General features: G+C 41.7%; 2 protein-coding genes across 9 annotated transcripts in view; one reads left to right on the plus strand and one right to left on the minus strand.

Annotated features, from left to right (window-relative positions):
• Positions 1-874: 874 nt before the first annotated feature.
• Positions 875-29,038, minus strand: dennd3a (DENN/MADD domain containing 3a). The gene is made up of 30 exons (XM_080016654.1): positions 28,938-29,038; positions 26,157-26,257; positions 25,458-25,607; positions 25,115-25,250; positions 24,908-25,023; positions 24,685-24,806; positions 24,434-24,545; positions 24,193-24,312; positions 23,640-23,738; positions 23,419-23,538; positions 22,260-22,375; positions 21,272-21,427; positions 20,631-20,727; positions 20,381-20,484; positions 19,601-19,800; positions 18,448-18,607; positions 17,798-17,954; positions 17,488-17,710; positions 16,353-16,432; positions 15,749-15,928; positions 14,100-14,270; positions 12,958-13,087; positions 12,399-12,506; positions 9,039-9,139; positions 7,735-7,889; positions 7,028-7,094; positions 6,729-6,801; positions 3,068-3,192; positions 2,697-2,834; positions 875-2,424 (listed from the first exon to the last, which is right to left on the minus strand). Exons 2-30 carry the CDS (start codon positions 26,235-26,237, stop codon positions 2,230-2,232), a joined length of 3,792 nt encoding a protein of 1,263 aa, XP_079872780.1. The 5' UTR covers positions 26,238-26,257; positions 28,938-29,038; the 3' UTR covers positions 875-2,229.
• A 3,303-nt stretch (positions 29,039-32,341) lies between these two features.
• The window catches only part of LOC307229896 (focal adhesion kinase 1-like), a 68,424-nt gene continuing 38,737 nt past the window's right edge, over positions 32,342-62,028 (plus strand). For 6 of the 8 annotated variants that reach the window (XR_013844146.1, XM_080000009.1, XM_080000010.1 and 3 more), the window contains exons 1-7: positions 53,913-54,039; positions 56,266-56,507; positions 58,275-58,444; positions 59,914-60,001; positions 60,173-60,252; positions 60,466-60,528; positions 61,866-61,920. Coding sequence is in view for 7 of the 8 variants with exons in the window: in XM_080000009.1 (XP_079856135.1) it covers positions 53,916-54,039; positions 56,266-56,507; positions 58,275-58,444; positions 59,914-60,001; positions 60,173-60,252; positions 60,466-60,528; positions 61,866-61,920 (822 nt within the window). In the remaining variant the exon portion in view is untranslated. Of the gene's footprint in view, positions 32,482-48,826; positions 48,854-53,912; positions 54,040-56,265; positions 56,508-58,274; positions 58,445-59,913; positions 60,002-60,172; positions 60,253-60,465; positions 60,529-61,865; positions 61,921-62,028 lie in introns of those variants that run through there. The other 2 variants (XM_080000015.1, XM_080000014.1) reach the window with 2 other exon arrangements.

The raw sequence follows: 62,028 nt of genomic DNA on the forward strand, positions 1-62,028 counted from the left end.
TTTTAAAACCACAGACGTGTCAATCATTCTTAAAGGCCTCAACATGTTTCTTCGGAATTCTCTGCACCTAAATGTTGAAAAGCGTGATATTCCTGTTCCTGTCCTTTCTTTCTAACGGGTATACTACAGCAGATTGGACTACACCCACTGCCAGAACCCCTTTTTACAGCTGAAGTTTCGGTGACGGACAAAATCTGAAATTGAAATTAACGCTGACTCCAGGGGCTACATTTTATACTCAAGAGGAGGTCAGTTTCAGATCAGGCGTAAGGAAGGAAGGTGTCGATCTTTTTTTGTTTTGTTTATTTTAAGGGTCCAGGTTTGAGGTTTATGTTACATCTAATATACTGATATACCTCAAATATCGATCAATCACCAGTGGTGGAAGAGGTACTCACACCTTTTTCTTAACTTAAAAAAAAATAAATACAAATCACCGGCCACAAAATGACGACAAACTGTGTAAAAATGTAATAGAGTAAAAAGTTAATCACATTTTGAATCTGTGTAGTAGTGTAACAGAGGTTGACTTTCCTCCATCTCAAGCAGAGGAGCGCCCCCAGGGGGTTACCGGTGTGAAATACAGACATGAGCGAGCAGCACATTTGCGATACATTGCTAAAAATATTATTTACAGTATATCCTGAGAAACAACACATACATATTGTTGATTGTCATTTGGGACGCGTCAAGGTAAAAATACCAAAACATTGGGTTTTTTTCTCCGTCTTTGACAAACCCACAAGCAAACTAAATAAATATGGAGAAATATAGTGCTTCCTTCAAAAAGTGTATTTAGTTCTGTAGAAGTTAAACAAAACCAAAAAAAGTGGTTTACAGGCTCATAGATAATGTGCAGGCTCCATGAAAATAAAAACATTAAATAAGTTGACAATTCAAGACACATTTATGATTTATTGCACTACCGAACAATTTATATAAAAATGTATGCACAGATATGCAAATGTAGATGAATTCATTTAAAAAGGATATAGTAAAGCCGGTGAGTGTCATTTATAGATCGTGACATATATCCAAAGCGTAAATGGATAAAGTTAATACAAAGCAAAGACTATATGAGGCAAATTATAAACTTAACAACAAATGGTTAAAACAAACTCTTATGTATTGTACATAACTTGATTTGTCTTTACCAGACACTGTTCATAAAGTAATGCCAGTCCGTGTGCTGTTCCTGGTGGATACTGAGGTTTGGGGGGCCAAGGAGAAACATTCTCCAGCCTCACATGTTTGTTGAGAACTAAAGGACAAATGTATAGATTTTCTCCAACAGGACAGGAATGCATCCACAAATTAATGAATCAATTTGTAGCTCCTAGTTCATTTTGTAGTGACAAAAATTCAATTAAAAACACATTCTAAAAAGCACACCTTTTCTCACATCATCAATAGAGTTCTATCAATATTCTTAAAAATAGTCACAATCCCACTTGTAACTTCCTTCATTATGGCGATGAACTGTGAAAATAAGACGATCTTGTCAAAATAAAGACTCATTGTAATACTTGTCTGTTTGATCTGAGGCGGGTTTAAAATGGAATTTAATCGAATCTTAATTTTGCCAGAAAAACAGGTTTTTAGGTCACAATGTAAGCAGAACATACTGTACAAAGACACTGCTCCAGATATACGCTTCCACCAAAAGAACAAGTTACACTTTATCTGCTCTGTTACTTCAGTCTTTGCCAGACGTCGAGGTCAAATCGAGAGGAAAGATTCACATTGTTCCTTCAGAGAAAAAAAAGAATCTGCTTGTATGAACGGTGATTCCCGACAAGCTTTACACCTTCATATCTGGACACTGATACAGACACAATGAAAAACTTCACTTGGAGGCCACTTGACAATATCTCAGGTGGCAAGTGTTATATACAGCCAACGAGGAATGACGAGGAGAACCAAGGAAATGGAATTCCTGGATTCCTCTTTGTTGTTGGTAACCTTTTCGTGTAAACTTCAATAAACATCCCAGGAGTCCGGTTGCCACAAGGTTTCTTGGTCAAATAAATAGTTATACTTCATTTTTTGCCATCCGCACAGGACGACGCTTCTGATCTAACGTGACACGCCATGCAGCTCCTTCACCACCAGGGGGCGCTCACCCGCCCACGAGAATTAGTGTCAAACGAAAACCTGAAAATAAATACGGACCAATCCTTCATTCCTTTCTCTCTCTCTCTCTCTCTCTCTCTCTCTGTCTCTCCCCCTCTACTCCACCTTCCAGATGGCAATCTTGCCGTCGCACTCCCCCGCTCCGCTCAGGACGTAGCGGTCCTCGGCGGAGCAGAGCGTCGTCACGCGGTCGCTGTGGCCGTGCAGCTCCTTCAACACCAGGTGGCGCTCCACGTCCAGGATGTAGATCTTCCCCTTGGAAGAGCTGCGGCCCATGCCGCCCACCCAAACCTAGAGGGGTGATGGGGGATTCAATATTTGCATGTGGCTGGTGGATGTAGGTCTTGGCGATTGGACTTGACAACTAACGCCCAGCACTAGTTGAATGACGGAAATGAATGACGATGAAACTTAGAAGAATTCATCGAGAAGAAGGATTTTATTTGGTTTCCCATGAGAATGAACCTTATTCAAACAAAAAATGACATTGTATTTCAGTGCATCTATACTTGTGTGGTTTTAATTTTAACATTTTAAATTCATTTATGTTTGTTTCTACAAACCTGGTTTTTAACCTTGATCATGCAGAAGCATCCCATGCAGTCCTGCAGCGCCACCCGGTGGTAGGGCCTGGTGGCTTCCTTCAGGTGCCACACATACACCTCCCCGGAGTCTACACACACACTCCATATCTCCTCTCTCTGATGACACACACACACACACACACACACACACACACACACACACAGACACAGACACAGACACACACACACACACACACACACACACACACACACACACACACACACACACACACACACACACACACACTTTTTTGAGTATGCGGTAACCGAGAGAATGTGTATTTTGTGTGTGTGTGTGTGTGTGTGTGTGTGTGTGTGTGTGTGTGTGTGTGTGTGTGTGTGTGGGGTACCTGAGGTAGCAGCAGGATGGCGCTGAAGGCAGCAGCGGCAGCAGATCCTCGGTGCTGGTCGGGGAGGTTCAGGCGTTGCTTCAGAGAACCATTCCTCCACACCTCCATGATGCTGTCCCTGGAGCCTGGATGGAGAGGGAAGGAAAGAGAACAGTAAAGAGGGAAGGAAAGAGGGAAAGAGAGAGTACTAAACTAAAACATCTAATTCAGAATATAAAATATCCTTCATTTTAATTTATATTGTTCAAAGCATGAAGTACTAAAATTATGGTATAATGTGGCATAATACGTGCCTAAAACGAATAAACTGGACCCCGTGTACTGCTGCCGGCAGATATATTTATTATTATTATTATTATCATTACTGTTATTATGGATCCAGCCTGCAGGGGTCTCTGCATTGCTGAAATGCCAAGGTTCTAAAACCTCCGGTCGGTGGTGGAGCGAGATGAGTTTGAGTAGGATGCTTTGTGACATCATCATCCAATTCATTGAAGATGCATTTCATCTACTCTGAACGAAAAGTATGTGTTTATTCATGTCACAGATGGCGAAAAGTAGCGGTAAATCTAGGGCAATAAACAAGCAAATGCCAGAACATCCAGCCTTAGAGGTCACTCAGATTGTTCTATAAAAGAAAATACTAAGCAGAATTCAAAAAACTTTGAATCAAGCTATTAAAACACCAATTGAAAAAGCGCTGGAAATAACCACAAAAAAAATAAAAATAAGATAAGTATTGACACTTTATCGATGAAAAAAGTTTATGTAGTTGCCTTTAAATATAACTGTTGATTCCCCAGACATATCGGTGTTAAGAGGCTCGTTTCATCAGGGTTTCACAATTCGGAGACTCAAGAAACTGTGGTAACGGGGAATTCGCACATGGACCCAACTGAATTGTTGTTTACACATAGACCTCCCGGTTCAGAATCAAAACTTGTTGCACGAAGTTGCAGCACTCGGACCACAAAGACATGTAGGCTACATTTTGTATTCACATGAGAAACATGTATTTCCAAACCTCCTTAAATTCCATAATTATATATAATCATTATAATTAAAGTTGTATTTGTTGTGGAAAAAAAAAAAGTTATAAATATCACTGATGTCATTTTCAGGTTGGAGAAATAAACGTCAAACTCATCAAGATGGCGTCGGCAACCAAAATGGTGAATGTTTGTGGAGAAAACAGGAAATTACTGGCGCGCTACGTCAGTGACATGACAGTGGGAATGAAGCTCAGCCTTTGGGAAGACCAGATTAAACATGTGACAAAAGGCCAATCGTACACAATGAAGACGCTGACAACTCGCCATCAGGACGACTGTGTGCACCTCACAAGTACAAACACGATCATTCTACCTGGATCAGAGGCATCCGTCGCAAATAATGAAAGTGACGTGAAACTCCCAGAGGAGGAACTGTTAGAATAAGTGGGCATAATAACCCCCACTCGTTGTATGTATGCATTAAGTGAGGGGGAAGTCAGGAACCTTTCAACACGGATGTTGAAGGTGGCAATAGATTCCTGCCGAAGGATAAATACAACTGCAACATCAGTGGCAGTCTAGAATTGACAAATGATGATGTAATGAAACCTAACTGGGATGTTACAGTAACTATTACAATGTCTGTCATGCAACGTTACTTGGTAAAAAACCCAATAACCCATTTAATGACAGATATTCAGACATCCAGCGACAATTTGTCATGGGTGGTGCCTTCCGTGTCACCTACATCCACAACACTATGGTGACTGATATTACGAAAGTCAAAAAAATGATAAAAACAGAAAATGAAGGTGAATCATCTATTTATTGACCTTTGTGAAGCTGGCCTTGTTTATGTAACACATTTCTAACAAATGTCAAGCCGTCTTATATGAAAATTTGATTCCTGAGACATTTTTTTGTGTTAAAAAATTACATATAAGATAAATAGTTATACTTATAATTATAAATACCATTATATATAAACATAAATACTATTCATATTGATAAGTACTGTTTTATTTGACAACCTCAACCTTTTTATTGTGGTTATTGGAATTTCTCAGAATTTTAGAAGATTGTCATTTTTAGTAATACAAAAAAATTGGATGTCATGCAGCCTTAAGAAATACTGGGATATTTTGTTTGGTTGTTTTAATAAAACAATTATCTGACCTGTCATCATTCCTCCAAACATACCAATGAATTTGCAAATTAAACATATTTGACATTTATATTCTACTGGTCAGTCTACTGGCCAGCAAGCATACAGCTGCTTTTAGTAACTTGTGCTGCGTTTCACAGAGCCGGAAAAATTGTAATACCTTTTATAATACACATACTTAATACGAATAAACTCGACCCTGTGTATTGCTGCCTGCAGCTATATTTATTATCATTATTAGGGTTCCAGCCCGTAGCCTGTAGTGGTTTAACATTACAAACTATGCATTGTGCATATGTATTCTTACCTGGTAGATGTCTATAGATCTGTTCGATTGATATTTTATCTCCATGGTCCCCATTACTTTGCCGGATTGATGAAAAATACGAAAAAAAGTAATCCACAAAAACTTGTGGCCACGTCGAGTCGAATCCACTGAAATGTGCGACTGATGCGTTCAAGATCCAGCATGGCGTCAGAAAAATACAAGCTGTGATACGGTAATTACTCACAGAAATACCACAATGTTTTTCGTACTTCATGGAAACGTAACTTATTAAAAATGTAATCCAAATGTCAAGCTGTCGTTATAAAAATTCACTTCCCAACCATTGTTTATTTTTAGTTAATCAACTACGTACAACACAATGTTTATAAACACTGCTTACTCTGACGATCTCACACAAGATTTCCATTTAAAAAAATGTTTTACTTAAAATTGCCATTTCAATAATATAGTCATTATTTGTCATGTGATTTTTATAAATACTGTGATATTTGTTTGATTATTTTGTCCAGCTTTTTTGGACAGCTGTTGAATAAAACAATTATTTGACTTATCTTATAATTTCTTGTCCAAATTACTCTACTTTACAACTAACAAAAAAAATTAAAAATGTTAGCCTCAGCCATTTAGAACTGTTATTTTGAACTGCCCTATCAAATCAATGGTTGATGTCTGGTGGAAATAGGAATGCTTCATATGTAATGTCATGACAGTTTGTTACGCGGAATTACATGAACGTAACTACACAACGTTTAAAAGTTCAGTAAATTTCGATAAAGTTCACAAAAAAAAAACCAAACATGTAACACGTCCCTAAAACGAATAAACTCGACCCCGTGTATTGCTGCCTGCAGCTATATTTATTATTATTATTATTATTATTATTATTATTATTATTATTATTATTATTATTATTATATTCAAGTAGAATAAAGGTTTATTAAAAATAAATGTAAAATAAATATAAATAATGTTAATTAAAAATCGATTTAAAATGAATATATAAAATTATAGTTAAAAATAAATGTTAAATATGTTTATAAAATCCTAATAATAAATCTATACACATTTTTGTGGTGATATTGGTAGGCATGTACAACTTAGTACAAAACATAGTAACCCAGTACACATTGAGACTGTATGTGTGTGTGCGTGTATGTTGTGTGTGTGTGTGTGTGTGTGTGTGTGTGTGTGTGTGTGTGTGTCAGGTCCACTTACAGCACCACAGGGTTCCGTTATAGTGGTAGACGGACAGGAGGCGATCGCAGGTCAGACGGAACTGTTTCCTCACCTGAGATGGAAGAGGAGGATTACAAACAGGCCCAATAATAATAACACCAACAACAACAATCATAATAATAATAATGAATAATGCTTTTTAAGACCTTTATGAGACAAATTTTAATATTTGACTGGTTGTGATTACACAACAAACACTCTGTGCAGCATAATTAGCCTCCCTAAGATAAACACAAGCATTTTACTCGTAAACTGAGCGACAGCTTCTTCAAACCGACCTGCAGCGTGGCGACGTCCCACACCATGACAGTTCCCTCCGCGCTGCACGAGTACGCCACCTTCTGGCTGGAAAGAGATTCACATCCACCGGCAATGAGACGATAAAATGATATAAAAGAGTTGCAATCGCACAAAGGACAAGGCCGGAGCGCTCCACAGCATGACCCCGTTTTGAGCTCCCTAATTCTCTGTGATCGAGCATCGTAGCGCATGTTGAGCAGCTGGAGGCTTCTTCTCAAGTGCTGTCAACAGCAAACACTAAAAATACAATTTGATGTCTGAGATATTTATGTGTACGTTGTATCTAGAATGTAATTAAAGGGTAAGAATATTAGCTTGTTCTTACCCTGTTTTTAATTTATTTATTGATATTATTTGTTTTGATATTTATTTCATTCTTTTAATCATTTGAGTATTCTACTTTGTAAATGCATTTTACTGGCTTTGCATTTATTGTGACTATTTGATGCCTCTTTAATGTCAAGCAATTTGAGTTGCATGTCGTGTATGAAAGGTGCTATAAAATCAAAGATTATTATGACTATATTATTATTAAGGTTATTATTATTTTTCCTTTGATGAGGACAGTGTGAATTGACAAAGAGTTGGATCGATAAGAAGAATTGAAAATGGCATTGAAATACAATTGGTAAATTACCAAGGACACCCACAGAAATGTCACAGTTCTACAAGGATATTCTATTACCTGTATTTGTCCATGCCCACGGCCAGGCCGGTGACCTCGGTCCGGTGCTCGGTCAGTCGTCTGTTACAGACCATAGACACCATGCTAATGATGTAGATGACAGAGTCCTCGGAGGCCATCCACACCTGATCCTTATCCACCTCTAGCATGCAGGTCTGAGACAACACAAAGAGGGAAGTGTCTGAACTAGTGCTCTGGTATACCTAACTTAAACACTAGCAATAATATCATGTTATGAGCTACACTTGCATTTACGCTGAGACCTCTAAAAAATAGTGTACTTTCTTTCATTATTATGTGAACTTTTCATAGCCAAGAACAGGCTTATTGGCCAGGCAGGAAAAAAGAGGAAAAAGGCTCAGAGTGTGAAACAGAGCAGCTAAAAAGAACTTTATGAACAGTGTACCTCACCCGTCCACTAGATGGCAGTATTGTTTTAGGACATAATTGATGTTTCGCTGCAGTCCAGAAACAGGGTCAACTATAATTAGATTTAACTTTTATTTATGACATTAAAGTGGAATACAATGGTGTTATTTAACCCCAGGCAAAAGCCGCTAAAGCATCTAATCCACAATGGAACCGACGAGTGTTAAACACTTTCGGGAAAAATCAGTATTGAAGAAAAAAATACAGCATCGCAGACGAGCCAGATTTCTCTTTAAAGGAACTATTTTAATCGACCGGTCACATTTAACGGCTATAGAACGATTGCAATTTGGCCTTGAAGTAGGGAGGGAGAAAGCAAAACACTTTCTTCTTTCCCTCACCCACTCCCACACACACCCGTATATTATACATACAAGCACTTCTCAAACATCCCGACTCCAAACAAACACACCCACACCCACACACACACACACACACACACACACACAGAGACAAACCCACACACACACACACACACACACACACACACACACACACACACACACACACACACACACACACACACACACACACACACACACACACACACACAGACAAACACACACACACACGACTGTGAGCTGCTGCTTGGAGTGGAGGTGAGTGAGTTAGCACGGTGCTTCCAAGTGCCTGAACCCATTTCACACATATTTACACACAGCTAGACTTTGTTTTTACACATTTACAAAACACACTTTTCTTTGATAAGACTTACGTTTCCATGGTGATCAGGCCAAAAATGTTCTTTGAATACCTCCATGGTGGTGTCCTTGGTGAGGCTTTGTTGAGGTTTGGTATGTATGACCGTGATTTTGCAGTTCTGCCAACACGTAAAGAGTCTGAGGGTATGTGTGTGTGTGTGTGTATGATCTCACCAGCCGTGCGCTCCCCACTTGGAGACAGGTGTGTGTTATGGACCAGCTTGAAGCATCAAACACCATCACCTTCCCATCGCATACGGACACCCACAGCTGGCCTGGAACACACACACATCCATAAATGCACAAAATCAACACACACACACACACACACACACACACACACACACACACACACACACACACACACACACACACACACACACACACACACACACACACACACACACACACACACACACACTTTGACTTACAACCACAATTATCAGTACTTCCCAGTAGAAAGAAGACTGTAAATATCTCAGCTCATAGAGGCCCCGTCTGGAGTGCTACTGTAAACTAGCTGGGATATAAATCTTTAATTTGTAGCCTGACCGAAGAGAGTTCAACAATCTGGAAAAATACAAGTCTGAAACAAATAGTAATAACACTGTCTGATATCGATCATTGATCTGAAATGTGTAATCCTGGACTGATTCTTGGACAACTAAAGGGGAAAAAATATATTTTATATATTGAAGTCCAGTGATTCTCAACCTTATTTATATCAAGGACTCTTAGTTTGATTCTTATTAGGCCACGCACCACGTTTGATAAGATTTTGTCTCTAGGACACCAATCTGATTGGCGTCCTAGATTATGTAATTTCCTTTTACCGCCAGCTTTCCCCACTGGCAAAAATAGCATCCGTTTTTCTGTGCTTATTTTGGTGAGTAACTTAAAAGTGGTGTAGTAAGTAACTTATTGTTTAATATTTTAAAGTCTAGTTTTGCTAGAGATCTTAACTGTTTAAGTGTGTTGTTATTATTTAGGTGTGTTGTTATTATTTATAATTTTTAATATTCAAATAGAAGTTATTAATTGAAAAATAAGTGTTTTTCTTTACAACTCAAGACTTTATAGTCAAACAATGACATCGCCGTGAGTGCTGAAAAAGATACGTTTCGGTTCCGAATCACAATCCCTAATGCAGATTATGTCGATAAAAAGTGTGTGTGCAATGCCACACACATCCAGAATGCACAAATCAAAACACACACGCACACACGCACGCACGCACGCACGCACGCACGCACGCACGCACGCACGCACGCACGCACGCACGCACGCACGCACACTTTTTATTATCTGCATTTTTCAAATATGGGACAGCTCAACAGTATTTTTCAAAGGGGAAATGACTCCACCCCAAACTGATCCCAACGACTTTCCTTCCTCCAAAGTATTCACAGCTATTTAAAAACTGAAAGTAACATCCTGCATTTCATAAGGAGGAGAGAGGGATGGGAGCGTCGGCATGGAAGGCGAGACGGAGAGGAGAGAGAGGGCGGGAGAGACGGTTTTGGAGAGTGGAGCGGGGGAGGAGGCAGAAAGAAAGTAGGAGAGAGAGGGGAGGCGGAGGAGAGCTGGGAAAAGAAGGGTAACTACGAACAGGGGAAAAAGAGGAGGGAGAAAGGAAGGCTGGAAACATTTGGCGGCGTGCCAGTGATTCAGTTTTGTGACCTACATTCAGAACTGGAGAAAGAGAGAGAGGTGACACAAGAGGAAAGACAAGATCTATTCTTTCCCACCAACCGAGGGAAGGACCCAAATAAATACCCTCTATATCACCGGTTCTCAACATGGGGCCCCGGGACGTCTCAGGGGTCCTTCAAGAGGTTCCCGGGGATCCCCAGCGAAATGATTAGTAGTTAAACTTCAACGTTATTTCAATTTACAAGACGTTAGCACCAGTAGAGACTTTGATCCTAGTTTCACTGTCATCTCCCTAACTATATTATAGACACTGAATCATTTCTAACAATAAAGACCAAATCTGATCAAATGGGGCCTGTGGCCTGATACTGATCAAACTGAGGGTTCCTAACATGACAAAAGTTGAGAATATATACTTTATATGATTGTGTGTACTCCATACAGTTTCTATGTGTATGATAATACGACAATAATTTATCCAGTGCATAGTATCGCATTTTGTATATTTTTGTATATCTGTCTATTTCCATTGAGCATTTTTTGGCTATTTGTATATATTTGACACTTTTTGTTACATTTTTTTAGGGGCCCACGCATCCAGAAACCCATGACCATGTTGCGTCTACCCCAACTGTGGGAATGAGTGATACGCTCATGTACTACGATCGCAACGGAAAACTAGAAGCCGTGAAATTGTAACTATTCACAGGAAGGCTCCAGCGCTTTTCGGATTTCATGGAGCCGGAACCTTTCTGAAATTTAATCCACAGAAAGGTGTCACCACTAAAATTACGGAACTTCACTTTGCTGCGTAAGCGTCCATAAAAAAAGCCATTATTGCCTAAGACGACACCAAACGTCGACTTCCGTCACTCTGACGACAGATCTTTTCACAAATAATAAGGGAACCTATAACAATGACAAGGTTTGGTTTAAAAGCAAAAAAGGTAGGTTGTTGTAAAAAAATATATATATATATACATATGCAGCTTTCTACAGGTAAACGTAATGAAATGAAAAGAGAAAAAGCATTAAAAAGAGATGAGCCCTTCCAAGTCAAATTCCAAATTAATGTTAATGTTCAATAAATGTTTGTCCATATTGGAATATAGACAAGAAATCTATTTATTTATTTTTAATTGTACATTGCTATAAAAAATACAATAAAGTACAAATTAAAACGAACATTCATTAATTATGTTTGTGAAATCACATGTATTTATTATGATTTTTGTATAAAATAATTTAAAATTATTGAGTTTATTATTGTTCCAGATGACGAAGGAAATATGTCCTACATCCACTTGTACTTCTTATTCTTACAACGTGCGCCCGATCATAAGTGGGAAATAAACACTGACCACTGACCACTTACAGCTTGTTCCTTTTTTAGAAATTGCCTCCCATGCAATTATTCTGAGGACGCGAAATTGCTGTCATGACCTCTGACCTGTCGCTACCTCATCCATTTTTTATCCAGAAAAATGTGATTTTAAAAGGGAGAATTTTGCTCGCATCTGTGATTCCTAGTTCTCCTTGTGTTCCCCATCCCTAAGTGAGGATCACATGACACAAGAGGAAGTCATGCTGAGAAACCTGTGTGTGTATATGCGTTTGTGTGTACGTGTGTGTCTGTGTGTGTGTGAGAGACAGCGAGAGGTGGCGACATGAGGCAAAGGTCAAGTGTGTGTCTCCGTCCGTCTATGGACGTCTTTATTAACGTGCGCTTGTGTGTCAGACCTGAAACCCTCTGTAGTGAAACTGCCCTGGAGATGTGTTCAGCCAATCAGATCCCAGAGTCCCAGGCGGACCAATCAGAGAGAGGGCAACCCGACATTGGTCACCACGGCGATACCACAACGCTGGGAAGTGTGTGTGTACCTGATGTGTACAGCAGGACATCCACTGCCTGTGGTGTTGGGAGTTCGAGCGAAGGATTGATCTTGTGTTTCAGGGCCTCTGCCGTCGTTTTCGGAACCATCATTGGTACTAAACGTGCACAGACACAGACACAGACACACACACAGACACAGACACACACACACACACACACAGACACACACACACACACACACACACACAATCTGAATTTCCCTCCGGCAACCATGACATGTTCTTATCATATTTTGGTTTGGAAGTACACGTGAAATAACTGCAAAGAGATACTACCACTAACGCAACACGAGAAACTTTTGATGACTCATTTGGCACTTTGTCATATTTCTTGATCTATTTACAGCAAATTTGTTTCCAAAAAAATAAAACTGGCAGCTCCATCACTGTCACTAACCTGTGTTTGGATTGAAGACAAGTAAATTACAATGACCAAAACATAAAAAAATGGGAATTTAATTCAATGAAAAGTGAATTTTAATAATGGCCAGGGTTGAGAAATGGCCGACCTTTACTCCAAAAAACTATCAAAACAAATATCCCCTACCTTCCATCTTGATGCGGTCGAAGTGAGCCAGTTTGGAAGCAGCGTAGATGGCCTTGCTGCTCTGAAGGCTGCCAACCACCGCGTCCATGAGCAAGGCATTAGTCAGAGCCTGCTGCATGTACTGGGGATCCTACAGAGAAGGACAGGGAGAGAGATGTAGTATTTCTACACACATTTCTACTGCATTGTATGCATAAAATAATTTTACACACACACACACACACACACACACACACACACACACACACACACACACACACACACACACACACACACACACACACACACACACACACACACACACACACACACACACACACACACACACACACACCGTGTGTGTGTATATATATATATATATATATATATATGAGATACTATAATTTGTTAATAGCATGTATTCACACAAAAAATACTAAATAGTCAAAGCAATGTTTTTCGCAGATAATGCAACTAGTTGCTGGAGTTGCCCCGTTGAGTCACTTCACTTATCAAACTGGTTCCTCCGGCTGACTGCCATGTACATTCCTGAAATTTTTCGAGACAAACTTGCTGATTAACTTAGAAGAGAGGAACTGAGAGAGAGAGAGAGAGAGAGAGAGAGAGAGAGAGAGAGAGAGATATTTGATGGATATATTGTTTCATTTTTCATTACAGTGTGTGGTTTTACAGAGATAACCCTATCTTGTATCTATGTATGTATGTATGTATGTATGTATGTATGTATGTATGTATGTATGTATGTATGTATGTATGTATGTATGTATGTATGTATGTATGTATGTATATGTGTGTGTGTGTGTGTGTGTGTGTGTGTGTGTGTGTGTGAGAAATGTAATGTAAACCACACCCGCACAAAGGGCGGTGTACAGCTCACGCAGGCCGGGTGACCAAGAAATTACGATTTTGAATCAATTTCTCACTGCTGACATCAACAAAATTCTTCCACTCACACGCACCCATCCGATAAGGCAAACACACACATTCTTGTACTGGTATCAAAGTGAGGTCTAAGTAAATACACATGGTAAGTGAGGACTCATGTTTCTGGTGCACTTCTAAATCCAAGAATAGTCAATTCGGAGACTAGCCCTCCTCACAAGTATAAGTAACACGCACACACACACGCAGGCCTCTCTTGCCTTGTGCTGGTCGGCCATGTTGCGTCCGGCCCACATCTCTTTGACCATCAGGTTCCAGAGGTCGGTCTCCGTCTTCAGGTTGGCCTCGAACGCCTCCTTCCTCCCCCGCACGCGGAGCTTCAGGCTGGGGATCCGCAGCAGCAGGAAGGGGGCCGCCGACACCTTCACCTCCTGGAGGGGGAGGGGGAGGGGGAGGGGGGAAAAAAGAGGGAGAGGACCTGAAAATCTGAGGGAAATGTAAGATGGATATGGACACACACACACACACACACACACACACACACACACACACACACACACACACACACACACACACACACACACACACACACACACACACACACACACACACACACACACACACACACACACACACCCCAGAGAAATACAGTAAAACATAATATATCATTAAAATAATAACTAGAAGTTTTTTTTGAATGACTGCTGTTAGAAATGACATATCAGACTGACAGACAATAACAAAAGTATTTCGATAAAATTTGAATATGTAAACAACAAAATTGTTTTTTGGGTTACTTTTTGGGTTAAAAACATGTGCAGTTTGCGTTTATTTATCATTTAATAGAGGCATTTAACTTGATATTCATAGGTGATCGTCCTTGAAGCATTAGCAACATACATATCCACCTCTTTCTGAGTGAGTCAAGACGCTTTGCAGAAGTGAAACAGTAATATTGCACTCTGTATATTTATATATAGACACTCGTAGATGCACCCTCCACGGCCCCTCCATCTGAAAAAAGAAAACCCAGCCAAGACGCCGTAATATCACACTGAGCAGTACGCCAGATCAGAGATCAGGTTTTTCAGCCATGAAGAGGTTATGTATTATTTAGACTCCTCCCCTCTAGGCTTCCATCCTGTGGGACTTCCTGCACCTCCTCTAAGCCTGCTGTCATCGTTTTGTTGGAAAAAAAAATATAATCTTCTGTAAACCTTGTGGGTCTCGTCATCTGTGTGTTGAAATTGGATACTTCTGTGGCGCCGACCTTATTCCATTGACACTATTAAGTAGCAACATTTTTTTTGGCCATTGATGTTAAATCTTCATACCAAAGCAGTGCCACTTGGCTATAAATACAGTTCAAGGCTTGTACAGTAAATATGATAATGGTAATATGTAAAAATAGTCAAATAACACTTTTCTATGACAAAAAGATATGGAAAAAATAAAATAAAATCTATGTATCATGATGCAGTTGGTCTTGGAGGAATTCAGTTTAATTATCAGCTCTACTGTCATCGACTGAAAAGTTTATTGAGTTTATTTTTCCACACATCCATCTGCAGGACCTGCAGGAACCACCTCCTGGAACCAGTGATAATGATAGTGCTGTAATTACACTAATAGTCGCACAATTGAAAACTAGTCTAGAAAACTAGAAAAATAGTCGCACAATACTGCTACTCTGACAATTTCAGGAGAGGGAGTTGTCAGCAGGGGCAACCCCTTCAATAGCTTTCTAATTCATTTATTTTCTCTTCCCTAAAAAGCTACTTTTCACTGGTAGAAGAGTATTGTTTAGCAAATGGAACGAAAGTGAAAGAATCGGTTAGTGGTACTGAATATTTTGAAATGATCCCTGATCCTACTCCTAAGTGGCTCTACATTTTTTTTCTTCCCTCACCTCAATGTCTCTGTACTGAGCCACCTCCACGTACCCGGGCCGTCCGTCCGTCAGCAGGAAGAGTCGCCGCTGCGTCATGGCAATCTTCCCCACGCCGCGGTTCGTCTTCACCGAGGATGACAGCTTGAAGACGCACTCGCTGGGCTCCAGGTGCTCCGACACTGATGCAGGAAGACACACCTGGAACACACGGTGAGATCAGACTGGTGAGGACTGGGCTTTTTCCTTTTTCATGAATTTCCTGTAAGTGAGATTTAAGCGAGTGTATGTGTTGTATATTGTGACGACTACGCCATATCTTCAATTCTTAAAAACAAACACGTGGCACAAGCTCAGAGTCCACCTAGGCTGCAGCTGCTTTCTTTAGACAGCCCTGAAGAAGACTATTTCACAATAAAATAATTATTTCATTATGAAATGTCCATTTCAATAAAAGCGTGTTTCTTAACAAAATAAACACTTTTCCCCTTGGTATTTCCCACCAAAAAGCACACCTACATCACTTGTATTTTACTTCTGAGCTCTTCAGACCTTCTGGCTTATTAAAACATGAGTCGACTATTTGGACTGAGAGACGTGGAGCGTGAAATGTGTTAAATCAAACCTCTTGTGCCTCGGATTCTGTCTCCTTCCAGATGGTGTAGAACACCCTGAACAGATCAGGGGCCACCTGCTTCTGGTGGCCTGGCACACGCGCACGCACACACACACACACACACACACACACACACACACACACACACACACACACACACACACACACACACACACACACACACACACACACACACACACACACACACACACACACACCTTCAATTCAAGACATGTATTTTGAGACAAATGATGATTTCTCTCTCTGAAACCAGAAACTAGATACGTGAGAACTAAACCACACAAAACACAAAAATGTAACATCAAACTAGATAACATGGGATAAGTGAAACTTTCTATTCTACAGTTTTAGAATAATTTATATAAGTTATTTCTGCCATTGATTTCTCTGTGCAATGTGGGTTTTGTGAAGCCCTTTCAGACTTTATTGTAATTAAGGGCTATATAAACAAACTTGATTTGACTCATTTCCCCTAGAAAGACAATAAATTTCAATATACTTTAATCCAACCATCTCTTTGTGCTCTAAAGAGACAAATCTTCTTATAAATTAAACACCCTTATCACCACTAGCTAGACGATAACAAAGTCAGTAGAAGTTGTTGTCATGGCCTGGTGTTAACTTTACTTCAGCTTGGCTCTAAGGAACTGCCTCTCAAAAAGGGTCTCATTTGAGAAGGAGCGAGTTAATGATTAACCTGAGGAATGAGTCTTAGACTGGTAAAAAGAGCAAAGGAGAAGTGTGTGTGTGTGTGTGTGTGTGTGTGTGTGTGTGTGTGTGTGTGTGTGTGTGTGTGTGTGTATACCTGTGAGTGCGTGCATGTGTGTGTGTGTGCATCATTGACGCATGGGAGGGAAAAACAATTCCAAAGTTTGCTTTGGCAGTTTGCTACTGCACTGTTTGTACACTGTAGTGTTTTACTGCATATTATGCCATAATGTATTATACTTACTTTGTAATAAAACTAAAATTTGAAGAATTTGTTATACAATGAAAGACATTTTCTGTGTGGAGGAAAAAAATCTCACACACACACACACACACACACACACACACAGAGACAGACAGACAGACAGACAGACAGACAGACAGACAGACACACACACACACACACACAACCCACCGACAGTCAGGGCATCAAACAGTCTGTGGATGGTTCCCTGGTCTTTGACGATACTGGACTCCTGGACACACTTCACAAACTCCTCCAGCTGCATGTGTTTTTTCGGCAGCTGGAAGCGCTTTACGGCACCGTCCTCCTTCTCACTGCCGTGGCGCGCTCGCTCGCGCTCCTGGTCGCGCTTGATACAACTGATCAGTCGCTTGATTTCCGGACGCTTGTCGGCCTGCGGTGGAAATGAAAGAACTCCTAAGCGCCAGGGCAATACGATTAATTATTTGTGTGATTTCAGCCCGTCTGGCTGGGGTCCTACCTGCGCACGCTCGCTGTCCGGCAGAGAGTCCACCAGGGATTTGACCATCTGGGAAGGGAAGATCCCAGCATCGGTTTTATAAAGACTGTGAAAGTCCTCCAGGGCGTTGAGACGCCTGTTGGACACCGTGTTGACCAAGCCACGCAGGTAGTGGTACCTGGAGGGGTGATGGAGTGAGGGAGGGTGTTTTAGACTTTAGAGGAGGCTGACTTAAAGGAATAGCTCAAATTTAAGTTTATCCCTCTTTTATAGTCACCTCTCATCTATTGCGTAGGTAGGTTTTAGCATTTTGTCTAAACTTGATGCATGGCTCCGTCCTTCTATCAGGAGTTCAGGGCAAGTCATGGGGGTGACAAATCCACAATCTGAGTTCAGTGCAAAAACCCACTCGACATTTCATGAAAAAATAACTGTGGTTTTATTGTTACATTTCTGGTGCTACTTTAAATTTGGGAGTGAGGTTTTGCACTGAACGCAGATTGTGGATTTGTCCCCCATCACTCGTGTTCAACTCCAGAGTATGGAGTATGCATCCAGTATGGATGTAGCCGTCCTACGTATTACATGAGGGGTGAGTATAAACCAGGGATAAACTTTCAAATAATCCCAACGTTTCTTTTAGTGTCGCGAATACTCCTTCCTCCTCGTACCTGGCGAGCAGCGGCGAGTTGTCGGGCGCTGTGGCGCTGATGGCTTTTCCAAGGAAGGCGATCATGTCAGTGTAGTAGTTCTGGACGTAGTGATAAGCCAGCGGAGGGGGGAACTCCGGAAGGCGGAACACCTTCACTGCCTTCTGGGGCGACCTCAGACCTGGACGGACATAAAGGCAGAGAGGAACTCTATATTCATTCTGTGTCATTATGTCAATTTGTCCTTACTATTGGACAAACATCTGTGCACTCAGGAATAATGCTGATTCGAGCATGTTGATTCAAATAGACTACAGACCTGCCAACATTGGGAAAATATACCACAACAATGTCACAGGGAGTCTCTGTGGCTTTTCAGTTACTGCAGCTAAATTAGTCCATCAGTTATTCACACCGTAGTTGTCTCGTAACGAGGCTCATCACATCGTACATGAGCTATGGCTGACTATATACAGTATACAAATTCATCTCATTAGGATAAATCCCTCTAAATGCATCATCTCGTAAAGTTACCGAAGATGTCTACCAGCTAGAGATGCACTGATTGCAATTTTCTTGGCCGATTTCGATTTTTTTTTTTTTTTAAGCCTGACCTGCAGACTTCCAATCGAGTGGATTGTCTGGGCAACATATATTCATGAGGAATTCCTCATGAACCTCGAACCTCAGCACACCTGCGATGTGCGCTGAGCGGAGTGCAGATCACGGGTGCCCCGACGGGGCATCGCCTCCCGGTGATCTGCGCTCCGCTGTGCTGCTCCGTTTGCCCAGAGCGCCAAAAACGCCGAGAACCGGAGCCGGGGGTCCACGTGCACTTTCTTTTTTTTGAGCACCTTGCCTCTCTTCAAGTCTCTGTATGGGACTGTAGAGGGGAAGTGAGACCCGATCACCAGCGGTTACTGGACAGCTCCCGTCGCCCCCTCTCTTCCCTCTTCCCCCCCTATTCCCCCCCTCTCCCTCTCGCCGCTCCAGGTTCAGAAAATGGTAAACTGCACTTACAGCGTTTCAATACTCAGATTTTTCCTGGTGGATAAAAAAAAAAAAAAAAAAAAAAAAAAAAAAAAAAAAACGTCTGTTATCAATGTCAATCGATGCGGTCGATCGGGGTTAGACGATTTAATCGTAAAACGGCCCAAGCCTAACGTGCACTAACCAGTGTCGGGGGAGATCTTCCGCAGCGAGGCCGGTCTGTTGACGTAGAGCGCCGTCACCGTGTCGGGGCCATGTTGCTCCAGGTTGGGCAGACTGGCCCCCAGCCTCCTGCTCAGCCGGCTCACTGCTCGGCTGCTGTAGCTGCCGCGGGACAGCTCGGACATGGGGGGGCGCCGCGGAGAGTCCGCCATGGTACGGTTTCTGGAGGGGGAGGCGAGGAAACGGTTTAAATAGAAGGAACCACCTCTGCAGGGAAAGAGACGAAGCAATCCGTCCTGATGTCATGTTGACTTTAAAATCCCTTTTCTATATATGACGTTAAATATGAAATAATGTTAATGTCAGCATTTTTCACTCTTTCATAATTGTTCTTCCTCTTCGTTGATATAGCTGTAAGAGTTTTCTGAGGTTAATGTGTAAAGTTTCTTCCACAACCTTCTGATAAAGAGAGCTTTCACAAAGTAATTGTAGCTGATCTGTAGGAGGGCAGGCAGTTTACAGCAGATAGTTAAAGATAAACGTCACCTGGAAAGAAAATTACATCCAAGATCCTGAACCTCAAGCATGTCTTGAACTCTGTATATCTTTGCTGTCATGTGAAAACTCCCCATTGCAAATTTTCAGAAAGAGGAAAAAAATGCAATAAAAGGCAGTTCAATTTTTTATGCGTTTCCTCTGCCTTGAGGTAACAAAGCGAGGACAGGGAAACTAAGATGAGACCCAACTGTTGAGTTAAAAAATAGAAAATATGTATATTATTAAAAAGGATCCAATGTCATACCTCTGTGCGTGGTTGCGTGTGTTGAGCTCCATGCGGCTGAAGGCGTCCAGTTTCCTGTTGAGTCGGTCTCTCAAGAACGAGTGAAAGATGTGGGTGTCTAACGCCTGGAAACACACACAAACACACAGAAAAATACATGTAAAAAGGAACGTGTGCGGTGTTTAAGTGAGTAGAGCGAGTGAGCATGTGTGTGTGTGTGTGTGTGTGTGTGTGTGTGTGTGTGTGTGTGTGTGTGTGTGTGTGTTCGTACCTTCTTGTAGAAGAGCTGGTCTGCTGGTTCCCTGGTCCTCAGAAACTCCTCGCTGTTGAATACTCTGTGTTCATAGTTCAGGAAGTCCTGGACGTCTCTGTAGGAACATCAGAGTAAATATCCATCTCATTGATAAATACTTATATTGAATACATCCCATGGTCGAGATCATTCGTTCTCAATGTGGGCTCCGGTCCCTCAAGAGGTTCCACTGTTATCTCCGTGATTAGAGTACGGACAAGTCTGAGAGTTTGGACCAAATCATATCCAGTAGGCTTGGACGGTTTGGATTGTGTTGATGCTTTACAGCGCAAGTTTTGTACGTTTTGTTTTTTTTCCTGTATGACGGTTGCAAAGAATTGTCTAAGACCAGGTGGAGATGGAGATGGAGACTTTTTACACCAGTGTTTATAATTAATGGGAATGGTTCGCAAAACACGAAAATATATTGGCAGTCGCCGGTTGTTGGGAAGACAGTGGCCGGTAGGAATACTTTGACATATCACCCAACCCTAATATCCAACAATAAAAACCCTCCCAGATTTGGGGCCCAGAGACTAAATCATATCAAATGGAATCCGTGGTCTGTAGCGTATCAAATTAACCCTTAGCCTTTAACAAAGGCTTGAAGTGTTTTCTACCTGAAGATGTTGACCACCAGCTCCAGAGCGATGTTCTGGATCTGGGCGTTGAGGCGTCGCTGCCAGTCTCTGCGTTGGTATCGCAACTCGTTGACGTCTGTACTCGCGCCCAAGTGGCACGTCTCCAAGTCGTAGTGCAGCTGAAGACACTCCACTCTAGAGAGAGAGAGAGAGAGAGAGAGAGATTTGATATATTGTTTTCATTAGAGTGTGTACACACAGTGTGTACACACACGATACAACCATATGTATCGTGTGTGTGGAATGTAAACCACACCCACACAAAGGTTGGTGACCAAGAAATGACGATTTTGAATGGATTCCTGAGGTCCTTCCACTCACACCCACATGATAAGTCTCTCTCTCTCTCTCTTGTTCTCTCTGTCTCTCTCTTGCTCTCTCTCTCTCTCTCTGCCCCCCCCTCTCCCTGTGTCTCTCTCTCTGCCCCTCTCTCTCTCTCTCTCTCTCTCTCTCTCTCTCTCTCTCTCTCTCTCTCTCTCTCTCTCTCTCTCTCTCTCTCTCTCTCTCTCTCTCTCTCTCTCTCTCTCTCTCTCTCTCTCTCTCTCTCTCTCTCTCTCTCTCTCTCTCTCTCTCTCTCTCTCTCTCTCTGCCCCCCCCCCTCTCCCTGTGTCTCTCTCTCTGTCCCTCTCTCTGTCCCTCTCTCTGCCCCCCTCTCTCTCTCTCTCTCTCTCTCTCTCCAAAGAGCCAAAGCACACTCCTCCAATGAACTTTAACGAAGTACCGACAATCCTGGACCCTGTGTATTGCTGCCTGCAGCTATACTTATTAAAGTTTGAATTTCACGTTTGCTATTGAAGATATTCAAGATTAAAAATAATGGCCACTGTAATGTCTAAAATAATGCAACTATCAAAGGAAAACGAGGTGTTATAGTAGTTTGTTTAAATGTGATTTCACTATTCATATTCGGTCAAAACAGTGTTCTGTATATATATTTTTGTCTGTGTTTGCTGTATGTGTGCGTTACCTTGATATGAAGCTCTCTGCAGCAGCCAGAGGGATGCAGGGAAGCTCGATGGTTTCTGACCAGGATGACTGAATGTAGCCTTCGTCAATATTCACCAAGATGAGGTCCTCTGTCTCCTACACACACAAATACACACACCATCCAACACACATACATTGTACACAAAGCAAGCCTGTGTGTCAATCTGAATAGACAATTGCTGTTCCATCATGAGCCAAGTCACTGTAAGACAGTGAATAAAATGAATCTAGATACAGTGGAGAATGAAGATCATTGTTCAGCCCAAACGTTACACTGCATATTGTTTAGTTTTCAGGTCCAAAGTGTGAAGATTGTGCCTTCTTAAAGGAACAGATCCAATAAAGTGCTGTGAAAAAGAGTTCCCGCTTGAACACATAGCAATGTGTCTGAATCAAAGCAGTTCTGCATGAACCGTGGGCTTAAGCTCCTCCACAGTGATGTGAAAGACTGATATCAAATTGTAGGAATCGTTTGGCCGCAGTTATTGCAATTATAGGTGGTGCAACCAGTAATTTAGTTTGAGGGGGCAATTACTTTTTTCATTGAATAGATGAAATAATATTTTGGTTTTTTGTTTACTTAGGTTCCTTTTGTCTAATATAACAAGGTGTCTAAAGATCTGAAACTCAGAAAATTCCACCACTGAGAACCACTGAAAACGACATGCGGCACAACACATTCATATTTTTTCCATCTTAACTGTATTATTGATAAATGCTTTGGCTGTGAAGTGCTTTAACAGAAAAAAAACCAATTAAATTAAATTGTGCTTTTTTAAACATAGACACCAATTAATAAATGAACAAATGTAAACATAAGGTATGTGGTCAGTACGTTACTGTCATTAACAGCCATGAGGAGAGCCTCAGCTCGCCATCTCACACACACACACACACACACACACACACACACACACACACACACACACACACACACACACACACACACACACACACACACACACACACACACACACACACACACACACACACACACACACCTAGTGTTTGACATGATGTACATTGATGATTTAACAAAAAAAGTCACTTAGAGCGGCAACTCCCCAAACTAAACTTACTATTGTGGGACTAAAATGTTATAAATGTAATTTTCTAAACCTTTCGGCGGGGGTACTCACAGCAGCAACCTCTTCAAAATGGCTGATATGGCAGCCCATCAGGAAGGCGGTGGGAGCCATGAGGAAGTCCAGCATTCCCCTTGAGAGGACAGGAACATAGGGCTGCTGCCAGCACAGCGGCTGGAGACAGAGAGAGAAGAATGAGGGAACTGAACTCAGCAGAAGGGAGGGTTAGACAGATGACAACATAAGATATCCTGATCTTTATAGACTCCACTGACCTGCAGGTAGAGCAGCAGACTCTCTGCCACCAGAGTGAGTCTGGCCCAGTCCGCGGAGAAGAAGACCAGTCTCTGCTCTTGGAAGAGACAGGAGAGAACCTGGAGAGACCGGGACATGGGTGGATTTGCATTTTGGAGCCAGGTTTACCCGTTCACCTTGAAATCTGTGTATTGTTTGTAATACAGTGGTTCTCAACTGGTGGGTCCTGATCCAAAACTGGGTCACTGGTCCATTTCGAGTGGACCGCAATTCAGTGGTTGACCTTTTCTTTTCCTGAGCTTATTATTAGGCCTTTAGATTTTATTGCGGTCTCTATACAGCACTTTGGAAGCTCAGGAAATCAGTTGCTGTTATTTCAATTATTTTTATTTAATGGGCTTTTTACCACTTATTTTTTGTTTGATTTGTTTTAAACATGCACAAAAGCATTGGGGAGTGATGCACTATTCATTTGTGACATAAATTGGAATGGTGCATCATATGGAGTATCATAAAAGCTGCGCTTAACTGAACAATACTCTGTGTTCATGTGTTGTGTACGTTGTGTGTTACCTGCAGCAGTGATGTGTGTGTGAAACAGAGAAGGGGTAGATGCAGGTCAATGTCGATGACGGGTCTGTGCTGATCTTCTCTGGACGGAAGAACAATTTGGAGAGGACGGAGACTGAAAGACTAAAAGAATTTAAAAAAAAACAAAAAAAAAACACACATTTGAGAAACAAAATAATTCTCGTCAGACGCATATGAGCAGACAGGGAGATGAAGAGGCTGAAGTGAAGCAACGATGTCTGACCACGTGCAGCTGCCCAGGAGGGGGTAGAGGGACCAGGGACAGCTTGGCTGAAAACTCTTTCACCGTCTCCTCAAACTCAGTCTGTCTCCCGAGTCGTAACTGGACCAGGAGACTGCCGGGGAGGGAGAAGGGATTTTACTAGTTAGTTATTAATCCATCCATCCATTCATGAAACTATTAATCCACCATACGGTTATCCAGTTATTTATACATTTCTCCTTTCTCCTTTTTTTTTTTTTTTTTTTTCTCACCAGGATAGGCAGTCCCTCAGCGCGCTGTAATACGGGAACTTTGAGATGACGCAGACGGCGAACGGCGTGTAGAGGCGGCTCTTGGACGAATTGGTCCGATGGCCGTTCTGGGCCCCACTTTCCTGACGGGACAGACACAACACAGAGCCAGTAACAAGTCAGGATTTAAAGTTTTCCAAGAAGAATTACATTTCCCATTCGTATGAGTATAGTGTGTGTGTACCTGTACAGCTCTGTAGTATTGTACCACGACACCATGTGTGCGATTACCAAACAGGTCTGTAAAAACCAGGAAGTGGTAGGAGTCTTCTCTCTGCTCATTGGCTGGCTGAAGACCACCTAGACAGAAGACACAGTGATGGACACACATCAGGGGCGCGGCTCAGAAATAAGCAGGGCTGGTGTCGTTACCAGGGATTAAAAATGTTACCAGGGAAACAGAGCTGAGGTAGGGCGATAAGGTCCAGGTCCTTCGGAACACTGATGTCCTCTGTGGTTGACGTCGTTTCCACACTACTGGTCTGCTCTCCATTGACCGACGCCTCCTCGGGACGATCTCGCCTCTTCTTCATTTACCAAACAATCAAACAAGAAAGCAGATTGAACCAGATGACAGAAATGTCAAAATATTAGTAGCTAGACGTCACAAAAGAGAGTACTTCAGCAATCTGTTTCTATCATTTCAGACCCTGAATGAGAATATTAGACACACTGTACAGGGCTCTTACAAGTTTTATCTCGTCGTTTAGAATAATTTCATCTTATTATTTTACCTTCTTGATGAAGCTCTTCCTCCTTTGGACACGACTGAAAGCTGGACCAATCACCTGGCTGGAGCTGGACTCTTTGGAAACAAAGGGCGGGGCATGAACCTGCAGAACCTCGGCTTCCAGCATGGGGAACTCTTGTAATTTACCGAGCTGCTGTAAGGTAACAAAATGCAGAAATTAAGGTTAGGTGTAAATTTACAAACATAAAAGTGACTTTCAACATTGAGATATGAGAGAATCATTTGCTTATTTTTCCGTACTACTAGTTTATTTTGTTTTATTTAGCTATTCTCATATAGTGAATGCCTTGTTGACAACAGTCATTAGTAATAATGTGGTTTGGCATTACTATTTCCAATGAAACCATTCATTGGGGACATGAATGAGTCAGAGACCGAGAGATGTTCTACCTTTAAGCATTTGCTATACAGTATATCTCTGAAACTAAAATTATTTAATGAGAAAATTTAAAAAACAAAAACAAAAAAAAAGAAAATATTTGACGATATACAATAAATCAACGAAAGCCAACCGGCCGCTCTTCACCGCTACTGTATCCTATGTGAGGCGGTGATGCATGATGAATACCGTCCACAGCAAGGAATGTCCTCAACAATCATCATGGACTTCATACATATTTGCCCACAAGCGTCTGCTTACACACGTGTACTGTATTTCTAAAGAGAGCGTAGTTCAGCATACCTGGTATATCTCCCGAAGCTTATCGCTGGAGGCTCCCAACACCACACACGCCTCCAGCAGTCCCGATGGGAGCTCAGCCATCACTCTCAAAGGCACACACACTGCAAATAAAACAAGCCAAAAAAAACCCACTTATTTCGATTTTAATGGTAGAAGGATCCAAATCTATCAATGTCTATTAGTTCAAATTTTAACAAAGTGCAACTGGAAAAGCCACATACAGAAGGGACTGAGTTCAACTTCTGCCACTGAAATGTAAAACCACAGGCTGGTTTTACACCTAAGCTTGGGTTCGTCAGAATTAACGAAAAGACCTTAAAAATCACGTAAAATACTAAGACACCGGACGCATGAAACCATTAAAGCTCTGATCACAGACACAGTTGCAGTAAGGTTTGACAGTAAAACTCTGTAAAAACAGCTCTGACGCGCGCGCGCGCACACAAACACACACACACGCACACGCACACGCACACGCACACGCACACACGCACACACGCACACACGCACACACACACACAAACGCACACAAACGCACACGCATGCGGTTTGGTCAGTGGTGCTGTAAAGCAGTTTGGCCTGTGGCGTCGCAGAATCAGAACCAGAGGTTGGTGATAAACCCAGTCACAGTGACTCCATGCCATGAAAACAACAAAGAAGAACAAAAAACCAAAACGTTCTCCACACATTTGGTTTCCATTACAGCGATTTCTGTTTGTGACTAACAAGCTCCTCTTCCCATCATTCCTAAATGTACCGGTGGTTTCCACTACAACCTCTCAAAGGGCTTCATAATTAATAGCCCACTTATTTGTGTTTTTGACGTTTGATTTTTTTCCCCTGAGTAGATCCTCAGTTTTAGCCTTGATGTCATACAGGGTAGCTGTGTTAGAGAACATCTCACAAAACTCAGGAATAAACAACGAGATAAACAAACCAGGGCTCGTCAACAACAGTTCCCCAGTTGCCCCGAGCAACCAGATTTGAACCAATGTCATATTTTGCGCTCTTGTTGCCACGGTATACCTCGCCTCGCCAGTCTGTTCATAAATCTTTTGATCGATCAATCTATCAATTTACAGATTCATCTCCATCAATTATAAGACGATTTGAATTTGGCAACCCTTTTTTGGGGTCTTGGCAACCAAAAGCTGACGCACGGTTGCCAACTCACCAACCACTTCTAAAAGTTGGTTCCAGGCCCTGTATACATTTATGATCGAGGTTAATAGATGGTCCTGGTCAGATCTCCACAATCTTTCTGTCTCTCACGCCACATCTTTTCTCCCCCTCTCCTTTACACCCTCTTTCTTCCACTCCCTTCCACTCCCATCATCTCTCTTGTTGACCTCCTCCTCCCTTCTTCGTCTTCTTTTATCTTGTTCCCCCCCCCCCTCTTTCTCTGCCTCACTCCTCAGGTCATTCCGGAACGTGACTAAAGTAGCCGATGGTGTCACGCATAGACAGACGCAGACACACACACACACACACACACACACACACACACACACACACACACACACACACACACACACACACACAGTAACTTCATTTTATGTTGTGTGTGAAACCCCCTCGTTTTAAGTGTCAGTCCTTACACAGTACAGGAATGACATTTTTGGTTTATAGTTCACTCACAGACTCAAGCACACACGCACACACGCACACACACACACACACACACACACACACACACACACTTGTGTAATACAACAATAAAGGGGAAATACAGCTTAAATCATTTGATTCATAATCAAGGGTGTGCAAGGTCCTTGAGTGGGCATGAAAAACCAGCTGCAACCTGACTGAATCAGTAAATAAGGCCACTCTTACCCTGTGTTGTTATCCAATTTTTTTTTCCCAATGATGAATCAAAATTAGCTTAGAATTCCAGCTTCGTCGCTGTGTTTTGGACTCCAGTACTGTATGTGTAGTATGTGAAAGGCAAAACGGGAGCTTCAAGGAACGAGTTTGTCTTCATGACACCGGGGGAGTGATATACAGTAGTAACAACAGCTCATTCAGCTACTCAAAACAACTCCTCATCGCTTGAATGCAAAGCTTGATACTCGTGACTCCAATTACAGCTAGACAGGGCAACGTGAACATTTTAAATCAGTAGTAATCATAACAACAATGTACTATGTGTATGTAGGAGAGTTGGTGGGACTGGCCAAGGAACTATAGAATACGTCCTCGGTGTAGGCTCCATTTGGCTTTTCCTACATTACATGCAACACGGTCGATGCTTTGTTCTAAATGTGCTACTGGTGTAAAATAACCATCTTCACAACAAGCAGTTTTGGTGGACGGTAGAGTGTACGTGGTAGAAAGAGGGTACGTTATGGACTAAACCACCTCCACGAAGTATAAAGTATAAAGCGGGTTGGTTCAACTGGGACCACGAGGAGGCATCAGCCCGTTTTGAGAACAGAAATAATAAACGGATCAACGGCGTCAAGCAAAACGTCCGCGTTGACGTGGCGTCGTAATTTCCCCCAGTCTGGCGTAGAAGGCGCGCCAGTCAGCGGCGGCGATGACGTCACAGTTCAGTTCGCGTCGCCCAACTTTTGGACTTGTGTCGGGGAGACACGCTACACATCGGTGTACATACTGGTGTTGCATACCCATCAGTATGATTAAGGGTAATAATACTCCGAGACGCGAAGCTTGGACCCCGCGGGGACTTCTCAATTAAGCCCCGTCCTCTGACGCTGGCGAAAGCAACTCCAAACAGGACCCACAGGTGAATGAGGATCGACGGCCAAACCAGCGACTGACCTGGACTGTTCGGACCATTTTCCTGCGGGACGGCGCACACCCTCCGACGGATCCCTCCGGCTCGGCCCGACGCTCCGGCGGCACAGCGCTGCGCCCCCGCGTCCGCCGGGCTCTGATTTACTGACGTCACACGGGCGACGGGGGTGGAGGGGGTGGAGGGGGGGGGGGGGGGGGGGGGGGAAGCCAGCGCGCGCACGCGCACACGCACACGACCTCCTCGCGCGTGGACGCCAGCGCGCCGCTTTCGAAAGTTGTGAGCGTGCGCACGGAGGCGCCCCTTCGGTCCTTTCAAAGTAAAAGTCCCAAACCGTCAATATAAAACTCCTGAACTTTTACGAGCGTGAAATATCGCCATCCGGTGGATAGTAATATAATATAATATAATACAATATAATATAATATAATATAATACAATATAATACAATACAATACAATATAATATAATATAATATAATATAATATAATATAATACAATATAATATAATATAATATAATACAATATAATATAATATAATATAATACAATACAATACAATATAATATAATATAATATAATATAATATAATATAATATAATACAGTACAATACAATACAATACAATACAATATAAAAAAATATTATATAATATAATACAATACAATATAATATAATATAATATAATATAATATAATATAATATAATACAATACAATACAATACAATATAATATAATAAAATATAAAAAAACATTATATAATATAATATAAGTATTACAATATATAGTATTACAATAAGTATTACAATAATATGGTATTACATTTCACTGCATATATGTATGAAAGTATGTATATGTATGTGACAAAAAAAAATCTTGAATCTTGAATCTATAATATAATATAATATAATATAATATAATATAGTATAATATAATATAATATAATAAAATAAAATATAATATAATATAATATCATATAATATCATATAATATCATATCATATCATATCATATCATATATAATATAATATAATATAATATAATATAATATAATATAATATAATATAATATAATATAATATAATATAATATAAAATAATATAATATAATATAATATAATATAACCAATTAGGACATTTAGTGTTAATTACGCATCAAATACAAAATGGTTGAAATAAAAATTGAAAAATCAAATACTTCGTAGTTTTAGTTGATAGTTTCTCACATATTTAATTCAGTAATCATCCTTCTTTGAATAGTGTACTGTATTTCATTTGGGCCTGTGGGGAAATCACAAGAAGTTAATGTAGTCCATTCATTTAGAGTTCGTTTTAGTCATCGCGGCTTAGTTTTTTTTAAACTTTTGGGTTTTTTTTTTGTGTGTGTGTTTTTTATTAATTTCAAGTAAAACCTTGTACTGTACACGACAATGAAAAAGTCACCCTTCACCATTGCCAGCATGCGGTAACCAATATGACCAGTAGGGAGCAGGGAAGGTCAAAGAGAGCGGCACCTAAGCGGAGGGGGGTGAAACAGTGCAGGTACAGAATAAGGGAGGTGTGGATGTTCAAACAGCCCAGTTCAATTGCAGCATAATTAGGCGACCTGCCTTAGATCAGAAATACACATAACTTGGCGAATCTCGCCCTTAAAATAACCGAATAACCACTCCAGCGGACTTGGAGTGAAAAGATCAATTAAAAATTCAATTTAAATGATGAGAGTTATTGTTATCTACTGTGTCTTCTTTACTTTTGAATGATATACGTTGTAAATAATTTCAATATTCATTTAATTTCTTTCGCCGACTACGGTTTCACCGGGCTGTGGTCGCTCCCTCATCCATCTGACAGGCCTACTCAGCGTTTCCCAAAATCTGTTCTAAATACAAATAGGGACTTGGTCTGGGAGTCATGGTAGGCAACCCTGAAAGAAATGTGAACGAGAAAGAAACTCTATGAAAGAGAGGCAGTCAAATGCTCACGCACTTTATTCGCAAAGGTAAACAAAAGGAAGAATGAAAGGCGAAAATGTGCCTTTGTGTTTAACATGACTTTAGACTTCTGACCGGGCTGTCACAGAGAGAAAGAGTCAGATTACTGAAACAGGTGCTGCACGACCCCCGTGCATGGGAAAGAGGGAGAAGAGAGGAAGAGAGATGGGGGGGGGGGGGCAGGGTGTTGAACGCAATTGCCCAATTTTGTAACCTTTCAACTTTGTTTTGGATCCAGGTTAAGGTTTCTAAGTAGTAATGCAGCAAATTAAATTAACATTCTATGAATGCCCAATTTGAGCAGCAAAATAACAAAATAATCTCCCGGATTACCACTTTAACATTATATGGAAAGGTTGCATTAGGATCAGCATTAAGGTTCCACGACCAGAAGGATGTTTGTAAAGGCAAGTTACATAAACACAAGAAACAAAAACACAATAAATCAATTTAACTTAAGAATGCCATCAGACCACACCATTATTTGGTTGTCTGGCCATGTCAAGGTGCTTGCACGCACTCAAATAACCCTGGGGCCACTGGCCAGGTTGTATTCTTCTAGGGGGGCCATGTTGAACTCCAAGAGAAAACCAGCCAGTTTTTTTGCTTTTGTTTTTTTTGTTTGTTTGTTTGTTTGTTTGTTTGTTTGTTTGTTTTCTTCACATCAATGAATTGCCTCGTACACCTGTTAAGAAATAACTCTTTTGAGCTACTTAATTATGTTTTGTATCTTGAAAACATTGGGTACATTTGTGTGAATAAATGAAGCGTTGCGGGCCAGGCGAATCAGTATATCTCCATGTAGCGGGGCCACATTAAAATGTCTCGCGGGCCAGATGTGGCCTCTAGTTTGAGAGCCCTGGTTTAGGAGGTGTGGATGGAGCTCGGTGACTCTTGAGCGGCTTCCATGCAATGCAGGCCTTTGTTCAGCTCTGCTCCTATACAGCCTTGATAAGATTTAGGGCTTAAGGACCTGAGTCGAAAAATAATTCCCAGATAAGGCCCCAGATGTCAGGGGGGTAGCATAATAATAATAATAATAATAATAATAATAATAATAATAATAATAATAATAATAATAATAGGGATCAGAAATGTACAACAAGCGGAAAATATAACGAAAAATATAAGGAAAAACTTGTCTTCGTGTGTGTGTACAATGTGCAACAGGGAAAACCAGTGGGATACAATATACTTTATTAAAGTTTTGTAATCTATTAATGTCATATAATTAATCAATTTAAGATAATTTATTCAAAATCAATTCATCCACGATCCATGACACCAGTGAGAAAATGTTGACCTATACACACACACACGTACACACACACGCACGCACGCACGCACACACACACACACACACACACACACACACACACACACACACACACACACACACACACACACACACACACACAGCGGCCATGTTGGAATCCTGGATGTGGGAAGCAGGGATCGGACTGGAGGAGAACCGGAGAGTTCTCCTGGTCTCAAACCGGAGAAAATAACGGAGTACCGAGTGCTTTTCCTCGCCGGTGAAGTTCGGAAAAACCCACGGGAAGTCTCCGGTAAACCGTCCATGTAAGTAATATTAAGATTTATTTTCTTTTTTGGGGAGGTTAAAAACACTAAACCAGGCGACGGCGACACGGGATGCAGCGGCGCTTAACCTGAACGTTAGCTAACTTCCTCCCTTAACACTGGACTGTGTTATCATCTGTTGTTGTTGTTGTTGTTTTTTAAGGTCACATTATTTGGACAACATATCCCCAAAATGAAGATTCACAACTGCAACTTCAACTTAGTTTTCCTCTTAAAAAAACAACAACAACAACAAAACAACAACAACCACAACAACCTGGAATTAAAATATGAAACACAGCTGTCGCATCGCCGCTCGCGTCCCCGAAGGATCACATGTATGAACACACGCAGCGGAACAAGTTCGGGATACGGAGCCGTGGGCGATTGGAACACTCCGGTCGCCACGAACTGTGTGAAATCGTTTGATTTAAATGTGTGTTTTATTCTGTGTCACGCCGCCTTGGCGAGGAGAAGAAGTTTCGTTTTTCTCGGCGTGTGTGTGTGTGTGTGTGCGTGTGTGTGTGTGTGTGTGTGTGTGTGTGTGTGCGCCCGCCCGCCCGCGCGGGGCAATCCGAACGCGATCAAATCGGACGTGGTCTGCAGGCAGCCTCCCGATGTTTGTTTGTTGATCCGCTGGAACGCACTGCTCTCCGGAGCTCATCTGTAAATAAACCCGAACATGTCCACGTGAGTCCATGTGTGCATTTGGTTGAATGAGACCTTCCACACGGAGCTGCCCTGGTGGGCTGTGGCGCTCTCATCGTGGAGACAAAAAGCCAGCAGGCCAATGCTCAGTATTTCATCAAATCAGAACTCTCGCCCTTCTTAAAATGCGACTCCCCTCATTTAGTTTCTGAAACAGAGGGCGGTGTTGTTCTTCCAGACACAAATTAGCTTTTGGGTTTATTTGGACAAATATGAATGGTTTGGAATGTGGTGTTCCTCTTTTAGGGGTGTCCAACAACCCTCTGTTGGGGCCGTTTTGCCCTGGTTGTTGATTTGCTTTGCAGGTCACATCACTGATGATGTGTTAGAACTGCTTTGCAGCATGTGGTTATTTTTAATTTAACCTTTATTTGTTCAGGGTGTGTTGGGTTTAGCACACATTGCACTAGCATTGATCCATTTAGGTAAATGAATGAAATAAGGCCAATTACAGAGCCATGTGAAAAATATAGAGTGTGTGTGTGTGTGTGTGTGTGTGTTTGTGTGTGTGTGTGTGTGTGTGCGTGTGTGTGTGTGTGTCATTGCAGTTCAGAGGCCCGTATTTATAGTAACACTTGACTGCGCTCAGACATCTAACAGGAGTCGGACGCTACAAAACACATTTCTTTCCTTCCGTCTTCCATTGCGCCCGGTTGCGATCCCCTCTATTCCACTTGATTGAGCAAAATGTATTTTGACCTTTTGTGTTGTCTTACACTCTGTTTGGTTGCTAAACTTCATTTAGCTTCTTTTCGGCTATTCTTTAGAGACAAATGGTTTGAGGCATAGATGGACAGAAGCTCACAGACAGAAATTAAGTGAGAATGGAGGGAGGCGGCTAGTAATCTTGTGTCTGTGGTGTGACTCATAAGGCTTCTCTAACTACTGATGATAACAATCAATGCAGACAGGCTGTATATGTCTGACTGAGTGCGTGTCTGTTATGGGGAGTTCAAACTTCAAAAACAAGTGGTTTGTCGCTGAGCCAAAAGCTGTCTGCTGCTGCATGTTGTTGGACATTTAAAAAGTATTTTTGCAAACACAGTCCTTGTTTTGCCTTCTCCTGGCAAACATAGTAGACTTATTATTATTATTATTATTATTGTTATTATTAGTTGTAGTAGTAGTAGTAGTAATAATAATATAAATGCTTGACCACAGTCCCACCTATTATTCACATCCATGCCAAGTGGCCACCCTGTTCATTAAAGTGTGTTTCGGAAGTCGTTGCTCGGGATCACATCCATTTCCATTCTGTGAAATGGTGACACACATTTGACTGCTCGGCTTGGATAAACTGGAATGATGTGAATTTGATTTAGAAGGACAAAATTAAAGTTGAACGTTGAGCCATGAAGTTGAAGTATGAAAGACAGTCTGTTTCAAACTAAGTAAACTAGTTTTATGAAAGAAATCCCCTGGTGTAAGGTCTAGGCTGTGAAGGAAAGGGTGTGTGTGTGTGTGTGTGTGTGTGTGTGTGTGTGTGTGTGTGTGTGTGTGTGTGTGTGTGTGTGTGTGTGTGTGTGTGTGTGTGTGTGTGTGTGTGGAGAGACAGGAAGACTGAATGAAGGCCCATTCCTTTTGCTACTGGATGGGTTGCATTCAGGAAGCAACCCCCCCCCCCCACACACACACACAGCACTTACTGTACATCCTAAAACATGCTGTATCCCTTAGGAGCTGAAAGGAAAACGCCTTCTTCCTCTCAGCAACACTACTGATATTGCAAGAATGTGTGTGTGCAGAAATAACTACTGTGTTTATCCCAAATGCTTGCACCTGGCTTGGGTAGCGCTAATGTGAATCTTGGCTGTCCCTGGCCTGCATATATTTGTATGTACAAATGAGTGTGTATTTGCCATTAGCTTAGGGTGGAAAACAATAAGACAATAGCTCCGGCTGGTGGAATAATGAACATCCGTCACGTGAAAATTGTGAAAAGTTTATCTTCTGTGATCCCTTCTACTGTAGCCGGCATCACTTAATTTGCTTTTATCAATGGAAATGATTAAGAGTAATTTCACTGTTAAAATCTAACTACGGCTACACATGGTAGATATCTTGGCTATTTTTTCATCCGATACATACATTGTGAATTCAAGGCATTTAAAAAGTTGTCTTTTTGTGTGTGAAGGTGTAAGAAAGAGTGACAAACCAAACAAGATCTCTCCCTGCCCCTCCCTGTGCCATAAGTAGCCTGTCAATTTTTTGTTTTGTTTTGTTAGTGTTTCATTGCATTTATCCTGCATTTGAAGCTCCATTTGTTATCTGCAGTTATTCAAATCTGTGACTGTATGTGGAGCATTCCGTTATAAAATGCATCCTTCATCTTTCAGAGTCGGTGTATTTTCTTTTTGTGAATTGATGGTGTGGACCCTTGGTTTCAATATTTGAGTTTCATGATGGAGTAGTGGCATAGTGCCCTTTATGTGTTTGTTAGAACAGAAATTTGCTACAATAGCAGGAAGTGACATCATGGTTAATGACTTCTGTCCTCGGGGCTTGTGCACACACACGCACACACAGTTATTCATACGCACAGCTAGCCAGCAAAGCCAAGGACACATGGACAACATAGAAGGTAGGTCAAACACATCATATAGGGATGCACAAGCACACTACAGTAGTCTGCGTTCATGTGTGCGCATCCTGACCCTTGGTGCTCCCCTCTACCTACAGTTTGGTCCCTGCTTCAGTGTCTGCCAATGATGGATGGTTGTGGAACACAAGGGCAAAGTATATCGCACCAGTCTACTAGCGTGTGTACGAGCCTTCATGCAGAAAATGGATATTGCAGCTGTATTTGGTCCATTGATCACAACTGCAGATGAACAGATAACACTGTCACTGTCAACACTGATTGAGTACTAAACCTTCAAACAACCGATTAAACCAGTGGTTCTCAATTGGTCTTACCTCAGGATCCAGATTTGTCCTTATACAGAATATCACAAGCCAAACATAATTTAAGATTTGAGAGAGCCATTGAAACAGTGTTTTAGCTGGAGCGAAATGCAATGCAAAGAGGCCTCATGATAAAATCAGGAAAATAAAAAGGTAAATCATGAATTGCTCTTACAAAGTGGACGTAAACACACGTGGCCCACTTGAAAGAGATGCAAGGCCAGGATCACTGGTAAAGACCACCACCACCATTTAATATACTTTTTCATACTATATAACATTTTCTCGATTAGATATATCTAATATGGCTCTGTGTGTCAACAAATCAGGAAATGGTCACTTTCTTTAATATCTGACGCCAGACTGATATCACTGCGTCCTTATTTAGAATCGGGTTGGAGTTATTGTAGATTACATGTCCCCTTCATTTTAGCTTCTGGCTACACCAAATCTTCTATGACGACTTTCAGAACATCTCTCTCTCTCTGTCACTGTGTCTCAGAGTCTCTCTCGCTCTGTCTCTCTCCTCATTCCCTCATTCTCTGAGTGTAGCAAGCAAAAGACCGCCACAGCAATTACATAGCAGTGAGTCAGAAGGCGAGAAAGAATGAGTCAATTGTTGAGCTTTATTACACTGAAAAGCAGACAGAGGAGAGGTGATGGAGAGATGGTAGGAGAGGGACGAGAGAAAGAGATGCCAACAGACTTTAGAGACGGCGAAGACGGATGCAGAAAGAGAGACTGACCAGGAATAAGATCTAATTATGTAAGAACCAATACCACTTTTTCACTGCGAATACAGATACAAGGTTATGGAAGAACAGATGGAGATGGAGCCAAAGTAATGCAGTTGGAATTGAGTCAGCGAGCAGGTACTGAAAGTAGTCTGTCATTAAATGTTATGCTAATGTTAACATTAGTGTACATGTTATTTCATTGTAGACCTAACCTCCCATCTTATATTCTTAACCTTTAGGGGGGAAAAAAAAAATCGATTATGTGTATGGGGTAAGAATTTGTGCCTTCTCCATCATAACAAGATTTCTGTGTGGCAGTGGCACAGAAGGTTTCTGGTTTGATCCTTGGATCCTCCTAGTCCTTGAGCAAGACGCTGAACCCCTAAGGGGTGTAGGGGTGTGTGTGTGTGTGTGTGTGTGTGTGTGTGTGTGTGTGTGTGTGTGTGTGTGTGTGTGTGTGTGTGTGTGTGTGTGTGTGTGTGTGTGTGTGTGTGTGTGTGTGTGTGTGTGTGTGTGTGTGTGTGTGTGTGTGTGAGAATCACTGTTGTGTCCCTGGACTAGAGAAGGTGATCTATTAAATGAAAAATGCACCAAATATACCATTTGAAGAGAGAGAAAAAAAAAAGGCTTTTTTTCTGTGGTATGCAGGTTGATTTGTAGGCCAAGGGCTGAGGCTTCTCTATGAGTGCAGAACATCTGGTCAAGTGTGGAACTTGAGTCTGGTAACTTAAGGTAAAGTGTGTGTTTGACAACGGCCGCCATTTGTGTCTACTTTTCCAATCATGACCTCATTGGATTACTACACCAACATGCACATACTGTACTGGATCGCTGGGGATTTTAAGAGGGAGACGTGGAAAGAGAGATTAGTAGTGAAACACCTGCATACAAGCCATGGGATGACATCACACATGCACAAGCACGCACAGGCTGATATATCGGCTGTACTGAAAAGTGACTATTGTGTGTCGGGAGTCTGTCTGGATGTGTGTGGGTTTTGTGTGTGTATGTGTTTGTAATTAGTCATCAGCTGGGTGATTGCAGTGACAAAGCTTTATTTAAGAGTGGATGGGTCATTAAACCAGCTTATGATTGTCTGTGCATCTGGCTGTTGTTGGGGTGTGTGTGTGTGTATTTGTTTTATTTTGGTGACATTCGAAATGTTTTATGAATTCCTCAGGATGTTTTATGCCTGCTGGCATGTGCATCTTATTACATTAATTGCAGAAATGTCATTTGTGATTATGAAATGTATTGTAGGGCTGTGTTTTGGAAATAATCTTACATTCTTTGGAAAGAATGTATTGTGAGACAAGAGTCACCATTATTTTATATGCCAATATTATAAATATCTCCTTATGGGCGCAATGTTTCACAATTGTCTTAAAAGGTGATTACGCACAATACAGTTACATACCTGATACAGTGCGGCATTATTTATATTTTTAATACGGCACTATACTGTAATGCAACCTAGAGTGTTGGACAGAAGATAAAAGTACTTTACTGACTGCATTGATAGAAATGAAATGGCGATGCTTGTATTGTGAGAATACAGTATTGCAAAAACAAATTGAGATTCTGAAACTCATGTGCATTATCTTGCTCCCCTACTATCAATGCTCTGATAACTTAAATAAAGTTTTTCTTTTGACAGAAATAGCATTTTAAATAGTGTGGATGGATAGCGGAGGATCCCTCGATGCCCCTGCCTCAGGGCATGTACCATTCTTGTACCACTAGATGGCGGTAACAAGCAGTAAAATTTGTGACCAAAAAGTGAATGAGAGTTGGACAGAGAGACAGGTGGATGGTGCGCAGAGTGAGAGTAAACCGAAATAAACTGAAAATACAGGCAAAGGAGCCAGACAAGCGGGTGTGTGTGTGTGTGTGTGTGTGTGTGTGTGTGTGTGTGTGTGTGTGTGTGTGTGTGTGTGTGTGTGTGTGTGTGTGTGTGTGTGTGTGTGTGTGTGTGTGTGTGTGTGTGTCAACTTGGCCTAGTAATCCAGTGCCCTGATCAGCTTTACATCTCAGCACCTCTTGCCCCCATGCCTGACTGACTGCCTGTTTCTCTTCCTCTCTGTCTGTCTGCCTCCTCGTGTTTCTTTCTACTGTCTGTGCGTTACTCTGTCCGTCCCCGCCATGCGCGAACGGGAGAAAGAGTGAGCGACCTCACAGCCCTAAAATATAGCGTAATTCAAAATGAAGAGAACCCGATTATTTTTTCGCCAAGAAAAGTGCTGTGGTGCTCGTGACCCCTGACCCCGCCCCTTGAAAGACCCAGCCCAGACTCGACATCATCGGCCGAGGTAACTGTTCCACCCGTCCCCCCGGTCCTAAGATGCCTAATCCTGGCCTGAACATTTTTCGATGCACCTAAATTATGTGCTAGTGCACCTATATGGAAAAAAGTTAGGTGCACCAGTGCCACCAATGTGAAACTTGTTCTGGAAACCTGTGTGCAATCTCCCGAGGAGGAGACCTCTGAAATATTTGGGCTTATGTTCTAACTCCATTAGTACAGAGTCAGAATGCTCCATTGGAAGACAGGAACAGATTATAATGGTGCTGTTTTAACATTTATGTACTGCTTTTGTCATTAAGAGAGTGTGTGTGTGTGTGTGTGTGTGTGTGTGTGTGTGTGTGTGTGTGTGTGTGTGTGTGTGTGTGTGTGTGTGTGTGTGTTTGTGCGTGTGCGTGTACGTACTTTTTCTTTTTATGTTTTTGTACAAAAAGGTTGCCTTCGATCCCTTTATCTACTGCTGAGCGGCAGCCGAGGCGGAGTTCCTTCTCTCAGGAATTATATAACCACCCACGACTGCTAAAACCTCTTGAATAGGTGATTTCTGATTTATAATGGTAAAACCCAGTCACTTGAATGTTTCTGGAGATAGAGGGTTTCTGCAGAATGCCACCAAGTCAAGGAAACGGTTTTCTCTGATGGATTTTTCCTTTAAGGTGACGTGGAAGTAATATTCAGAAGCTTTTGTGGCTCCATTCAAGTGAAGGATCAGAAAATCCTCAGGCAACACACACACACACACACACACACACACACACACGTGGATGACCCATTCTTTCTTCCCATCCTTCCTCTCAGCTGGCCTTTCCCTCCTCTTTATCATCAACCTCTCTCTCTTTTCTCATCTTCTGTTCTGCTCCGACACGCTACATCTCTTTTCCCTCGCTCCATCTTTGTCCGTCTCTCTTTCATCGCTCCCTCTCTCTTCCTTGCATCTGGCTCCTTCTCTCCTGGGACACAATGACACCCCTCCCCACCCCTCCTCCCTCATTAAGTGTGTGTGTGTGTGTGTGTGTGTGTGTGTGTGTGTGTGTGTGTGTGTGTGTGTGTGTGTGTGTGTGTGTGTGTGTGTGTGTGTGTGTGTGTGTGTGTGTGTGTGTGTGTGTGTGTGTGTGTGCTCCCCTCTGTCTCCGTGTGACACACTGTCTCTCTGTCAGTGGTAGTAGTCTTAGTAGTACCGGTCGTAATGGAGGAGGAGATCAGGGCTTAAGCTAACGTCACCCCTCATTATTGCCTCGGCCAGCGAGGACGGCGCAGCGCAAACCCGGGACCACAGGAGACCAGGCTTTTTGGCTTATTCTCTGTCTTTACTTTCTGTCTTTGGGGATTTCATTTAATCCTTCTCTTCTTCCTTCCTCCCTTCTCTCCTTTTGTCTATTGCGCTCCATCTCTGCTCCCAATGGAAGGGCTCTACCATGGTAAGTACTATTATTTTTCCACTACTACTTCTATTTTCCTACTCTTGTTAAATTGATTCCTTTTTTGTTTGTTTTGTTTTGTTTTTGTCCGGCCATTATTATAAACAGACGAATCACAAAATACCTGGAGCCACCTCTGATACCTGCACATCTTAAGTTCAACTCTGTTCGACTGAGTCCTGTCCCTCCTCTCCTCTTCTGTTCTCACCTCCTATTGATCTGTTGTACAATGTTTGCTTTGGTAAAGATTATTGATACACCAATACTGGTATTTGACGTTTTTCATCTGATAAAACCCCCAATACAAAGATCTAACACAGGGTCAGATAAAACATGTGCACATGTTAGATCTGTAATGGAGAAGGAGAATTTAATGTATTATCATGAAACTAATGGTCAAAGTATGTCCGGGTCCAAAGTAGTCGATCAAATTGGTTTGTTTAAGTTTCAAGTTGGTTTTGTTTAAGTTTATGCCGTTCAAGAGTCAAAAGTTCAGGACTCTGAATCAGTGGGTATGTGTATCCCTCATTCCGATTGGTTCTGTTGACCTGATGCCTGAGAAATGGAGATTATCCCATCAAGCCTTAAGGGGCGTGTGTGTGTGTGTGTGTGTGTGTGTGTGTGTGTGTGTGTGTGTGTGTGTGTGTGTGTGTGTGTGTGTGTGTGTCTGTGTGTGTGTGTGTGTGTGTGTGTGTGTGTGTGTGCGTGCGTGCGTGCGTGTGAGACATGTTCTTTAAAGTGTAAATTTGTGTGTAGGCAAGCTACTGTGTGTGTGTGTGGGAGGTAGTGGTGAGCCTGTTGGGAGAGATAATGACATGTGTGGGTTGTGTTTGAATAGGTGTTGGTGTGTGTGTGAGCGTGGGCCCCCTGAGGCACCGTGCGGATTCTAGGTTAAATCATGTATATTTTAGAGTGTTTTTAATATTTTGATCCTTGTTCATTATTGATGTGAGTTAGCTAACCAAGAGGCTTGGCTTACAGCATTGCCTCCAAACATGCACATAATACAGCCAGCCCTTCTGTTCCGCCTTCTGTGCCTTGTCTGTCTGGTTATTAGCTCTCTCGCTGACAGTAAATGTGTTCAGCAGCATGGACAAACACACACTCCTTTTTAGCAGTTGGGCTGTCCTTGCGGTGGAAGAATATGGGCCTTACGTTCCAAAAGTCAAGTCAAGAGTTCAAAGGCAGATTGACTGCTACATGGCGAACCATGTAGCAGTCAATCTGCCTTTGAACAAGAAACCTACCTGCTCACTCATTGTAACCCTTAAAGCTCCAAAAATGTCAAATGTTTAGTGAAATAATAAGCAGGGGTTTCAATATTGTACATTGACATTTTACCCAGCAGAGATAAAGAGGGATCTAGCTAGTGTTATCCTATGTTAACTGTGGTTTAGTTATCAGATAATGCAGTGGGTCACAGTACTTAAAAACTAGAAAGTAAAACTAACCCTAACCCTAACTGGAAGTGATGTGCATGATCTAGGACGCTAATGATTTTGATCAGTGATTTTGTCCACAATAAGCTCTCGTCACCGAATTCCATTCTGATACATTGGCATGCATTTCGTTCGTCTGAGTTAACCACTTCCTAATGACCACAGTAGGAACTGCTAACAAGATAAGTAGCACTATACAGTTGCTGGATTTTAATGGATTTTCAGTATGGTTACCAATAATAGTAACCATACTACTTCAAAAAACAAAGATAATGTTGTGTCCTAATCACAAATCAGAATTGGAGTCAGAATCTACTTGTTGGCCAAGTATGTTCACATACATACAAATAAAGCTGTAGTCTAAGCTGGAGAATGTTCCATTGATATTTAGCAACGAGCAGTCTGAGCACTTGAAGTGTGTGTGTGTGTGTGTGCGCACGCGCGCGCGCATTTGCAGATAAATGTGTAAGCATTCATCCAGTTCCATTGACCTTATTTATTTTCATTTTTTTTAAAGGCAAGCTCAGGCACTAAGTGTTTGTGTGTGTTTTCTATTTTGTGTCAATGTGGCAGCTTTTGAGTAATTGCCCCTAATTTTCAGCGCTGTTTATTTGGCTGTAAATAAATGCAGTAGAAATGCAGATGTGCTTCTACGGAGGCACATATGTGTGCACACAGGTCACTACCTTTTGAATCGAATAAAGGACGACAAGTTGCATAGAAGGTAGATTGTCGGTTACCATTAGCCTTGTGTGGGGCATGTTAAACATTTGAAAACCAAGGAAGTAAGTTGAAATGTATGAACTGATCATATCATATTCCACATTTTCTTCTTTCAATGAATGATAATAATTACGACCTAAAACTGCAAACAAGGTCTGAAATGATTTTGTTCAAAAAACTTGTTCGGTGCACTTAATGACCTTTTAGCCTATTACAATGCATTAGATAATACTGTGAATAAATCAACCAGTCTTACTTTTAGGCCTACATTTTGTGTGTGTGACTGGCACATGTGATTTGTGCTTCAGGCTGTGTGTTGCTTTTTAAGTCTCTACGCTCCAGTAACACTCCGGTCCTGAGGCTCTCGCTCACACTCTCTTTCTCTCTCTCTCTCTCACACTCTTTCTGTCTCTGTCTGTATTCATTTATATATATATATATAAAATACACATACACACACAAGCGTGAGCCAGCTCAGTGTAGAGGTTAACCATTAGCCTCAGACCAGCGAATGACTCACTACTATCCTAGGGACCCAAAATCTCCTCTCCTCTACAGGCTTCTCTTCTATTTAGGAACAACTAGGGATTTATTTTGGTCGTAGGGTTATAATCGGAGGAATTATTAAGGTTTTACAATTTATTATCAGGTAATTTATCTTGAGGGGAAAATGCTCATCACCATTTTCCCAGGAAACATTTAATACTAATCTTTCACAACATTTGTTTTGGTCCTTTTAAAATATGACATGCACGTCTACTTAATATTGAAAACATTCAGTTTAGTTGCGCTTTGAAAACATAATAATAACCCGACATGGAAGTGTCGCTTAGTCCTTGAGGTTCCCTTTGAAAAAAAGATTATAGAAAAAAAAAAAGAGAAAGAAATAAGGTCAATGGAACTGGATGAATGCTTACACATATTTACCTGCAAATGCTTGCCTGCACACACACACACACACACACACACACACACACACACACACACAGATTAATTGAAGTGCGGTTCAGGTGCTTTGATTGTGAGTTGCAGGTGTTTTTTATTTTTTATTTTTTTGGGCTTTTCTGGAAGTGTTGTATCCCACCAAGATCAACTCAAATGAACAAAAGTACTAGCTAACTGCACTAAGACTTTTTGGCCAACCCTCACTGTTTTCTTACCTTGACCCAGACATGCAGTAATGAGGATGTTCATGATGCTCAAGCGTGTTGGATGTGTTGGGATCTTAAACACAACACAATCGCTCAGGCTGAATACCCTGGATAGACAGCATCTCTTCTGAAAGTTGTGATGTTTGGAAACCACATGTTTTTTTCAATGCAATTAATTGTGAACTGCTTAATTGCAACATCGCACTGCTATAGTTATGTGGCTGTAGTCCCAAACAAAAATGTCTTGTTCAAAAGAACTCATTTATATTATGTGTCTAAATCAAGGATATATGCCATATATGTTTGCATATATGGCATATAACAGCACTGGCATTTGTGAATCTCATCCAATCTCCCACAAGGTCTGTCTCTATTGTTCTGTCAACTCACTGACGCCACAGACATGTCTGTGGGCAACACATAATCACTCACAGTACAGACATAGAGGCTCTGTCAACAATGACAGGAAGTGTGCGTAGTCACGTGTGCATAGAAGTGTGTCCGTGGTGTTCGACTGTGCGGTAATGTTAGTTAAGAACGGACGACAGCCTCCAGAAACTGGAGATGGAGACTGTGTGTCTGAGTGCGAAGCTTTCCGAGCTGACCCGTCAAATCTTCCCTCCTCTCCCTGTCCCCCCTTCACTCATCTCTTCTACTTTTGCCCTCTGCTCTTATCTCCTCTTCTACTCTCTTTTCCTCATGTCTTTACATGTACTGTATGTTGATCTGAGTGTTGCTCTTAAGACAGCCGTGTGTGTGTGTGTGTGTGTGTGTGTGTGTGTGTGTGTGTGTGTGTGTGTGTGTGTGTGTGTGTGTGCGTGTGTGCGTGTGTGCGTGCGTGCGTGCGTGCGTGCGTGCGTGCGTGCGTGCGTGCGTGCGTGCGTGCGTGCGTGCGTGCGTGCGTGCGTGCGTGCGTGCGTGCGTGCGTGCGTGCGTGCGTGCGTGCGTGCGCGCGTGCGCGCGCGCGTGCGTGCGCGCTAGTGCGCAATGCCGATATTTAGAGAGCAGGGCGATATATAATGCAGTCATGTTGCGTCTGATAAAATACAATAATCAAAAATAGTAACAAATGAGACACAAAATTGCTGAACTTAAATGAACATTTATTGAAAACTATTGTTATTGTGTGCATGTTTGCTTAAGTACATCTAAACGCTCTGCAGTGCACTTCTTTTAAATGAATCTATCAACTCAATAAATGTCCAGAGGTAATCAAAAACTGAAACTTTGTAGAAAAAACAACAACTTATGAATGAAAAAAACATGGTTTTAGTGCACTTAACAACGGCATTTATCAGAAGAGAACGAAAACGTGTGAACTTACAAATAAAAAATAAACAATGTTAGTGCACACAGCAGCATCTCTTCATTTTTGATCCCAATGAAAATGTATTTAACACTAATGTATTATTCACTTGAACGCAGGACAATATTTGAAAGAAAAAATGTGCATCGTCTCTGTTTGCTTAAGTAGATCTGGACTCTATTTATTATTCTAAATAAAAAATAAAATGTCCTGCCAATTTGTATGAACCGGATGTTATCTGTAGCGAAAGCATTTATGACCCGCCTCTTTTATCTGATTGGCTAAGTGACTATGATGTGACATTGACGAGCGGCGCGGCTGTTTGGCTCTCAACCAATTAGAAGGCAATTCGCACGGGAGAGGAAAGCGGCAGCGTGTCATACAGAGCATTTCCAGCAGCGCACTCCAAACAATAACGTTAGTGGAGGTGTGCGACGCATCATAGAACTCACGGTTCAAAAAAAAAATTCGGATCAGCAAGAGAGAAAAAAAAAAAAAAGGGAGACAAACTTTAACTTTGCTTTCGATTTATTCAGTAAAACACTCAAAGCAAGGAACTTTTGCCCATGGTCTTGAATGAAAACAACATTTAAGATGTCCCAGAAAAATCTTCAAATATATAGAATATTCATGAATTTGTGACTGGGCATGGAGGTGGGGGATTGTCTGGGCAAGATATGCACATCCGCGAGGAACCTGTCCCCGGTGCTCAGAGCGGAGATCACACGCCTCCCGATGCACAACATCGTGGGCCTCATCTGATCCGTAGCATCGAAATACCTTGGGTTGGGTCCATGTGTCTTATTTTTTATCTTATTAATTTTGTTGATAAATTTGTTTTGTTTCTGAGCACCTGCCCCTTGTAGAGATCCGATCACCAGTGGTTACTCAGCAGCTCTGAGCGGAGAGGGGAAGAGCCTCCGCCCCCTCTCTCCCTGCCTCTCTCCCTCACTCGCTCTCTTCCTCTCTGCTCCAGTTTCAGAACACGGTAAACTGCACTGACACCTTTTCAATGCTCTGATTTTTCCTGGTGGATTAAAAAAAAAATTAAATAGTCATCAATGTCAATTGCGATCAATGCAGTCGATCGGCGATAGAAGATTTAATCGTTAATCTGCCCAGGCCTAGTGCCCACCTTAGCCACTGTCTGGCCGAATGGGTCTCAGCGCGGTTGGTAACGGTTCGTCGCATGTCCACTACACACGGTTTGGCATGAAACGGTTGTGAACGGTTCCCATTCCTGGATTTTCCGCCCTGGTGTAGTAACCAAAATGCTCTGCGCCGAGGTTGAATGACGTACTGTAAGTGTTCGATGGTTGGTTTCACGTGCACAGACTTCACATCCGATACGTGTTCTGTTCATCCAACTTCATTCATCATTGTTAAAATAAAAACGGCCTAAACTAATTGTAGGCCGACAAAATAGGCCTACAATCAGAATCAGAATAACCTTTATTGCCAAGTAAGTTAACATGAACAAGGAATTTGTCTTTGTGTTCAGTGCATACATGAAACAAATGTAAAACAATAAGTAAAATATAAGTAAAATATATCACCAAATATCAATCACCTGAAGCATATGCCAAGGATTAAAGGATTTCAGCGTCTCAAGTCATCAAGTCTAAACCCGGTGTTTAGACTTGATGACTTGAGACGCTGAAGCAGAATCCTTACAAAAACATAGAAACCCGATCACATTACACCAGTTCGCAGGTCCTTGCACTGACTCCCAATACATCCCCATGACTGATCACATGACTTCAAAATACTCCTGCTTGACCAAAATAAGTTTTGAACTTGTTGATAGCATGCAACCCCCCCCAAAACCCCTAGAGGTCATGTAGGACTATGAATTGTTTAGAGAGTTAGAACAAAATATGTTAAAGCAGTGTTAAGTTATTGTGCTGCATATGCCTGGACCAAACTCCCAGAGGATCTCAGACGTGCCCCAACTTTGGCCATTTTTGAATCTAATGTTTTGCACTGCCTATGATGTTTTTGAGTCTGTGTCTTTATTGTTTTATTTGTCATATCTATTTTTAGTTTGCTTTCATACTTTTTATGAGTTGTTTTTCTTCTCTTGTTATGTTGTGCACATTATATTAATATTATGAACCGTGCTATGTAAACACATTTCCCTTGCCTTGCTCCCTGTTAGGTATTGCAGCTAGAGATGATGTCATATTTACACGACAGTACACATACGCACAGAACGTGTAGGGTCCTGGTGTCATATTATAAGAAGGACCATCAATATAATACAGTGACGGTATGAGTCACCTCAATGGCATTGTGTGTGTGTGTTTGTGTGGCGGTTGTGTGTGGTTTCATTGTGTGGTAATAAGATCGTGTGTGTGTGTGTGTGTGTGTGTGTGTGTGTGTGTGTGTGTGTGTGTGTGTGTGTGTGTGTGTGTGTGTGTGTGTGTGTGTGTGTGTGTGTGTCTGTGTGTCTGTGTCAGGGTTTTGAAGACAGTTATCCACTTGACCTCCCGTATAGTGTGTGTTTAGGCCCATTGGGTATCTCAAGCACTTAGCCCCCTGACCTCCTGCTGTACTATCCTATCAGAGGGAGTAATGCAGGCCAGTTGATCTATGAGTCTGCTCCAACTAGAGGGTCTAGAGTTCCTTTCAGCTTCCTGTGGGAGGGAGGCAGCGAGGTATAGAGTTCTGATTGTTGTCCAAGCCTTTACAAGTGAGGATGGAAATGCAATACTACTTGTAAGAACAGACTCATCATAAATCGACACCAATATACTGCAACCTGTAGACTTTATGGCCGTGAAATGGGCGTATGTAATTTCCCCAGACCTTGTAAAGCTAGTCAATCCCAAAAGATACTTGCCCCTAGCTTTCAATATAATCTTTATTTAACTTGTGTATTTTATTAAGGTTGTAACCAACGATATCTTACTGTGAGTAAACAGTGCCCCAGTGGGGGGGCTGTTGGACCTGGTCTACTGCTGTTTCAGTCAATGTTGTCAAATGGGGGTATGCATACTCCTAGGGGTACTTTGGAGTACTGCAGGGGGTACGGGAGATATAAAAAAAAAAAAAGTTAATTTAAAAAAACATCAGTCATGCCTAATTACTATAATAATTGTACTATTATTAATTTGATAAATGTAAGTTTGATAAACAACATTTTATATTCAATATTTTTATTTTCAATGCAGTCGTTAACCTTGGGCTGTGGTGCTGAAAGGAAAGCGCAGATGCGGTCGAATGGAACGGTGGTGATTAAGTGTGGAAAATAAATAGGTCTGTTTGGGAAAATAACCTTACATTTTGTGGTGAAACTGTGTCGTTAACATACCTTGTCAAATCTAGGGGCCAGTGGGGCCTCAGTGTGACTTTCTGGGTTGCTTTGCTCGCCCGGGGTCTCCTAGTCCCTGTGCCCTGTTCGTATAACAAATAAGATTTTATTTGATTGTGGTAGGCTTATTTATCTCATAAACAAAATCATTTTTCTTCATTAAAACACCATGCGAAGGGGGTGCATTATTGGGGAAAAAAGTTTGAGAACTACTGGTTTGAGTGACACTTGGTATTTATTTTAGCGTACAGTGAAATAAATACTGAAATAAACACGGTCTGGAGGGAACTTTCTCTCTGCTTTCTCTCTTAACCCGTCTTTCACTCTCTGTTTTCATGTTTTAGATATTTCCAGGATTGCCTACTACACTGGTGAGTACTTTTCCCCTTATGTTTTTCATAAACACATGCCTATCAAGCTTCAATGGGAGTCCTGTAACCACCAGAAATATGCTGAATTATTATATGGGGTCTATATATAATTTCTTAAGACTTAAGAAACTACTTTGATTATAGATTGACCTTTATTCTCCTCCCCTATAGCACATATTAATATTTATACACAGCACTTGCATACGGCCCCACTGCCTTGGAGCTGAGTTCAAATCCCTGAGAATATCCAAAGTGGACAAATGTATTTTAATACATTTTAATGCAGCACTTCGGCCATTACTGCCTCTGCAGAGGCCTTATTCTCTTATTCACCTACTCGCAGTTAGACACACATTTGGAGATGCTCGGGTCTATACCCTACCCACCGTGATCATGTTCTATGCTAAAACAACACTTATCAGCATAGAGTGGGGGAACTGGGGCCTGTAATGTGAGGTGTAACAAAACCCCTGACTGTCCTATTCATATCCAATTAGAAGTTCTGTTGCTCTAATACATACATCTAATACTAATACATCCATTCTGTGTTGAGGAGAATTGACTGATTGAGTTAAGGACAAGACGGAAGTCAACGGAAATAATGCCAAGTGAGGTGTGTCTGTGTGTGTGTGTGTGTGTGTGTCTGGTTCCCTATTGTTTTTTATATTTTAGTTATTAATTTATCATCAGAAGTGATGCTTTATTGAGATCAAAGATTCTTGTTCTGAGAACAGTGTTTATTTACTCTGTGTGTAGAACACTGCGTACTCACACTTTATCCCAGGAGAATTGTAAACAATGCCACAATATTCTCCTGTGTGTGTGTGTGTGTGTGTGTGTGTGTGTGTGTGTGTGTGTGTGTGTGTGTGTGTGTGTGTGTGTGTGTGTGTGTGTGTGTGTGTGTGTGTGTGTTTCCCTATTTGTGCATACATATTTAGCTATTCAGTGTGTCTCATTAACAGAGACAGGGATGAGGGATAGAATGAACATTGCCCTAGTTAGTGTCTCATTGTATCTTCACAACTTCAAAGATGCATAGACGAGCATGCGCACACATGCACACACACACACACACATACAAACACACACACACACACGGTCTATTGATTAAAAGGGGAAGCTTCAGCTCCAGTGACACTATCAATGCTAATTGTTCTCTGTCTGCTGACAAGAAGGGAGATGGGTTCCAGTTTAGGCCAAATTCATTGTATCATCGTATATCGCATTCCCCGTTTCTGAAAGCAAGCCTCATATTTAGTACTGATCTTTCTCCTTAATAAATATTCATTCAATATTCATATCCTCATAGTATTATCCATACCTTCAAAGCAGCATTCATATCCCTTTTGTAATATTCATGTCTTCGTAAAATCATTCATAAATTAATCATAATAATATTCATGACTTTATACAAGCATTCATAGATTCATCATAATAATATTCTTATCTTGATAGTCATGTTCATAGCAATAATATTCAAATCTTCATAGTAATTTTCCAATCTTCATAGTTATAACCATATATTCGTAGTAATATAGTTATATTCATACAAACAGGGAAAGCAAAGCTGAGTATGTGTAATGCCGGGATCAGACTACACAATATTTTCGTCTTTTACAATGGTCACCATGTCAGATTAGGCAATCATACTGCCATAAATTCTTGCCGTGTCTTGGCCGGCAGACTGTCAACACTACAAGTATGACCCCGAACAATCATTGTAAGTTGCCTTTCATGACCCTGCGCAAGTTCATAGGTATTGATGTATTGTTGCCACTGCTCAACTTTTCTCTGTTTCATTGTTCTACCTGACAACAGCAGCATCCCTCTTTCTCTTTGCCATGTTTACATACAGTATGTGCACCAGGGAGCACTTTGGTCATCCCATTTTTCAAGGTCAAGGAACACGTCGTAGGAGTTGTCAAACTAGGCAGTGTGTCGTGGGGTGCCACATGCCAGTTTGCTGTTCTTTGATTATGTCCCACTACAAGGGGTAAAGATGGCTGTTTGTCGTTCTTGATGTTCATATTCTGGCCCGAAGCTGGAAATTTGTCAGCGACGACAGAAATGTGTCAAAATCTGGCTGAATTTGGGTAGTCTGATCCCGTCATGAGATTGACTCCTGGCCAAGTGCCAAAACCGCTCTTCCCATTCACAACCACATCCGGCCCCTCTGACAAAAGGCTTTCAATAGCCTAGAAACACACACAGACACACACCTACCAACACGCAGGCATACGTGCACACGCACTAAACCCCTACTCGCACCGAATTTTCATGACAATGGGCGATGCCTGAGATAGAGCTTGTGTCATAGGACGCACACACATACACACTCACAACACTCTTGATGTTGTGGTTCACTGAGCTTGTCTGGCCAGTGAGATAACAGTAGGTCATTTAAGTGTGTGTGTGTGCGTGTGCGTGTGTGTGTGTGTGTGTGTGTGTGTGTGTGTGTGGGGTCATTGTGCAGTGATCTGTTGAGTTAGATGGTTAGAGCTGTATAAATGTCCATTTGATTAACAGTGGCTGGCATCTGGCGAGGAGTGAAAAACACGCAACTTGCAGCACAAACACTGATAAGCACACACTGACCAGCGGGGACACACATTCAAAAACATGTCTTCATTAGGGGTGTAATGGTTCACAATATTCACGGTTCGGTTCGATATGCCAAAGTGGTGTCGCGGCTCGGTATGTTTTCGATACAGCAAAAAAGGAGAAAAATGATGGCGCTATACCCGACCCATCGTCTGGGGTGTCTTCTTAGCAGCTTATAAAACACAAACTTGTTTTATAAGCTTGACAAGCTCCTTTAATAAAATAATGTAGTATTGTGGTAGTAATGAACAAATACAAACACAAGAAACAATTCTGTTTTTGTATGGAACTCAGTGTGTTTTTACTCAATTTTCAATAAGAAAGAGCTATAAAAAAGTTAACATAACAGCACAATATACTCTAGACACAGCTATCGGGAAGCGTGAGCCTTGAATACATGTTCAAGTTAAAGCAACATTCATAAACAAATGTATAAAATAGATATTAATACAAAAAGAGATCAAATGTTTGGATAACAAAAATATCTTTATTCTTTTAAGCGTTAAGTGAACATTCACAAATTAAAGCTTACGCAGCCCCCGGTTGAGGTCCCCCAACCTGGAAATGCCAGCTGCTGTAAGAGCTGTTTCCATACGACAAAATTACCTAATAGAAATGCGATAATATATATATATATATATATATATATATATATATATATATATATATATTTTTTTTTTAATCTAAATTATTGAGTCTTTCGACATTGAAGAAAAAATATGCCGATAATTATCGTTATTGTTTTATTGTTCAACATTAATTCAAGTTGAGCTTGGAGGGAGTTATTTTCACCGGAGATTATGACTGGAGAGATTTAAATATGATGGAGTTCAACACATTTTACAGGTCAAAAATCGGCAATTACCAGATAATGGAAACTCTGGCCCAGACTAAGATGACACAACGATCTAACACGGACAAAAGAGCCAAATTATGAAGAAAAATATGAACGAATGAATTTGCATGAATTTGTTAATACAGTTTTATAATTATTTTTACCGGACAATAGGAATGACTCATTAATCTCAAATCGTATTGGTTTGAATGTATCTACGCTTGGTTGAACTTGATCATTGTGCCTTTTGGGATAAGAATTGGACACCTACATAAAAGGTTTTGTTATCTGGGCATCATCCATTGAGAAGAGCTGTCAGAAGTATAAAGTATCCTATAAAGCTTCTCAAGACAAGACAGTGAGGGGTTGATAGCAAAGTGGTCGAATGTTGACGGCAGTTAGTTCACATGCTTTGCACAATCAGGGTAAAGGCTAAGTTGGCCTAGTGTGTTGTGCTCTTTTGTCTTCTCTTTCTGCCACTCCTCACATAATGTTTTCAGTGCTGGTGTAATGGAAGGGCTGTTCTGAGTTCCCCCGAAAACCGGGCATTAGCATATCAATGGAACATAGCTCCACCTCCTTACACCATCGCTCGCTCCTGTTCTCTCTGATTCCCTGCTCTACTCTCTGCCCCCCTGATCTGTTCTGCCTTCCTGCCGTTCATCCTGAAACTATCCCTCAGTCTCTCTGTGCCTCTGTGCTGCTCTCTTCCTCTCGCTCCCTCTGTCGATGTTGGTTCCCCTCTCCGCCCTGCTTTCCCTGTTTCTAAAGAGAGGAATTCCTCTTTCTCGGGAGAAACTCTGATCAATGGACTCTTTTTCTGCCTTGCTCTGTAACCTTGCACCAGTTGAATACAGACGTCCCGTTTGGAGCTCGGATTTGACATTGGACTAAAACTGGAAGCCCGAAGCCGTCTCAGAGCACTCGGCCAACCATTGTTCCAACTCGAAACACTCGAAAGGAAGTAGCAGGAATATTTTGCCTGAGAACTGTTCAGTTGGCGAGTCTGTGACAACTACCTAACAACTGAGTTCACACACAAGTGATGCCCAAAGCAAACATGTGTGTGTTCATGTGCCTCTTCCGACAATAGATGGGACTTCTGACGAGATGGAGAAGAAGATGGTCGGTAGGGGACTGAAATTGGGAAGAGAAGGGGAAAAGTTTTGGAGACTATATTAATCGTCTTTCTGCTCGTTTTCAACTGCTGTTGACTGCAGCTCACGACGGGGAAAGATGTCCTAAACTCAAAAACTTCAGTGACCTTCAGCAGTCATTGAAGTCAAACCTTTGAGTGAGTGAAGAGTTTGACTTATTTGATTCAAAGCCAACCAAAGGCTTCCATCTTTCCGTGACGGCTTTTGTATCTGAATACTGCTCTTACTGTACTACTTGAGCCAAGTTGGACATCCAAAAAACCTCTCTGGATTTACAATATTTACACTTCTGGACGTGACAAACTAATGTCTCCAAAAACCTGATCGATTTACTTCTTCAATGAAACTCTGTCTGCGTGTGTGTACAGGACGTAGAGACACCTTGCTTCACGATCGTGGTTTGTGTGTACGAGTGTATGATGTTTGAATGCCAGACTTGGCTGAGTGTATATACGTATTCCTGTGTGTGATGCGTGGTTGGGAGCCATCCGGCGGCCTGTCTGTCCTCGCCTCTGACAGACAGAGGAACAGACAAACATGCGTTTCCATGGAGACCAGTGGCTGTAGCCCCTTCACTGTGTGTTGGGAGCGAGGTACAGGTGATATTGTGTTACCTCATTGATTCTTGCTATTCTTTTCTCTCTCTCTCTCACACACACACACACGCACACACACACACACACACGCACTCAGAGCAATAGAATACCAATTCACTTTGTGTAAACTGATTTGGATTACAGCCAAACCAACGGCTATGAGGCAAAACAAGTGTGTTTGCATGAGAGTGGTGAATAGAGCAGGTTAAAATGCATCTTTCGGCTGGAACTATTGAAAACTTACGAGCCTGGCTATGAATTCTCTTCCAGGGGAAGATTTATCAATCCTCTCATGACCCATGGGTACAGCTTTCCGTATCTATCTCTTAACAGTCTTCGGTTTCTGTTACTGTAAGTGTGTGTGTGTGTGTGTGTGTGTGTGTGTGTGTGTGTGTGTGTGTGTGTGTGTGTGTGTGTGTGTGTGTGTGTGTGTGTGTGTGTGTCAGACTGTGTCAGATTTCTGTCTTCCTCAAGTGTTATTACCTGCTAAAGCATATCAATTTCCCTGTAATGAAACGGAGAGGAAGGCCGTGGGGGGGAGTGGGAAATACCTTTAGCGTCTGTAAAACCAAAAATAAGTTATACACAGTAACACATCAGGAAGTGTGTCAGGGACAAAACTGCCCCCCCCCCCGCCCCCACACAAACCACACACACACACACACACACACAAAGCCCAGAGGAAGCTGCTCTATCCTCCCCTTTCTCTTGGTCCCTCTCATTGCTTTCATTGTTTGCTATGCCCGACCTTCAATAACGCCAGCTGCAAGAAAATACAATATTACACACTCTACCATTTTTCTTTGTTTGTGTTACGTTGGGGTTCTGCTTCTTGTGTAGAGAGAAAACCAACCTCTGTATTTTTGATTCTAAGAGAGGGTAGACATCCACTATGCAAAATAGGGATGAACAGCATAGAAAATGATTGTTAATGTAATTATTGGACATCATATCACCAACACAATAATTGGTGATAGGCAGTGGTGTAGTCTAGTCTATTGTAGTAGCCAAACTGTGATACGGGGGGGCTATTTAGGCGTAGCGGGCTGCTCGAGCCGGAGCATGGCGCAGCTTGTGCGGCAGTTCAAATGGAGATGCCTCCTGCAAAACGTTTTTTATTTTCTAACCGTATGGGAAGCCACCATGTTAACAAAGACAAAGAGTATAAATGAATAAATTAATGTACTGTAGTGTCGAAGTGTGCACCCTTGGAGAATTACCGGAACAGAGGGGGAAATGCGATGTGGTAATGAGGGGATTAATTACTCGGGAAAACAACGGAGGGGAGGTGTGTGTGTGTGTGTGTGTGTGTGTGTGTGTGTGTGTGTGTGTGTGTGTGTGTGTGTGTGTGTGTGTGTGTGTGTGTGTGTGTGTGTGTGTGTGTGTGTGTGTGTGTGTGTGTGTGTGTGTGTCCATAATTTTATGGAGGCAGGTGAATGAAGGAAGTGCCTTCCCCTTCAGAACTTATTTTAATTATACTCTACCTGGTATTTGGAGGGGAAAAGTTAAAGTTCTGTCAGAAAACTATATTGTGAGGTATGCTTGTGTATTTTTGACTTTCTTAGTGGGTATATGACACCTGCGTATCACATAGACTACACCACTGGTGATAGGACATGCAATAAAACAAATCAGAAAAGTGATTAATTAATGTAATCTAAGCCTCTTTAGTGTAGCATTCTATTGCAATTGATGCAAAAAAACTACTCACATTTGGTTAAATAGCACCGTATTAATACACTTTAAAAGGGATTGTCTAATTACACTCAGTGCGGTGATTTGTGTAATACAGTATCATACAGCCTGAGCTGAGGTTTTCACTTTACATTAAGAAAGACTTTACATAGCATGGAAGCTTTGTGAGTGAATTCAAAATGTTACTTGATCGTATTCAGTCATTGATCTGACTGTGCTGCTACAACAGTGTCTTCACTATGTTCTGATTTTCTTATGTACAATCTGCCACATCTAGTTTGCAGCATGTTATAATAATAAATATTATTATTATTATATTGTAGCATTTTGAAAACATTTTTCCTCTTCCTAATGCTAAAACATGATACAATGTGTGCCCTGTACAAATTCCCCTTAAAGATGACAGCAGTTAACTGCCAGGGAATTTGAAATTAAAGTAAAATGACTTTCTGTCAGTAGTTTTGAGTTTTAGTCAGCGGTGTCCCTGACATGTCTTGCTTCGTCCTCTGCTTCACCTGTCCATCCCAGAATATGACAGACACATAGCAGTAGTGTCGGGGAGGCAGACCATGGCAACCGCCTACATGGACCCCAACCTGAACCCGGCTCTCATGGCAGGCGCCAAGTCCCGACTGAGCGCGGGTGGGTCAGACCGCGCCATCCCCGGGTCTGTGGACAGGGTTCTGAAAGTCTTCCATCACTTCGAGTCCAACACTGAGCACAGCAGCTGGTCGTCCAACATCAGATATGGAGACGCCACGGACGTTAGGGTAAGATGACACACAATAAATGTTGAGACACCCAAGTTTCCGCTGTCCCGAAGTAAGGCTTCGGAGGAGCTTTTTTCTTGAAAGGACTTGACTCCAAGACAACTTTTTTCAGTTTTATTCTGTTTACGCTGTTCATACCCCTGTTATGACCCAGCCACTCTGTGATCGTTTAGTCTGTGCTGGTCGTCTTCTGTCCAAGGCCTGCTTTCCTCTGCAAGACACGTCTGCTTTTTTATGTGTGTTTCGTGTTCTATGTGCGCAGTGTGTGTCTGCATTTTTTTTTAACATTCTCTCTCTTCCATCTTTGTATGTGTGTGTGTCTAAAAGTTAACTTGTGGTTAGCTTTTAGGGCCTATTTTCTGGTTCAGTAAAAGGTCCGTATCTGTCAACACCTGCAAGAACAGGAAGTCTGTATCGAAAGTAAGATCCTCTTATCCTCTTTCCTCTCTCTTCTTCCCTCTCTCCTTTCCTCCCGTCTTCAGGATTTAGGTCAGACCCCCCCTAGGGTTTCACATGGTACCACACATGGCTCTATAAGCATTTAGGTGTCTGTAATGTCTGAAAAAAATACACACACGCAGCTCTCAAGTCCTTGGCCGAGCCGATGTGAAAAGCCAGACAGAAACATTAGAGAACGACTGAATTCCAGAAGCTGTTTGAGTCAATAATAAATAAATAGGTAAACCTACCTACGAAATAAGTCCTAAAATAAATAAATGAGGCAATGCATTTTAAAATATATAAATAAACGAAAATATAGATGGATGAATGATTAAGTATAGTTCAATAAAGAAATTGTTTTTTATTTTTAAAAGGACGTTTTTCAGAAGATTATCTTTAGTAATTTCATGGGACCTTTATGTCATAATGCCACATTTCCATTCCTTATATGCAAATGAATGGGGCGTGGTTATCTCACAGATTTAGAGGCAGCGGAGAGAAGGGGACCACCGCCACTGCCGTTGGCGCTCTCCTACGCATCAGTGGTGGTTGCGGTTCAATCCAGGCTGGTAGGGAGCGGACCGGTCACAGTGGAGGGACACCACCCGGTTCCGCTTGACCAGCCGCACCCTTTACACCACGTCCGACAGCTGTTCCAGCACAGTGCTAGGGCCAGCCCACTGGCTCGACAGCTGGGGGGAGAGGGCCCTTCTTTCTCTCTGGACAGTAGACTCACACCTGGGTCCCAGGTGCAAAGTCCATTACCCGGCCCGCTTCTGTCGGGTCCTGGCATCCGTTAAGGCTTGCCTGGTCAACCGCTGCACCTCCTATAGCCTTCACGGAGGTTGTGGAGGTAACCTAGGCCAGGCTCCCCCCACACCTCCGGCTCAGGGGGCGGCCCGACACCAAGTCGACTGGGGTGCGGAGTTTGTGTCCAAACTTAAGCGCTGCAGGAGTGCAGAGAGGTCTCTCCCCGTCTCCCCGTCTCTCCGCCAGCTCTGAATTTGTGAGACAACCACACCCTCTTAATTTGCATAGAATGACTGTAAATGTTGCATTATGAAATAAAAGTACGCTGAAAGAAATAAAAGTCCACTGAAATGGATAGAAACCCATTTGAAAAATAAAACATTTATTTATTGAACTATATTTACTCATTTATATATTTATAGTTAGATTTATTTATTTCAGGATTTATTTCATATGCTTATATATTTATGTGTTTATTTAATATTGACTTAAATGGTGTTCCATAGTTTTCTACCTTTGGGTTCGTTTGAAATACTACTTATGTTAAGTAAAGACTGGATGATCTCTTTTTTGTAGGGCATCATCCAGAAGATTCTGGACATCCACAAAGTGCGTTGGACGTCCTGCTTCGGGCTGCGACTCAGCAACAGCCAATCAGCCGAAGAAGTCCACTGGCTCCATCCAGACATGGGCGTGTCACACGTCAGAGAGAAATATGAACAAGCACGGCCACAAGACGAGTGGAGGTGAGTTATCGTGTTCTTTGTGCAAATCTTTTGGTCTTTGAAATTATATCTTCCTTTGCTGGTCATGAAATTTGTTGTATGCCAATTTCTAAGACAGCGAGGTCGTAACCACAAAATCCCTTGGCCCTTGAAAGTCATGAAAGTTGCAAAAACTGGGCTACAAATATGGAGGGGATTAAGAGAAGGGAAAAGTGTCTCTAATTTAAATTTAGCTTCATAAGCACACATGGTTTGTTAAATTACTGTAATGCAGCCCTCAAGACAACTATTAACGATATCACTTCCCACACTATAGTCTGATATCACAATATCGAGATTGTAACGACCCAGCCTTTTTAACAGCTTGGAAGCTTGGTGTCATACAGCACTGAAGCCGAGCCTACTGAAACCATCAAACTCTCATGTGTCTGTAGTCAGTCTAACCTAATGCCTGGTTCTATCCATCATACTGCTCTGTTGTGTACCACGTAGCGGAGGGGATTTAGTAGCAACTCTTCAGAGAAATCTAGTCCTGCTGCACCTGCAGTATGGTGATCAGGAGCCTTTGTTAGGCTGTGTTGCTGTGGTTGAGCCGTGTGTCTCGGGTTGATATCATCTTTATGCCGTTGGTCTTGGTGTTAATGCCATTGTTTGGTGGCGACCTTTTGGACCTGGGGCATAAAGGGGGAGAGAAAGAAGCAGATGCCTGCTTTGTCAGACTTAAGTCAACAACTCAATTTCTCTGCCACTCCCTTTTCACTTTTTCTCCATCTGTTTTTTCTGTGGCTGTCTCTTCCTTTTCCATTTCCTCTCCATCTTTGTTCATATTTTTCAGTTCATCCTTCTTACGTCTTCCTTACTCTGCCCTGGGTTTTGCTTCATTTAGGATTCTAGTGTAACTTCATTATTTGTTTCCATCCGGTATTCATGGGAATTTATTTTGACCCAGTTTACTCCAAAGAAAAGAACAACTTCTCTCCTCTCCTACTACTGGCTATATGTATGTGTCTATGTTTATTTAACCGACTGAATTGAAGTTTTGCTGTGTTTTTTTGGATCTGTATTAGCACTTGTAGTGTACTTTTGGCTTGATGAAAATTCGTAGCATGAACCATGCACTTCACCTGGACAGTGTTCTAAATTTGAGCGATGATATATTGTTTTGAAGATATAACTGTGTGGCTTTTATAATATGATAGCCATTGAATATATTCAGTTCAGTTTTTTTTTTTGTTTTTTTTTTATCAAATTACTGAAGAATTGAATATTATAGCAGTCAATGAAGGATTGGAAATGAAAACATCATTTGACCAACTGCCAACCTATAAGATAAATATTCAGTTGCACAAAATGCATTTTTGTGTTTAATATGTGTATAAAATAAAACAGCGGTTTTATTGATAAAGCTGCCTCATCAAAAATCATTTCACAACCGCCTAATCTTGATTTCCAATTTTTCCACCTCTAAATAACCCTTCTATTTTCTGTAGATATGAGCTGAGGATCAGGTACCTTCCAAAGGGCTTCCTGCAGCAGTTCATTGAAGACAAACCTACACTCAACTACTTCTACCAGCAGGTACGTACACACACACACACACACACACACACACACACACACACACACACACACACACACACACACACACACACACACACACGTATATACACACACACACACACGTATACACACACACACACACACACACACACACACACACAGTGATGACTTGGCTTTGGTTTCTCTTAGGTGAAGAATGACTATATGACAGAGATGGGTGATCAGGTGGATCAGGATATCGCTCTGAAATTGGGCTGTCTTGAGATCAGGTAAGTAAACAGAGTGTATAGTGCTGATTGAATTTCTCTCACTCTTACTTTAAGCCTCCACCGATTTCCTTGGATACTGAAACTTTGTAATTAGGATTCCTTATTTGTTGTGTTATGTGAATAAGGAATGTGAGTAAAATACAAACTAATCTTTGTACAAAGGGTACAAAAGGTCCAATGACCTTGTCCTCTGTCTCCTGCTTTGATTTTTAGGAGATTCTTCAGAGAGATGAGGGGAAACGCCCTGGACAAAAAATCCAACTACGAGCTACTGGAGTAAGTTTCTGTGTGCCCAAAACCATAGGGGCCATGTTGCACCCTGCACCTTATAGACCAGCGCTGTGACCGAAATGGCATACTGCCATGCTATTTATTACACCAAAGTAGTATAGTTTATGGTAATTATTATTCTCTAATGCTGCCTTTTAAATTAAATAATGTTGTCGTTCAACTATTCATAATTCTTCTGGGGCTCCCCTACAATGTCTTGAAGGACCCCTGGGGGTCCCCGGATGCCAGGTTAAGAGCCACTGCTCTATGGCATTCTCTCTGTCATATGTAGAGGCATACTTTCCAAACAGGCTAGAAGGTTTGAAAGGAGTTAAGAAACGAGTAGAAAGCAATCTGAAAACTAGAGTAGAAAGTAGTCTGAAAACCTAGTCCTACTACTATGCATTCAGCCTCTAAAATAGACACCTAATACCCCTTTCCCACTACGTCAAAAACCCGGTAACACCCACTAACATCCAGCATTTGTCATCAGTGGCAAAGGTAAAACCCGGGTTCCAGTCCCGGGTGAAATTACCCTGCAAATAGACACAGGTTTTTATGTACTCCACCAATCGGCTCTGATGTAGCCAGGACATCCGGGTCGACCCGCTAACTTGGGCCCCTTTATTGCTGCGATGCGAAGCATGTTGATGTTTCGGACGCTGGCTCTTTAATAGACAGGAATATCCATCTTAATTAATCAACAGCCAAGATAATTTGTAGGTTGCTTATAGCTCACGCGGTTCCTTTGAGGATGAAAGGAAATGCCGGTGGCGGAGGCTCTATATTCTCCATGTAAATTTTTCAAATGGTGAATCTAGTTTATCATGTGATACATCATGCAGGTTAAAACAACTCTGCTGAGACGCTAACAGATCTATGAAGCATTGTAATGGTGAGCGGAGGAGGAAGGGGGGATGATGTAAGCTGGTCACCAAGGGACTCTTTTATCTCCTTCCCTTCTTTCCTCCCTTCTCTCTCTCCAGAGATGAGGTTGAGTCATTAGTTAGCTTGCCATTCCAATCTCTTTGCTCTTCCCTAATTTCAAATGTTTTATTTCCCCCCTGTTTTTCATTACCACCCTCAAGGAAGTGATAAGTAAGATAGTTAGTTCTGTTGTCACTGGTAACTGCTTTCTGTTTGCCCTCGTCTCTATTCCACTGCTTTTGTCAGTGCCTCTAACTCGAACACTGTCTCTATCTGCTCTGTTATCATCGCCAGGAAGTTGGAACGCACATCAAATAAGCTGCTGTACTGATCTAACCATTAACATTCTTCACTGTCATTATGAGATTGTTGTCTGTTTTTGCCCTTCATTTTTCTCTCTCGCTCTCTCTCTCTAGGAAAGATGTGGGTTTAAGGCGTTTCTTTCCAAAGAACCTACTGGATTCAGTCAAGGTAATAAGTCAGTCCACACTCCATGTTCTCCACGGGGGAAGGCAAAAAATGTGTTCTCTGTGTTCCAATACACATCTTTTTGGGTCAATACAGTGGGTTAAAAGGTGC

Source organism: Zeus faber, assembly GCF_960531495.2.
Source record: "Zeus faber genome assembly, chromosome: 1".
In the NCBI taxonomy this organism is placed as follows: Eukaryota; Metazoa; Chordata; class Actinopteri; order Zeiformes; family Zeidae; genus Zeus; species Zeus faber.

Bases quoted from the DNA above. Each gene is read 5' to 3' on its own strand.
- dennd3a (XM_080016654.1), bottom strand. From the start codon at position 26,237: ATGGCTGAGCTCCCATCGGGACTGCTGGAGGCGTGTGTGGTGTTGGGA. The intron at 21,428-22,259 runs GTAACGCACACA...CTCTCTCTCTAG, and splicing joins GCAGAGAGCTTCATATCAAG to AGTGGAGTGTCTTCAGCTGC. The intron at 17,711-17,797 runs GTAGGACCCCAG...TTTCCACCGCAG, and splicing joins CGGACAGCGAGCGTGCGCAG to GCCGACAAGCGTCCGGAAAT.